This window comes from Solea senegalensis, linkage group LG7 (assembly GCF_019176455.1).
Source record: "Solea senegalensis isolate Sse05_10M linkage group LG7, IFAPA_SoseM_1, whole genome shotgun sequence".
Classification (NCBI taxonomy): Eukaryota; Metazoa; Chordata; class Actinopteri; order Pleuronectiformes; family Soleidae; genus Solea; species Solea senegalensis.
Genome location: NC_058027.1, coordinates 20,311,908 through 20,380,533, shown reverse-complemented (window position 1 = coordinate 20,380,533; position 68,626 = coordinate 20,311,908). Strand labels below are relative to the sequence as shown.

The 68,626-nt window shown below is 41.4% G+C and overlaps 1 protein-coding gene and 1 long non-coding RNA gene across 4 annotated transcripts; one reads left to right on the top strand and one right to left on the bottom strand.

The window, feature by feature from the left end:
• Positions 1-10,725: 10,725 nt before the first annotated feature.
• Positions 10,726-53,962, top strand: large2 (LARGE xylosyl- and glucuronyltransferase 2). Of its 2 annotated transcripts, none has more exons than XM_044030412.1 (15): positions 10,726-11,252; positions 39,776-40,014; positions 44,890-45,182; positions 45,572-45,654; positions 45,833-45,956; positions 47,674-47,845; positions 48,136-48,240; positions 48,422-48,534; positions 49,437-49,562; positions 50,558-50,713; positions 51,025-51,188; positions 51,576-51,854; positions 51,942-52,088; positions 52,631-52,826; positions 53,440-53,962. In XM_044030412.1, the coding sequence occupies exons 2-15, from the start codon at positions 39,915-39,917 to the stop codon at positions 53,635-53,637; spliced, it is 2,256 nt and encodes a 751-aa protein (XP_043886347.1). In that variant the 5' UTR covers positions 10,726-11,252; positions 39,776-39,914; the 3' UTR covers positions 53,638-53,962. The 2 variants fall into 2 exon arrangements, with proteins under 2 accessions (XP_043886347.1, XP_043886346.1); XM_044030411.1 differs by lacking the exon at positions 10,726-11,252 and adding an exon at positions 30,837-31,062.
• LOC122772395 lies at positions 11,700-44,370 on the bottom strand. Of its 2 annotated transcripts, XR_006360774.1 has the most exons (4): positions 44,227-44,370; positions 43,801-43,997; positions 27,907-28,121; positions 11,700-13,069 (listed from the first exon to the last, which is right to left on the bottom strand). It is a non-coding gene; the product is annotated as an uncharacterized LOC122772395 (long non-coding RNA). The 2 variants fall into 2 exon arrangements; XR_006360775.1 differs by lacking the exons at positions 11,700-13,069; positions 27,907-28,121 and adding an exon at positions 39,903-40,007.
• Positions 53,963-68,626: the final 14,664 nt, after the last annotated feature.

The window sequence follows — 68,626 nt, the reverse complement described above, 5'->3', positions numbered from 1 at the left end:
TAGTACATTTTGCAGCAGACAGACCCTTTGTGCAAACAGACACGCACTACACGTGGCAGATCAGCAATGCAGCCACACACATCATGTCAATACACAACTCTCATTACGTTGAGCTGTGGCAGCTGTTTGATAACAACGAATTTCATAAACATGCTCACTTTTTTACTTTCAGCGAGTAAAACTTTTGCAGGTCAGAGGTTATCGTCGTGGCGTCATCGCCGTCGTGCTTTTCAAGCCCACGCCAACCTGTTCCTGAATCTGAATCTGAATCCGCCCACTGTGCCTCAGCCATCTTGGTCTCTGTGTGGGATTGTCCTCAGAGATGCAGCCAAACCAGAGGAGCTGCTGCTCTGACTCATATTTTTCATCTTTGAATGAATAAATATCAGCTTATGCTCCGTGCACACATTTATTCAACGGGATTTCTTTTTAAAAAACTGTCGTGCCTGTGTCGGTGGAGTCTTATAACTCCGGTGTGTTTATTTGTCACAATAATGTGGAGATCATCTGCTGAGACTCGTCCACTGATATTTATGAAGGAATCAGTGTGTGGTTTCAGATGTGAAAATTAAAAAAGAAATGCATCTTAAAATGTTATACTTAAGTAGAGTGAATTTCATATACTTGAAGACTTTTACTTAAGTAATATTATACACATTGACAGATGAGATACTTGTACTTTTACTCAAGTACCCTTTTAGGTATTTTAGGTTGAGAAGTATCTTCATTCTTTTCTTTGTTAGGTGCCCACCAGTGACACTTGGTCCGAGCCTTGAAACTCAGGTGTGCTCCTGCTGCAGGTGAACTGACTGCACGCAGAAGAAAAAAGGAGGAGGCGGAGACAGAGAAGAAGGCGGAGCATGACAATTTCCAGTAAATCAAGATGAGCCAGACTTAAGCCAGTGTAGATTTTTTTTTTTAGCTGCTTTTTGTTTGTCTGCATTGGAGAGAACAAGGGTCCATATCTCAGGCAGGTTTCCTGGCAGAGGTGGTGAACACGGCGCCGTGGCAGCATTAACAAAATGCTTTTAGAATATTGTCACAGTTGATGGATTTCAGCGCTCCAAGAGTACAGACAAACTGCACTCTGTTTCAATGCACGCCATCATTCACTATATGCTGCACGCAACTTTGTTGTACATGACAGGAGGTTGTATAGTCTGTGTGTGTTTGTGTGTGGGTTTTGTTAATGTTTTAAATCTGTTTCTGCTGCATTAATTCCATTTGTCCTGCGCTGCTGTATCCGTGCCGGTCTGTTTACTGACCCTGCAGGGCCGGGGTTTAATGACCCCCGCGTTCCTTCATCAGCCAGCCCACTTAAAGCTCAATTTGTTCTCATTATGATCAGCAGAAAAACACTGTCAAAGCTAATTTTGCGTGGAGCACATGTAAGCCGGCTCTGTGCTGACCGGCGAGGAGTCCTGTGATTAAAAATGCCTCTTGAAATGTGGCAAAGCATCTAAAATATGCCGCTGGATACAGCACGGAGTCGCCCTCAAGGCTGCCAGATGAGAAGCCAGTATTTCCTCTGCTGGCTCGCTGGCTCGCTCACAGCGACATCTGTTTCATCGGGTTCCTATCTCAAACTTTAATCTGTATTCCTGCACTGTTCGGCTGCTGTGGATGTGTTTGGGATCTAAAAAAAAAAAACAAGAAAGAGCAGAAATGTTACACCACAAGTGAGAGTTTGTCCTGACCATGATATTTTTGTGCAATAACTTGTGTAAAACACTAAACTCCAGGCTTCAAGATGGTGACATCAGAGGGCTGGTACTTTTATTGTGCTTTTAAGAATAAAAGCAGACAACATTTTAACGATTTATAACATCAACAGTAAAACCTTTAGTGTCAGACGTGAAATATCAAAGACAGGTTTCCCTTTAACGCTCCAGTCTGAGCTGGAAATCTATATTTTAGGCTCCATGTGGCACGTGGAGAGAGAATCCTTCCTCGACAAAATCACAAGTTTCCGTCTAACAATGACTCCTGGGTCCATCAAACACCATAAAACTATGATGTAGTATGTTCTGTATTCTGCCTGGATGGAACTCAACCCGACAGGCTTTTATCGCCACTGTGCCGCATACTCTCTGCCTGCCAGGAACGCCTCGCTCTGCCCGGGGTTTCAGTGACGGAGTGTGAAATCTTTCCAGGCCCCCCAGCCTCCGACGGCTTGTTCTCTTAAAGGGGATCATCACTCAAATTAAAAATGAATGCTGCTCGAGAGTTGGATGTTCATGCGCTGCATATTGATGAAAACAGTAGGAGGAAGTATCCCACTGCCTGGAGCCAGATCAGACCCAAACCTGGACTGGAGGTGAGAGGAAATGTGATTCAAAATCTAATCTAACTGATGATGCCAGTCCTCATTATATTTTGGTTTTTCAGAGGAAATCCAACTTCCCCCATGTATAAAAATACACCAAACCTTGCCTTAAAGTCCAGTTCCATGCCAACAGTCCTTAGCTGCAAACAAATGCCATAAATGTAACCCATAAAATCCTGATGCTATAATATTGATTCTCTCATTTCAATGCACTCAGAGAGATAAATGCACAAGCGATGTCTGAAATGTGCTTTGATGAGACAAGTTTGAAAATGTACAATTTGGCGAGTGTCAAATCACCATGACAACGTGATTTTGTCCAGGCATTTTGTTGCTTTCTGTTGCCAGAAATGACCACATGGGCGCCGTGAATGACAATTACTGTCAATCACACCATTATCATGCCTTAAAGCCTTCCCTGCTTTAAAGTCTATTTAATATGGACATCATGTTGTATTAACCCTTAGAACGCAGAGCATTTAGGCTGCTTTTTTCCCAGTTTTGTCCAAAATAGAGCGTCTTATATCATTTTTTCAGCACAACATGTAGGCAATTCTTTCCCATTTTCACCAACTTTATAAACACACAAAATCTGCAACTACGTAACTTTCGTTCGCTTTGCTCGTTTTTAGGAACAAAAATAGAAGAAAAACTGTCTATTTTGTGACTTCTGCACAATTATCACTACTTTCAATGCAGCAGCGATAAAATGAATCATAACTTTGACTCGACAACACATAAGAAGACAAAAAAACAAACCCTATGACCTATAAACACACACCCTCAGGATGTCCATATAAGGAGTTGTCTATTATTCATACTGCAATTTACCAAGGGGGCACGTGTGGCACAAATCTGTGCCACGTGACCACAAAGGGTTAATGATTGAGGAAATAATCTCTGTCTGGATGAAAGATCCAGCTGCTTGACTCCAATTATTTTTTATTTTGTTATAATTTTGTAATATTGTCTCCCTCTCGCTTGTTTCACAGCCAGTGTTTCACCAACGGTAAAGCACCGCAGTCACTTCTTCTGTCATGTACCAGCAATGACATTACTGCAGGGGAAGAGATGAGCACACAGGCTGTAGCAACTGCCCATAAACAATTATGTTTACTGGAATGTAAAACCCAAAGCCAGAGGGGCTTTCTGCTGGGAATAAAACCTGGACATATTTAACTATTTTAAGACCAGAAACCCCTGCAGACTGTATCTTGTACCGTCAGCCTTACATCTATTTTCCCAAGCTAATGTAACATCATCTGAAGTCAGCAGTTTATTTTAAGTACACGCACATTCTCGAGTAGGTGATTTTGCACATGAAAAAAATGTCTTCTTGGAGAAACATCAGCCCTGATCTGAACACTCTAACTGTTCTGTTTCACCTGGAGACTCTGGGACCTTTAACTTTGTTGGGGGCTTTTTTTGGGTTCCCAAATAGCAAACCATGGCAGTGTCCCAACATGAAATTTAACCCTTAATATCTCTGGCACACTTGTACTAAGGAAAGCAACAGCGGGCAAACTGGAGCTGCACTATTTTAAGCAAAGTCAGCTCGTTGTGGCCATAACCAGGACCTAATGTCAGAGGATGAAAGTGGCCGTCAGTATCCAGTGTAATGTGGCCGCTGTTGGCTGGAGGCAGTTTGTGCTCATGAAGACGCAGATGATGCCGTTGGCTGCAGCACGTCACGTCATACATAAACACATTATATGTTGTTGAATATTTACTGAATGTATTAATACTAATTCAACACAGCTACCCTAAATTAACAGCATGATAATTATCAAAAACGTTTCTGTAATGATTTATACACCAGTATGTATAGAAGCTGATATTTTTAATGCTAAATTATAATTATTGTTTTTGGAAAAAAAACTAAAGCACATTATAATTTCTTGCTTAAGATGTCAAACTATACTTATTTAATTTGAATGGGTATTAATGGGTTTATTATGATAAAATCTCAGTTTGTTAGTTACTAAATAAATTACAATTGACATTTTTAGTTTTAAACAAGTTTTTGTCTTCTTGTGTTTATGACAGGTGGTTTAATAAATGTGTTAACCCAGAGGCACAATGCGACTACTACACAAGTCCTTATATGGACATCCCGAGGGTGTGTGTTTATAGGTCACATCTTCATTTTTTTTTTCCGTCTTCTTGGTGATAATTGTGCAGAATTCACAAAATAGATCGAAAACCCAAAAACGAACAAAGCGAACTGTGACGTATTTCCAGATTTTACAAATTCATTTTTATCAATCTGAGTACTTTTCTCTCAGGTGTGTTTCTAAAATCATGTCATCAGATTGGAAAACAGGATATAAGACACTATATAGTGCACATTCTTATAGCCCCTATATACATTTCAACATGGTAATTCAAAATGGAAACAAAAAGCAGCCTACATGCTCTGTGTTAAGGGTTAAACACTGTAAATGTCATATATGTATATATATTATAGCATTTATCCCATCACACTTTACTTATCAATACAGCCATTCCAATATTTGCACTTTCTTGTACTGCTTTATCCTCCACATGAGGGTCGAGGGGCGCTGGTGCTAATCCCACTGTTACAGAGTTGAAAAATACAACTCTGGCTCATTGTTCCTTAAAAACAACATATAAACACACGCACTAGTTTCACTTGTGCAACGGATCATGGAGCTATGTTGTGCTGTGAAGAATACACCTGTAGCATCTTTCACAGCAGGACACATTTTAATTGGGACAGTGCTGCATTTTTTCCTTCATGGCAAATGCAGCCAAATGTAACGCGGAGACTCAGAGACGCGGCCCGAGGGACTGATAAACTCAGACTATATACTCTTGGGAGGCAGGCAAGGGATCATTGGACACAGGCGAAACACGTCAGCGCGGGACAGACGATCAGGGCAGGACGGTAGGACACAGGACGCAGGACTACCTGAAACAATAAAGCAGGAAGTTAAATCAAAAAGTTTGGTGGTAAACAACGGAAGTGAGATAAAAAACAAAATGAGAGCAAGAAACAAATCTTAATTCTATTATGTTTTGTAAATCCATCCATTGTCTACCGCTTTTCTTTTGTAAATAAATAAAATAAAGAAACCGATTAAGTCGAGATGTGATTCGTTGTTTGACTTTAGCACAAGCTTGGTGCTACAAGAAAAGGTCAAGGGTCAAGATATGTTTGTCCGTCTTTATGAAAGAAGCTACTGATGCTGTCTTTTGTCCCCGATTCCATTATCAACGTCTCTGTCTGTCTCCGTCTGTAATGAAGCGACGTTTGAATCATGAGAGGCAGAGCGACTTCACTTACTGTCGAGCCAATCACACACGTCATCATAATCCCGCAGCTGTGTGTGTGTGTGTCTGTGTGTGTGTGTGTGTCTCAGAGACACACGCTGTGAAGTCGCTCTGCCTCTCACAGAGACACAAATCCACAGAGCTTTGCATCAAGGCCCAAACCACAACCCTCGTCTCCCTCTTCACTGTGTCCATGAGCTTGAAGACGGCACCTTGGTGTTCAGCAGGAGGGACAGAGGCTCGTTTTGGCTCTGGTGGTGAACTTTAAAGACCTGAGTCATCTTCTTATACCTTCACTCGCCTGCAGTCGTGTAATCACTGACACCTAATTGCGGTTCATTATTTCCAGAGAAGGAGAAAGAAGAATTGTGTTCTCTATAGCGAGAGTAATAAGTGAGAGACACATGCACATACCTTTGTTGTGAAAGGTCACTCACTGCACTGCGCCGCGCTGAAGCCGACGCAGTCGCCTGTGTTTAATCAAATTGTGGGTGTTTGTGATTAGATAAAAGCCGCTGTTGATGAGGCTGTGACTGTAGCTTCGTGCATTTGCAGCCTGTTCATGGAACACTATGTAATGTAATGTAATAATGAAAAGCATCTTTGCATTTTGGCCCCCTGCAATCTGTTGGGGGTGAAAGTAAAGTGTGACAGGCTTTTATTTCAGAGGGTATTGTTTTCATATTTCTTCAGCTGTGTGATATGATATGGATACTGTACGTTCACTCTTCCCAGAACACACACAGGACAAAAATAGCCAGAATTGTGTCTAATTTCATGTCCGTCACATACTGCAGCTCTTACGAGGGGTAAGGGCCGGGGGTATCCCTGAGCAAGCCGGCCCGTATAAATTGGGAGGGGGATAAATGGTCGGGTTGCGTCTGGAAGGACAGCTGGCATAGAATTCTCTGCCAAATCAGATACAGTGTGAGGATCATGGGAGAAGCCAACAGACATAAAACAGCAGCTCTCGTGATTGCGATTCATGGCATCTGTCTTTGTGCACTCTCTGTTTTGAAAATGTGAAAACGAGGAAACACAAACTTTGGAAATAAACAAATTATCAAAACGTGATTTTCAGAGTCTAGTCTTTTACCCACTCCTCCTCCTCTGACTCAGTATCACTGGTTCTTTCACTGTTCTCAGTGTCTAGATCTGGTTAAGGAACGGTTGTCTCCCACAAATTGGATTTTGCTCATGTTACTGTCAGGCCAGAACTCAGTGCTCAGGTCTGGAAGCCTGGAACACAGAATGAAAGATGACAAGAAGACGACTCAAGGTCAAACAAACAAAATGTCAGGAGGAGAATTGTGTTCAAAAGTTCAAGGACATTTCAAGGCATCGCCTGACAGTCATCGCTCGTCTCTGAGCGACGTGTGTCCCTGACGAAATGACAACTGAAATGAAACGGAAACTATGAGGTCAGCGTGACTCCATGGCAACCATGGCAACCACCCATTGAAGTTAGACACAGGAAGAGAGGACGTACAGTGGGTAAGATGAAGTGAAAACGTCACAAAACTCAAGCAAGACACTGAATAACATTACTAGATACCAACATACACTGGCCTGAAGAAAAGTGGTTTAGGGATTAAGTTACACTTCATTCATTGTCAGTGAGACCAGTCACACCCAGATTGCTCCATGTAGAGGTCTGAGCAGCCCCTTCATCCTCAGATCCAGTCACTCACAAACCTCTGATGTGGTTTGTGGTGTCCCTGGTTCAAATTGAAAAATAAAATTGACGATTATGCAAAGTGGCAACGCTCCCATCCCCCAGCCCACCACAAACTCCACCCCCTTGACTCTTAACAGGATTAGTGGTAGAAGGTGGATGAAAGGATGGATGGATGGAAATGTTTTGACCAATTTTGTTTTGAACTCAAATTTCTAACAGACAGTTACACTCAGCATTCCCTCAGTCTTTGTCTCGGCATCACTCCACATTTTTGGCAGTTACCATATGTGTGTGTGTGTGATGAATTATTGATATGTGCGTCTGGCTCTTGACGCGTGTCTTCCACTGGAGTTGGTTTCTTTGATCGCAGAAACTCCACAATGGAAATGCACACTTACACACACACACACACACACTGACTACCTATGTTAAAGATGGTTATTAAAAGCTCTACTGTGCCATCTGGCAGCTCATCAAATATTAAAAGGTCTGTCTGCAGCAGCGACACCGACTCCGCTGCACACATACGAATTGGCTTGTGATCGTGTGATGTGTTTGGGGTTTGTTTTTTACGCGGCGCGGGATCAAACACCCTCATAGTTGTGGAGCTCTCTGCCGTGCCATCTTGGGTAGACAAAGACGGTCGTGGAACAAAGGGGTTTTTAGTTCAACTCATTTTTTTAATTCTTCCATTCATGAATTCAACCAAATCAGCTGTTATACATGATGATACACAGTCTCACAGTTACTTATTTACTCTGCTCACCTTAAGCTGGGGTAGCTAACACATGTATGGTGTTATTAATACATATAGGAATAATAATTAATTATTATTAAAAATAATTTTTTGGGTGTGATCTGAGAGGACGCTAACATTCTGCACCTCAGCGTCCTAACCCTGGGTTACCCTCATTCTTTTGTAAACCTACGTTTATGGGTGAGAGAGATGCACAACTTATCAGGCTGGGCATCTAGCTGTCCTGTATGTGTCTTGTCTGACCTCTGACCCCACCATAAACATGCACGCTCTCCAAGCTTTGCTCTCTCTCTCGCTCTCCCTCTCTCTACACACAGTCTTTCAACTTGTCAATGAATTATTTACGAGTTTGCGATGTTTGTTTTATTTGCTTCAGCTTCCTTTCCTTCCGGAATCTACTTTGTAATCTCCGTGTCTGTCTCCACCTCTGTCTGTTCCTGCCTACCTTTTAGCCTGAGCACCGAATATGATGAGAGACTTGGCGACCAGGAAAATCCTTCTTCTCAATCGGAGCCGTGTACTCTCACCTGCAGTTTTCATACTTCTCAAACCACACACATCATCAATCGCTCTCAAGTGGCAACTGATAAGAATCTGAACTGCTGTGGACCATTGGTGATATGTACCATCTATCTGCAGCCCTGTTGCTAGGTGACAGTGGTTCTACAGGTAAATCCCCCATGACCAGTCTGTCTTGTTTAAGTTCAACCAATGAAGTCTACGCGGCCAATGAATCTGTTGGTCACATACACACAGGAGCTGGGGGTCACTTTTACAAGGGTACATTAGCTGGGTGTCCTTTTAGTGGCTGAAATGGGTAAAAATGTGTATGTCAAGTTCAAATATACGAGGATAACGCATAAGGTCTACGAACACTTATTTCCTCTGTGTCTTCAGAGGCTGCATTTGAAGGTTAGACAATTACCGCTGCCATTGTGAAGACTCACACAAGAATATGGCTGACAAATGCTTCGTTCCATCCCTGAGCAACAATGGATTCAACAAATGGATTGTTATTCAGTTATTCAGTAGTGTGAACAATGATTGGTTTCATCTAGTCCAGGGATGTCAAACATATGGTCCACAGTCCAGAACATTTCCAGATACCTGTGACTAAATGTTTTGTGCCTTTGTAGATCCAATGGTCAAATGGTTGACCATTATTGTACTGGTCCGGCCTACTTGAGGTCAAATTGAGCTACATGTGGCCCCTGAACTAAAATGAGTTTGACACCGTCTAATCCATTGGTGTTTATTTGTATCACAGTTTTGTTTCTGAGGCATTTCTTGGTCTGGTGTAGTTTTATTTTTCTCTCAACTGCTCGGTCAATGAAAACCTTCAGCCAGTCTAAAGTGTATTCTCTCCACTTTCCTCTGCACTGATGAAGATACGAGTGAAGGTGTCTGCATCCATCATTAACTGAGAATGAGAACACTTCTAAAGTACCGCATCGATCCAGTTGCGGTGTCTGTGCTTGGACTTTGGACTGTGAGGCTACAATCTCATGTGTCTGCAGGTGGTGTTTGTTTACAGACAGTCATGTGACCTGTGGCTCTCAAATATTGTTCTGATCCGCGTCATTTTATTTTTGCCTCTGTACATGAAGTTCAATCTTTTATTTTAGTTTGTTTTTTCCTGATGTTAGAAGGTGAATCATTGACAGTGTCAATAAGTAATTAGGGATAATTAATGGTGTTTCAATGACATGGTTCATCATCTTGTCAACCAACAGCAAACTATTCAGCAGCTCAAATAGTATACAGTCAATCATTTGAAACGCTTGAATGCATACTGATAAGAAAAGTACATTTATTGAAGTATAAACGTCTGAAATTTGCTGAAGTAATAACAATACTAGAACAATAACTTCTTGACTTGACTGCTTACAGAAAAACAGGGAAAATGATAACCCCCTTGGTGGATGTAATAATTACAGTCTTTGATTAGATTCAGAGAAGATTGTGAGGACTAAAGTGTTGGATTATTGACTGGACAGAAAAGGTGCCAACAAAAGGTGTTTTGGACGCAGACGAAAGACGTTTTTCTGGGAAAGCTACTGCCAAGAAGAAGGCTGATGCAGAGCGATCAAAGTGCAGAGTGTAAATCGGTGTTGCGTTTGAACGGTGGCGACAACTGGAAGATGATGGTGGCCCTGTTTCTACAGGTAGGTTCAATTTATGTCTTTTGAGACTATTTGTTGTTTTTCGGCATCATGTTGTCATTTGAAAAAGTATCCAAAAAACTACTGAAAAAGTACAGAAAGTTACTGATGCTGCGCTGAGCTTGTGAATCTGTGTTTGTTGCACGTTCCTGTCTGAAAAGTCTGAAAAAAGGGGCTTGGACTTAAAAAATGTAGCCTGCTGCTGCTAATCCTACCTTTAATCAGCATTCAGGCATGAGAACATCATTGAGAAGACAAGCAGCTGAAGTCAAACTAAGCATCAAAGAATGAAAGAAAGGTGATTTAAGTTACTTTAAATCTGAAACCTGATGGTTCTGATCAGTTGGGTATTTCATGAATAAACTGATAATAGTTTAAGTAAGGGAGAGAGAGGGAGAGAGAGAGAGGGAGAATAGCCTCCCCTATTGGCTGGATCCATGTGGAGGGCGGGGCTTCTCCCGGTGTGTGGGAGGAGTAAAGGATGCTGCTGCACTGCCACTCTCAGGAGAAACACTCGGCAGAGCGTGGTGTGAGTTTACCTCGGAGCCAACAGGCGGACTGTCCCGGTGAACAGTCTGACATAACTAACGGACGGACAGACAGAGGCGGGGTCCGGTGAGCTGAGAGCAGCGGTACCGTGCTTACTCCTCTAACCCCGGCGGGGTTCACCGCGCGGGGTCGGAACTGTGCCCGTCCTCAGTCTCTTCTTCCCCCGACAGCTCCGCAGCCTCACACGGTGTCTCTGTGCCACCACTTCGCTCCGTCCTCTCTTTGTACGTGCGTGCGTGCGTGTGTGTGTGTGCCGGCATTTGCAGCAGTGTTTGATGTGAGTGCGTTACATACATACACACGCGCGCGCGCACACACACGCACTCACTCAGGCTGACTGTGGAGTGTAGATTGACAGCACTGCCGACTTGTGCAGATGCTCTGGCCCTGATGGCGGATTGATTTTGGACCGGTTTTCTTCCCTTGGATTAGGAGATGGAGTGAGTCAAATCAGAGGAAGTGACACACTTGACTTCTACAGACACGGTGAGCAACATTTACAATTTAATAGACCTGTTTTTGGACATTGTTTTCTGGTGTGAACACGGACCTTGCCAGGTCTAATGGGGATTAAAAAGTCTGATCCTGATGTGGATTAAGTTGTAAATTGTTATTAGATTAAGGTTTGGAATGCACTGGTTAGGGGTAAGTGTTTGGTCAGACTGTCCAAACGAATGCAAGTCATTACAGTGTTGTAACAGGAGCTTTGCCAACATGTGTGTGTGTGTGGTGAACCACGCTTAATTAAACCCCCCACAGAGGTTTGTGTAGCTATTCTTATGACACTCCATCACCGTCCATTCATTTGGACAGTCAGTGGTCATGAGGACCAGGCTTTGTTACTCTGCTCTTCAAAAAGTTTGTGTTTGTGCCAAAAACAACAGCAACAACAACACACACATGCAGGATGCTTGTGGAGTGTACAGATGCACAAACACATAATTAATACTTCAGGACATGATTAATAAATGAGCGCATGTATAAATGGGTTGCTTCATGTCCGCTGACCCAGTTGCTACTGGTTGCATGTTAAAATCTTAAAAGTGACTGATGCATCCACATAAGGTCTTCTTCAAATCACTGTTGCTATGGTGATCGCTGGCGTCCACCGTGCAAAGCAGAGACTTCTGGAAACCGCTGCTGGTTCTGGCTTAATGAGTAAACTCTGGGGGTTGTGATTTCGTGAACTTGGATAGAGAGTGAGATTTTGGATTTTGGAAAACTCAAACAGTTTGGACGCTAAACATTCTCTTACCGACTTGTTATCAGTTGTGAATCGACCACCAGCTGTGAATCAAAGCGTTACTAACGCTTCTCGTTCAGAAGCAGTTGAAAAACAATCAAATTTGACTCGTCAGCGCTGTTGTTCCTCATTCTGAAAGGCAAATGACTGCCTCCTGCTTTCACCTGAATGGTCACGTGACGTGTATTTGGATTGAGATGATTTTAGACACTAAAACTACATAGAGGTGTGTTTTGTGGAGGAAGCCACAGTTGAAGCGACACACTTTGCTGCTTCAGTGACCGATTACTGCAGTTTGCGTCCATCACAGTTTATTATGAAAAGATTCTACTCATCAAAAAGCCTGAACATATGAGTTATGGGAAGGCACAGATAACAATGAAGCAGCTTTTCTGAGGGTCACAGAGCAACTGGAGTCGATCTCAGTTGACAAAGAGGAGAGCGATGGGGTCTGAATTTGGTCCTTCTACATTTACCCTCTGCGTTACATTGGTACTAAACATTTCTATCAGATTAATTGGTGCCAGCTTTTGGTATGTGAGTGCATCTAAGTGAGGGGAGTAATCTGAACTCGGAGTAAGAGAATGAGAGAAGCGCATCTGCTCCGGCTCTCGTGCATGTGTTTTTATGTCGTATTATTCTTTTTCATTCTCCTGCTTTCCTCTGAACTGGCGTAATTTCCAATGCTTTCACCACAGGTGTCATGACCTCATTTTTACGAGGTACTAACTGCCAATCAGGAAGGGTAAGGGCGATTGAAAAATTGGTAAAATGAAAACATGGCACGTTCTTGTGTCTGAATGGGATCAAACTCCCGCTTTGACGTCTGTAGTACAATGTCCGAAACTAGAGACACAGAAGATGAACTCTAACATGCGTCCACATATTTTCTATCGTGTCGTGTGGCGATGCTGCTGTGTACGCGTTTGACCTAGTTCAGACCTGGCATTAACATCTGTCCTCGGAGATCTGATGGCAGATGGACGGCCTCATATCTGTGGTGCATCGCATTCAGACAGGAAGACGTAGCACATCACAGCTTCATGCAGCAACACTGTGGCTGAAAACACCAAGAAGTGTTATATTAGAAGTGCACATTATACTCACATCCAGTAAGAATTTACTATAGTGTGTTCATCACGATCATCTGAGTTAATCTGAGCTCAAGTGAGATGTTAGACACCTCACCTCACCTACAGCTGAATATGTAACAGGCAGCCGATGCCAGCGTTTGACTATTTACTGAATCATCCACATACTTGAAGTGCTCTGCACTGTTGCACTCAAAATAGCAAGTGTGCGTGTGCACTTCTACATCAGCACTATCTAATGTTTCCTGTTTGAGTGGGTGAATGTTGTTATTATCAGAACAGAGATTATATAACGGCCACTTTGTTGCATCAGTTCAATACCGTATTGATCACTTAGTGGGAAGTTTTATAATCCAGAGCTTTTAAGCCTTTAAAGCTCTGATCTGTCAAACTGTATCTACTGACCTTTTTTTTTTCCTCACTCATGCCGTGAAGATAAGGAGCTCTATATCAAACACAAACCTTGACCAGAGGAATTATCTTTTTATGTTTTCTGTCCCATTTTTTGTAAACACAATTTTTTGAGGTTTTTATCAAATGTGGTCGATGATTCGTGGCTACCTCTTTAGAATGTGTGGTTGGATGTCAAAAGTAAAGGTCACTGTGTCCTTCCAAAGTATGTTGGATGTTATCAATGTAATATTCAGACACACAGAGAGGGAGCTTCTTCAAATTTGGTACAAATGTTGTACAGATTCGGACTGAAATAACTGATTGTCTTGGTCTATAACAAAATGAACAAACTCATATTTATGACCTTTTACCATGCCTAATTTAACAGACTGACAAGATAGCAGACATAAATCTGTTTATTTTTTGATTATACATCATTTAATATGCTTTGCATTCATGGGAAGTTACCTACACCACCTTCTTTTATTTGATTCAATGTAGCTTAACTTTACGAGTAACGTCTCACTGACTCTAACCACAGCTTCATTCTCGTTATCCCTTATCTCCCTCTCCCCTCCTCCACCCCCCATCTGTCCCCTCTCTTCTAATGGTCCCTCTATTAACCCCACCTGATGACAGCGTGGCTAATAACAGATGCGTTTACTGCCTCTTGCTGGAATAAATAGTACGTTTGACCAAACAGAGACAGACATTATGCAGCCGCGTGGCTTCGCAAATTTGATAACACACGTGGTGTCGAGCGGTGACTCATGTCTGCAGGTTGAACTGTGGCATCCTGTGCAGTGTTGTCTTTAGAGGCTGATTTATCCGCCTCCGCTACCTCATTGTGCGACACGATGGTGTAGAATGAAATTTCTTTGGACCGTGGTGCACACCTCAGGTTTCTAACCCCCCCATGTGACCGATTGTTCTTTAGCTGCTCTTGTTACACATCAGTCTTATGACACTTATCAGCACTCGTTTCGTTTATATGTAACCAACATCACAACATTAACACCGACCCTAACGTCATTTCTTCTTCTAATACGTTAAAACGTATTCCATGTTCCACGCTCCTCTCACGATCACAACTACTACTGGCCTAACTCTAACCTCATCCTAACCACACAACATGTCTTCACCTTTTAAATGTAGTCATTTATGTGATGGGGCCTTGCTTTTTGTCCACTTAAGGAAGACATGTGATGTACAACACGACAAGCAGTGCTGACACTCTGAGGTCTGACAGAACTGTTATAGATTTTGTTTTTCTTTACACTATGGGCTGAAATGAGTGTGTTAGGCAGGTGTTAAGTTTTCTTGCTCCAGCTCCCAGAGGAGCACAGGAGGAGCGGCTGCTGCTGTAGGGACATAATTGCAGCTACTGTGGGCTATAAAACTCCTGCTGAAACATGCACGCCTTATTCTTTCTACGAACTGTGCCTGTCCGGAGGAATTCAACTCTATAAATAACTGAGTGATGGTTCCCCTTGTCACTTCTCACGTGTGCTTTTGAGACCACACATGCATTCGTGATGAGACATACCAGTTGGGGATCGTCCTTGTGCAAGATCATGCAGCGCGTGCCCCCGACAAAGACCGCAAATACTCCTGACCACACAGCATTGTGTAGTGTGGAATGTACAGTAATCCTAGGGCCTTATGCACATGGAAAAATAAGTTTTTTACAAATGTCTCCATCCACACGGACGATCACAGAAACAGAGACCGTATGAACCAAACCGCGGGGCCAAACAATCTCCAAACCCAAGAAGGAAAACCACAAAGATAGAGACAGTGAGATTCTTTTCAACCGTGTGACCTATAGGGCTCCAAATATGGGGATAAAAATCTAAAATGATGCAAACTTTTGTGGTCTCTTCTAAATTCATTCTTGTGTTCATGCGCCCTAGAGCACTGAGGCCTTGTCCACACAGACACAGAGCTTTCCCTTATAAAATGTTCCGTTAACACGGCATCGTTTCAACAAACGTCTTCACCTGCATCAAACTGTAAATGCTGTAGTACATATGCCGAGCCTGTATGTGGCGCTGTAACGCTGCCACACCAAAAACAGAGAAGTCATTGAGCATGCGCACAAACCCCAAACCCTTAAGATCATGTAGTGTAAAGTTGCTGAGTTGAGTACTTGGGCGGGCGTTTTAATCCTGGGACATGTTGCTTCTCAACATGATCCTCACTTTAAGAATGCTTGAGTGTGAGTGGTGTGTGTGTGTGTGTGTGTGTGTATGGGGTAAGTTGGGGGAGGTGGGTGTTAGCCCTGGGGTGAAGGCAAGGAGGGGGGAACTCCTGCAGTTCCATATGAAGAGAGGATGAGGTGTGGGAGGTGTTGGGGTGGGGGTTGAGGTGTTGGGAGGTGTGTGCTTGTTCCCCACGGGATCTTTTGTCCGCAGCATCGGCCTCTTCGTATTCAGATCAGCTGGTCTGAGCATCTGCGAGCAGAAACATTAAATCTGCCTTGTCACGCAAGGACTCCCGTTTGCTCTGCTCTCTCATGAGCCTGTTGTCTCTAAGGATGTCTCGGTCCTGAAGCTTCTCAAGGTAAGTCAGCGACGCAAAGTGGAATGTCTTCTTTATGATCAAATTCATAATCTCATTCATGATGAGAGGTATGTGTTAGTGAGAGTTCATTTAAAAAAAAAACAAAAAAAACCTGTTGAGAAGATGCTCTCAGCCTCCTGCAAGGGACTTTGGTGTGAACCTCTAGAGACGGCAGCGCGCAGCAGAAGCGTTTGTGGTCGATGCGTGTCGTAGTGCTGTTTATATACGGTGGTGTTTTGTTGCCACTTTAATTTATTAATCGAGTGGTATTTGTGTCCTGCACTACGGAGGAATGTTTTGGTTTCCCCATCCGTCCACCCTTTCCTCCTCCTGCCCGCTGCATCCGCTGTTTTCCCTATTTTCCAGAACAGTGGAAGTTTCAATGTCATCATTTTCAAACTGTGCCACTTCTTTTTCTTTTTTTTGAACATTTCTGAATCTCTCAAACGGTCTAGAAGTTACAGTAATGGGAAGTACGCATGCTAAATCTTGTCTGTGATTGGATTAGTGGATAAAAGAAGGGTTAAACACCTGGACAAGAGAGGTAAAGAAGAGAGTACAGCCAGGGTGGAGTGGGTGGAGTGGGTGGAGACAAGTGTCAGGGGTGATGTGTGACTGAAAGATAGCAACAAAAGTGAAATGGAAGTACTACAAGCTGAAGATGCTGATATTTTCTTTGGGAGTGACGAGGATGGAGTGAAAGCTCAGATACAGTAAGAGATGCAAGTTTGAGATGGTTTGGTCATGTGCAGAGGAGGGTTAGTGATCATATTGGGCAAAGGATGTTGGAGATGGAGCTGCTGAGCGTGAGGAAAAGAGGAAGACCACAGACAAGGTTCATGGATGTTGTGAAGGACGACATGAGGACAGTTGCTGTGACAGAGGAAGACACAAGGGACAGAGCGAGACGGTGGCAGATGATTCACTGCGGCGGCCGCTAAAGGGAGGAGCCGAAAGAAGATGAAGTTAATTTGAAGGAGCTTTGAAAATCAGTCCTGGGGATCCATCATTAATCACAATGAACTCAAATGCCAGAAACGACTAAACATCCCATTATCTTCACTGTTGGCTCCCATGGATCTGAGAAACAATATGTTTGGCATCCACTCATTAAAGCCGAGTGTCTCCGCTGCAGCACGACATTACAACAATGTGACTTTGAAAAATGTAATTACAGGCGCCAAAACATCAACTGTGATGGATCGTCTTTCAACAGCAATTGTCCGACGTGAGCGAGAGTTGACTTTCACACTGTCCTCAAATAAACCCAAGTTTCCTTAAAGTAGTGAAATGAATCTGACAATTCTGATTGGTTCAAACATGGTCAGCCGAGTTGTAAAGTTGACTAGTTGATTTTGTTATTTAAATACAAGGAGCTAAAGGACGCCGTTGTCACAATTTCCAAACCCAATGTTTGGTCAGTGGCTCAAAGATGAGCCTCCACTTGCATTTAGACTATTTAAACACAGGGAGCCACTGAGGACACCTGTGTTCTCACTTCCAGCGCCTCTGTATAATCAATGGAGAACGGCTGGAGTTCAGCGCCTGTCTGAAAGCAGCTTCACATGCTCTTCCACAGCTTAGTTGAGCTGTGATGTTGTTTTTCTCTTTCGTGTTTTGTCTTTGAGCAGCACAAACCAATACAACATGTTTTTAGTCTTAAACACAAATAATCACTCTGGAGGGAGGGAATCATTTAATGACACCAACAATCACCTGAACCTGTCAGTGTCAGAAATGAGATTTTTCTATTGGAGTCACTGTTAACGCTGCAGCAGCTATTTTTACTTTACTCAATACTCCAGTTTTGTTTCCTCAACATTTTCCAGCTAAAAACATTTCCATAACTGCTTTGCTCGTCACTTGTTCACTAGTGTTTGTGTCATGTATAAAGCAACAATTTGATCTCAAGTCGGCCGGACCAGTCAAACAATGGCATAATAACCTATTAACAACAAGCACTCCCTGATGTTTCCCTTTATTTTACTTTAAATGATGTATCTTTTTTACAAAACAACCTATTGTTACTATGAACAACCTGATTAAGTCAACAATATGAGTGAACCATTTACAGGTATTTGTAACTGGACAATACAATATTTCACATTATGATTAAATTCTAATTATAATGTGAAATTTTCCCAAATTCATTCTGGGGCCGGATTGGACCCACTGATGGGCCCGTTTGGAAAACGAACGACGTGCCTGATACCAAACCAGGCAGACAATTAAGCAACTTATTAACCAGACAATTAGCCAACCAGTTAATCAATCAACCAACTGGTAAATAACCAGCCAAACAGTAAATGAACCAATGATAAATGCACAGTGTTTTCTGATTATACATTCACATGTGAGAAATTCATTTTTCTGCGTTTGATCCGACACATTAGATCGTCAGTGTAGTAATGTGTGCCTGGTTTGAGTCCAAACTGTGCCGGACGTGCTGTAAACTCAGAAGAAGCTGTCGAGTGTAGCTGAGTGTAGCGGTGACGATGTGGCGGGTGTAGCTGAGATATCAGGGAGCGGAGGGGGTAATGAAGCATGGAGTGATGCTGTAATAACCTCATTATTCTCCAGCACTCACTCCAAACTGCTCCACCAGTTACTGAAGCAGCAGTGGAGAGCCGGTCGGTGGGTTAATCGTGCATGCAAAGTGGATATCCGTGTGTGTGCGTGTGCGAGAAATGTCTAATCTAAGCCTCCATTCTGCTGTGGAATGATTTTGTATTGGACACACTGTGCACATGTTTTGTTCTTATTTTGATTTGAACTGAATCCAGATTAAACTCACATTATTTACGTCAGAAAAAGAGGTAACAAATACAGGTGTGTACACACACACACACACACACACACACACACACACACACACACACACACAGAGGCTACATCTGATAAAAACGATCTGTATCCAGATGAGGGTTTTTATCTCAATGTCAGAGATAATCTATGTTTATACTACTAATAAACTAATAAATAAATTGATTCTGTCCTTAGCAATTGTTTGCTAAGTTTGCACATTGATTACTAACACAAAGAAATAGTGAGGAGTAAGAACAAGGTCTTTATTTATTTGTTTATTTATTTATTTATTTAACTGATGATGAGCCAACACTGAAATTGAAATTGTTTCTAAACGTTTCTAAATGTCTTCTTTTAGGGGCTCTAAAATGCTGGGGTTTAATACCTTAGCCTCAAAATGTCCACCTGGACTTTTCTTTTTTGCTTATTTTAACCATTAAAGAGCGAGAAAATGTGCTTTTGCCCATTTTTCCAGAATAGTTATTTACAATTTATTGCATGTCAAAATAGTGTATATATATTTAAAATAAAGAAGAAAAAAAAACACTGTAGTTGTACATGCACACCAGATTTTGCGTGTTAAATTTGAAATGTGAAATAATATAACACACATTTAAAATAACATGTGTTTGAGTTTTGGTCTCAATGTGTAATAACAGGCCAAAAAAATGGAAACTATGTACAGGTGTTTTCACCAACTCTCTCCTTTCTGGTGACAAAGAAGCTGATTCGCCGGCTTCCTGCAACAGCGCGAGTGAAATTAACGTAATAATCACACGTTGCCTTTGACGTGCAACCTCTCAGCTTTCAGAAACTGCTGTGTAATTACAGTAATTTCTTACCGTGCAAATATGCAAAAGTGTTGTCTTCAATGCGCTCGGTGTTAAAGGGTTAAGTTGGAATTTTTTTAACGAAAAGTGTATAGATGTAGCCACACAGACACAATGCAAACTTTCCACCAAAACACAATTTCCCCCAAAGTCCCTGAAGTTATTTGGAAATCTTTCTTATCACCCAGCAACAGCATGTTCTCCACATTCAGCTGCTCCGAGAATTCAAGAGTTCAAAATGTAAACCCAACGTGCCCATGGGAGCTTTCACAACCAAGCATGCTGGGAAAGTTACAGCAGCCCTGCAGGCTTTCACTCATTGATTTATTTGTCCTGATCAGAAAATGACGCCGTTTTCAGCGTTTAATTCAGATTCAGATTGGTTGAGTTGGATTTTTAAAAAAAAATAGAAAAACTGTGTGGTTTGGCTCAGCCTTGGGCTACTTTTGAAAACATTATTTACAGATAAACAAAGATCTGAGTTATATCAGAAATCATCTGAATCCATTCGTCTGCATGTATTTCAATAAAATGCTGGCGTTCTAACTTATTTGTGCTAATGTTGTGACTGGAAGTAAAGGCACTTTGGAATATTTGCAGGGATGACGTGTGTGTGACTGTATACTGAGACGTGCTGGCTTTTAGAATCTATATTGTTTTTATGGTAATACTCTTATGTTTAGACCTGGTAGTGACCTGATCACAGCTTGATTTGTTCACATCTGGCATTGAAAAGTGTGTGTAAATGAGGATGCATCTCCTAAAACCATGTGAGATCATGTTTAGATCACAGGTCTGGTGTATACACACTGTAGGTGGGCCTAAGTAAAGTATCACATGCGGCCTTTGCAAACAAGACACAGCAGATGACGACACAGCCGTCACACGCTGCAAATGTATCCAGTGTGGCTGTGGCCTAAGACTTGCTAAGCTTAGTAACTAATCTGCTGCCCCTTCCTGATTCCTGATTCCTGATTCTGCCTGAGACAAAAAGAAAAGACACATCCCCCACCCCCCTCTCTCCCACCCTGGGTCGTCGTATCATGCAGCTTTAATGGCCCCTGTTGTTTCACACATACGAGTCAATCTGCCTGTGCTCCTGCAGCCATCAGTGAGCCGTTAGCACACAAACAACAAGCGCTCCAGTAGAAAGACAACACATTACAGCCCAGGACCTCCCACTGGTTCAGGCTTAGTCACACACACACACACACACAGTATCAAGCCTTAACCACACGGAAACAGAACTTGCCTGATACGATCTTTTCCCTTTTTGTTCTTAAGCTTTTCCCACATTTCAAGAAATGTCTTCATCTACATGAACCCCCCCCCAAACAACTCTTACGGCTGTAGTACATATGCTGAGCCTGTATGTGGCGCTATAACACTGACACAAACACACACCAAAAATGGAGTAGGATACGCTGAGCATGCACTTAAAGCATTCACACTAATGTGTACAAACTCAGGAAGCACCGATATCGATACCAGTATCGGGTATTGGGTCGGATGCTGCCCTCGTGTACTCCGATACTGCTGCACTTCAGGTGTGCTGCGATAAGTGGACGTGTTGCAATATCAGCAGTTGGGAAATACTTTAAGATAAGCAGTGATTACAAGAGCTGAGCAGACTGCAACCTGTGCTCTGCTCTCTGACTGTCAAGTCGAGTCATTTGATAAAATACATCTGAGGAACCAACATGACACACGGCAAAGGATTTGCCACTCGTTAAGTAAATCAAATTCAAGTCTTAAATGTTTCTATACTTCTTTTTTTTTTCTTTGCCCATCTAAAGAAATGTGGTGCTCCATTTGAAGCGAAGGCTATCTTCAAGGATGTGAATACCTGGAAATGAAAGCTGAAATATTCATCGTTTGATGTCAAAGTGAAAAGCATACACAAAGGAACTGGCCTCACTCTTCCAATACTCTAAGAGGGGATTGTAAATGTTTAAACAGCAGCAATAGTATCCAATGTTTTACTTTTGTTCACAATCACAATGAGCACAGTATCCGTGCACCCCTCGTTCAAATAAAGCACATAAGTAAACGTTACGACGTATATAATCATAGCGACAGAATGAACTAAGCCGGGATGACTAAGCAAAGAAATGTGGTATATACAGACTGTGGGTGAGGAACACAACATGTGCACTTTGCAAACAACAGAGCAGCACGAGCCACAGCAGATGTAATGGTGGTATAAAAATAACACCGCCCACATTTACATTGATCCCCTATGAGTCTTGATTTCTCTGTGTTATTCATGCGGCCTCTGGGACACAGTTTCACTGCCAAGTGGACACTCCTCAGAGCCAGTGTTGAGTTGTGTCATAATAAACACCCCTGCATGAGAAACACACCATAAATACCAGGTGGATGCTGTTCTCTTCCATGGTCATGGTTTCTCTGCGTCACAGACTGAGTCACAATTTACCGAATAGAAATTGTGAGGGACGCGGCCGTTGTCTCATGTCTGCTGAAATCAAAAGTCCCCTTTTTTATACATTCAATATCATTCCTGTAATGAACGTATCACAAAGAAAATCTACCCAACGAGATAACAATTTGCTTAAAGGAGGACATGGTCCTGTTAGCGCAACTGTTAGCAAAGATGGCGGACGTTGTTTACATTCTGGTTATGAGGTCCCGTACCTCTATGAGTGGGTCTAAAAAGTGCAGAATTAGCGTTGCAGTTTCAGTATTCCTTCAACGTTTGTTAAAAACAAAAATGTATTTGAAGCTGTAGTGGGAAACTTTTCAATATAAACAAATGTGTGTTCCACACAATGCTAAATAAGCCTCAGTGTTTCTCAGTGTTTTGTTGATGGAGAGAAGGCAGAAGCAGAACTGCTACGCCAATAAAGCGAGACTGCAGCAAACCTTAGGTTTCTAGAGATGAAAGAAATGTCGGAAGATAACTTAAGGTCAAGGGATAAACCCTGTGAGGTAGTGAGATATTAGAACACTTGTTGAAAGAGAATCGTTGGATTATGGACTCAGAGTTGTCCTTTAAGATAACTGTAAAGGACTCATCTGAGATATTATGCATGACGTCGTCAGACTGCCGGCCACTGAGTGGTCAGAGTGCGACACAAGAATCAAGACTTTGCAAAAGACTTGCAGGAAGTACTGAGCTAATCTTTTTAATTAACTGATTCTAATGAGTCAGTACACTGAAAACAACTGCTTTGCTCGTCACTAGTTTGTGTGGCTTTGTGTCCAGTTTCTATGACGTCTGTAGTGGAAAAGCTTAAACACTGGCACTTTAATAAAAGTTGTTGTCTTTTGTTGCTTTTTGCTGCGTTTGTCATGTTTTCTTTACCTCCCATGACCTTTGCACCGCTACACAATCGCTAATGTGCCAGTTAACGAATGACAAACTATTGCCAGCAATGAACTGATTGACATTTAATAGGCCATATTTAGTCTCAGTCGTGTTGTCGGTGGCCTCACACCTGATGTTGTTTTACAGGCTGTGTTTTCTCTCTAAATCTAAATCTCTCTGTTTCCTGGTGAAGTTGTCTACATCCTCCATCCACACTTGGATTTTTGTGTCAGAGTGATTCTGGTGAGAAGCGAATGTTTTTCTTCTTTTCTTGGCAGGGATGTCACACCGTTCAATGCGGTGAATGTGTGTGGGCGCGCGTGGAAGAAATTGATGCATGTGAAACGTAAAATCAGTCGTGTCAAGAAAATAACGGGTGTCATTGTCTGGCTGTAGCTAAGAGATGAACGGATTAGGAAACACAGATGATGTGCAGAGGCGTGAGTTCTTTTTCCTCTTTGTTAATTCCTTTCAGATTATTTTATGGCTTTTATTTATGTGACAAGCTGCAGCTTCGGTGTTTAAAGTCTTCAGACTTCAACTGATTATCACGCTGCCAAATTGTTGTTGTTTTTCCTCCCTCCTGAAATGGAAGCTGCAGTGGAAAATACTTTTTTTGGTACATATTTAGCTCTGCAGCCGGATCCACAGAAGAAAGCTGCATGTTTGGTGCGTGTGGTGGACACAATTATGATCAGAGCCAGAGCTGAGTGTGTGTGTATGTGTGAGACCGAGAGAGATAGAGAAAAAAGACGTGAAATGGTAAATTAGAAATTAAATTAAATTAAATTAAAATTTTAAAATATTTATAATATTTTGGAGGTGGCTGCAAATAAATGAACATACCGTCTACTAAGGAGGTGGTTTTGGGATTGGTATCAGGACACATTGGGACTATTCAGACCTGGATTTTAATACCAAATCTGAACGACCTACAACAGCAATGATATGAGTGTTTTAGTGTGTCTGTGAGAGAAGCTGGCAACCAGAGCTCAGTTACAGTTTAGAGGGAACATAAGACGTTAATGTGCTGTGCTGAAATAAACGCCACCGTCAGGTTTGTGTGTTGGAGTGTTAGTTCAGTGTAGGTGCAACTTTGGGCTCTGTGCTCCTCAACTGTCATCTATCAGCTATCGATGTGAAATCTCGCCCTCCAGTGACAAGTCGTCGAGCAGGTCCGGTGGGTTGAGTTGCCCAAAAAAAACTGCGAAAGTGAATAACACAAAGGCTTACAGCTGCTGTTGTTCAGTTTTACACTGACTGAGGAGATGTTAGAGATGGAGGGCAGAGGGAGTGGTGCCAGGGGACTGAGGAACAGTCCTCAGCACAAGGAGTGCTCACACGCAGCCAAACTGACGTGAGTGATGTGACACAAAAGTTTGTTTAAGGATGATCAAAATGTCCTCACAATGATGGGTTTTAGTCAGACAAATATAAAGGGATGTAAACACACACTGTGCTCACTTACAACACCTCACTCTCCCACAACTAATTCCTGACTTCTGACCCTTTCCATTGAGCCTCCTCTCTGTTTGGTCACATAGGAATTTCCTGGGGTCATGTGGTGTGCTGATGAGGTCATCTGGGAGGTGTGAGGCTTTGGGTTTAATTAGCTCAGGAGCCATGAGAGAGATCGTTTTCTGGCCTGGCCAGGGTGGAAAGGTCTGTCAGAGATCAGAGGTGACTTAAGGATCCAGGGTTTTCATTTGAAAATGGCTTTTCTACTGTCTGTCTTCTATCTGAGGAGCGTTTGAGCTCTATGCAACCACTTTTAGACACAAAAACTCCATATTTTAGGAGAATTTAATCTGGGTGTTATCCCGGGTTTCCATTTATATGGCTTCCACGGGGCAAGATTGTGTGGGTGAGAATCTGGAGATGCAGACGAGGGGATGGGGCCTGGCGTTAACATGCGGGAGGGAGGCGAGACTCTCACACATTCACTCATGGGCAATAATTCAAATTCAGCTGCTGCATTTTCAATGAGCTCACTGTGACATTATGCCAAGATAAGAGAAGGGAGCTGGCAGGGAAAAGGCTTCTCATTTCTCATTTGCGTTCACACTTATAGACCCCGTGTTGGATTTCTGGAATCCTGTGCGATTCTATAAGCATGCTGGAAAACAGGATACAGCAGCTTTTTCTCCTCAGGTGTTTGTCTAACTAAAATGAAAGTCTCAGGTCTGACTAACACGCCCAAACAGGAAACCATGCAGTACTAACCAGCTTAAAGTGTGTATTGCCACCTAGCGCAGCAGAGGCAGACACACGTTATTCAGTGAATTGCTTCCTTGTGAGTACATATATATATATATATGTATACATATATATATGGACAGCAGTGCTTAACTTAACTCACTCAGACACGCTCTTTCAAATATGGCCACCGAGCCAGGATAAAATACTGAACAGGAGTTCAAAAACAAGTGGAGGATGACCTTGAGGGCCGACACTTGTTCTACAGTAAATAAAGGATAAAAATTCATCAAGGCTGACGGAATGGGCTCTTAACAACCCTGCCCTTATCTGCCATCTATTTCCTATTGTGTCTTGCTGCTTTACATGTGTTGTGAAGGCAACATATTGAAGAGGTCAATATGTCAAAGAAAAGTATTACAGGTCAGGTCAATAAATACCTTACTATGACTTCCCTTGTCAGACAGATAAGCAGAAAGCTGATGTTGACATCAGCACGCCCAGCCTCTGTGACAGCGGCGTTAATGTGCGCTGGATAGAAATAGCAGTGTGACTCATCACATTAGCTGAAGCCTGACGCGGTCGCACCACATCATAGTGCAAATGAGCACAAACTCTGAATGGCAGATTAGACAGATTCTTCTGGACATGAAGGTTTTTGTCCGCAGGTTCACTGCGGTCGTCTGTCCAATGTCTTGACAGTAACATGATGCCATGATAATGCCGTGTGTTTGTTACCTATATATTACGTCAGCCATGTTGTGGGGTTTTTTGTAAAAGGTGTTCAGTCGGTCGCATCATCCAAATCCTTCACACTCATCAATTAAAGCAAATAAACGGTCAGAATACTAACATTTGATATATTTTACAGTGAATAAACCAGAATTAGTATTTTTTTTACATTGTTGAAACCTACCGGAAAAAGTGTCAAATACATTAATAAAAGTCAGATTCCTTTCACATCTTTGTGTGTCAAATCACGTTATAATTGTTAGTGTGCGTATGTGTGTGTGTGTGTGTTCTATTTAGAGCAAAGCGTGTCATGCTGCTGTCCTGTCCTGTTATTGCGGATGACTGACATCCGTGAAAGCAGAGAGTGCAGCTCATTAATACAAGGGGCGGCGAGCGGCTGCAGAGATGCACAACATGGCACTGCATCAAGTGTGTGTGAACTAGTTATTCTTTTCTGTCATAATCTGATCACTATGTTCAGTAGGTGTGTTCACACCTGGCATTAAAATGTGACCTGACTTCTCCTTTGTGATGTCATTGCTCCGTGCTGTGTCCAAATATTAACTCGGAACAGTCGGCAGGAGATGAGGGAATTTTTTATTCCATATACGCCATATTTATATCACTACCAATAGTCTGATCATCAGAGCAAGGCGGCAAATGCGCCGTGGGTTTTCCCCATAATGCATCCTCAGTATTCTCCCCCAGCCCCCTGCTGTCCTGAAGCAGACTCGGCGTACATGTGTCTGTGTGGGTAGCAATGCACAGAGGAACACAGTGAAGAGCTCTTGTGTGTGAGTGAGTCTGTAAACAGAGAATCAATTGTCATATTATTTATACAGTGTGTGGGTGTGAAGCTACAAATCAAAGGGGAAGGATATGGAGAGAGTGAGAGACAGACATTTGGAATATTTGTTCAATCCTGGGAGGGAGGGTTCAAAGTCCACAGCGATATTATGTTGTTGTGCTGTGAAAATGTCCGTAGCGGACATGGAGAAGGTTATGCGAATAATATCTTCAAAAGGTATAGCGTGTACAGCGGAAGCTTGCTAGAGGCAATGAGAGGAGTTCCGATGGTACAAGTGGACACTTGGAAGAATACGATGAATCACAAATTAGGGCAAAATCCATGAGAAATGATTGTTCCTGGAATGGACTGTGAGATGGGAGTACACATGACACGAAACCTGAAATACCCTCATGCCAATGCAGCCGATGCAGCCCTGCCTAAGCTTTGACAGTGAGTGCTAATCACCTTATTATAAGTTGAAATAAATACATGAATTAATCAATCAATGAATAAACTGAAATTTATTTATTTTTTTAAATGACACGTCTGACGATATGGTTATGACGTTTTGTTTGAAGGTTGGGAGCTCAGATCTCAGATAAGTCACTGCTCTGGGAGGTGCAGCAGGTGCGAGAGGAAACCAGACTCCTGCCCTCCCGAGTCCAATGAAACTCGCTGAACTCTACACACTTTCTAAGGAAACACAAGCCCCCCCCGCGTCTTGTTTATGTGTCACCTGTCCACAGTGTTAACACTCTGCGGCGCAGTAAACCTGACCTTTGACCCTATAACAAGGAGGGAAGTGTTGGTGTTAAGTTGTCAAGTCATCAGGAGGAGGGTTATCTGATCCTCTCACACCAGCGGGCCTTACAGACAGAGAGTGCCAGAGAAGAGGAGGCAATAAATAAAAGATGCTGAGTAAATTGCAGGAAGTGGTATTGAACACCCCACCTGTGATTGGTTATCAGTTTTTATCCCAGTGGAGGAATGGTTGCTCCTGCTGCAGTGCATCTTCTACTTCTACACTTTTCTGTGTGAGACTTCCATTACTGAAACACTTTCTCACACACACACACACACACACACACACAGGCAGAGACAGCTCTTACCTTCTGTGGGTGCTTTGTTAAATAACATGTTGTATATCTTTTTTTCAACTTTTTTTCTCACCTACTTCATGCAGGAAGACTTTGAGCTGTGTGGTGCAGTGAACAGCGTCAGCTGGGTTGCGTTCAGTTGTCCAGGTTTAATTTTAGCAGTAGAATCCACCTCTGAAACCATTAATGGGTGCTTCTTGGTGTTTTCAGCCATCGTCCAACTGTACGAAGCTGCCGCATATTAGGATGTCTTTGTTTGTTTCTTCCGCCGTGGCCTGGTCAGTCTTTCTGTGCACAAAAACAAAACAGAGATAGAGTCGCAGAGAATATGTTGTGTGGAGTTGATAGGCTTCATCAGCGTCGTGTGAACTCAAGAAACCACCAGCAGCACATTAAACGGCCCATTTTAAGGGGTTATTTAAAAACAAGTTCAAAATGTCTGCTGGCAGCCTGGTTGCAAGTGGTTTTAAGGAAGTCCACTGCAGCTGGGATGATCAGGCCTCTTATATCTAAATCAATCGACTCCCAGATCATTCACTCAATCACACTTAAATGCAGACACACAGGGAAATGGCAGTCACAACCCTGGTGTTGTAACATGGACGTTTATATTTAAAAGTTATGCACTATCGCTTTAAGAAAGGTTAAAGGTTTAAAAGAGGGGACCACAAAAGCCATCTTCAAGCATTGTGGGAGCTATTGTTGCAAATGTATTGTATTGTTGTTTTGTAATTCAAGTTTTTTTTGGCGCTTAATTTAAATCTTAATTTTAAATTTCTTATAATGTAAGTCAAGTGATCTGAGAGAGAACTAGACATCTGCACCTCCTTTAGTTTTTGTTTCCAGACCAGTCAGAAGACTCTGGCCAATCACAGAGCAGTTCAGAGAGAGGATGAGATTGTCCCAGGTCATCTAACATATATACACAGTAGTAGTGGTGGGGGGGAAGATCTATTAGATGCATTGAGATTCAATATCGATTCACCAATGTCCAAATTCTGTTTATTTAAATGTTAAATATGCAAAATAGACGGTACGAAAAGGCGGAACCCCCAATTGAAGCGTGCCATCGCCTGGACACTTTATCGGAAACATGGAGCCGAGATACAGCAGCGCTAGTTCACTGACACTCAACAACTCATGTCACCGATAAAGGCTAATGTCACATGTGCTCCAAACAAGAGCAATGAACGAGAGTGAATTGTGATTCTTTACAATGCAGTTGTAAACATTTAGTTTAATAAGTGATAATGGAAATGAGTTAAACTCTTGTTTCTCATCGTCTTGCTTGGATGTTTACATTTTACTCAGGGTAACCTCAGTCCATGTTTCTGTGCGCCTGGAGGCAGAGGTTTGATGTTCTGTATTGGAGTGAACACCACAGTAATTGCTCACCACATACACCCACAGTGTTGGGAAGCTGTCGCAGCACGCCACATGCCCGAGCTAACAAAGCTCCACTGATGGATTCTTCATTACAGACTAAGATCAACAGAGTGGATCTGCAGGGAGACCGGGAGTCGACTGCACCTCCGCAGCCCTTGTCTCCGATCTGGAAACAGCTCGAGCATTACACCTGAATCTGCAGCCTCGGGGGGAAACTCCAGCTACCTCCTCTAATGTAAACAGTGATCAGAGCTGTGGGCAGGTTCCAACTAGATTCTCACTTTTCTTTCAGGTAGTGACTCTAGATTATTTTCCGTGAGAGTGAAAAGAACATGAGACTTTTCCAGTGATGTTTTTGGAAAATCTAATTATTGGCAACAACAGTGTCAACATACATGTGTAAGTTATATATAAAGTGAAACCTATAGTTGCCAGAATCTCCATAAAAATTGTTGAGTCTTATCTCCAGGTGGTAAAATACTAATGTTTTGTGATTGACGCTACCTTTGTCTTACATAACTAGATGCATCGGAGCTAAATTATGAGCTACTTTTCCTTGTCTTTAACCCTTACAGCGCTGCGTAAACTGTGTTAGACCCCCACAGGAAGGGTACCAAAAAATGGAACGTTATAAAAAAATATGTACGGTACCGAACCATTCCACAAAGTAGAAACACGCCACAATAGGAGGCACTCTCTCTCTGCATTGCTCTGCGATTTGTCAATGTCTTCTGTCACAAGCAGTGAACAGAGGATGTGCAGAGGTCTAGTTCCCCCTCAGATCAGTTGATTTACATCATGATGAAAGGTTATTATGACATTAATAACCACAAAAACATGGTTGCTTAGCTCAGCATTATAGCATTAAAGGCTATGCCAGGTAAAAACTCTGAAGCCTGTGGTGTACTTCTGCGATACCAAATATCGCAGACCTGTGGTGCGCGCTGCGCGTTGAGCCGAAACATTTCAAGTTCAGTCGCAGGAAGAGATAATAAATGAAACCAGATGCAGGCAAGAAATCTGGAGTAGTTAAATCCTGGATTTAAAGAGTCAAACTGCTGGATGATAAATGAGATGAGCTTCAAAAGAAAATTAAACCGAAATAATCAGGACCATGGCAGGAAGGCAGTGCAGGGTTTTATTTATGGGATAACAAACTAAATCTGATGTTAGACTCAGAGAGTCTGAGGACATCCTGCATGCAAATGAATTTGTCTTTCAGTCTCACTCGCGTTTGTCTGGAGGTTCCAAATATTCTGGACTGAACCTTAGAATCAGGTGAATTCACTGTGAAGTTAACAAGTCTGTGCAAAATGTAATCAAAGCTCCTTCCTGCCCTCTTGCACGGCCAAAACAAAACACTATTTTTGGTCTCAGAGGCTCTTAAATTCCAGCGTGTAAAAAAACCCCAACCCTAAACCTTTTTTCCCCTGGACAATATGTAAGGTGACACTGCTCCTTTTTCCCATTCTTTCTCCTCTTTCCACCTTTCTCCTCCCATCTGTCTGACGGAGCTGAACTCGTCTCAGTAAAAGCCCCCGGGGGGGAAGGGGGGCTGAAATCAGAGCCGTTCCCTTGGAGGTGGAACGATTTATGGTGTGTTTGTGCACAGGGAGGAGGAGGAGGAGGGGCCGCGGAGGGAAGGAAAGCAGGGCATTAAGCAGAGGTTAAAGAATCTGGACTAAAGTGTACTGAGAGGGAAAAGAGCCGCGGAGGTTATTGTCGGAGCTTTAAATGAGGAGTTATCAGGAGCAGAACAACGTGCGGCTCCCAGCGTGCTGCTGAACTTGGACTTGTTACCACATGCTTAGGTCACAGTGAATGGCGAAGAGGAAATACCCAGGTAGGACGACAAGGCAAAGGTCGCTCCCGCTGCTCAGTGGGCGATTCCTGTGCACACTGCATTCATTTGCTCTGGGGTTATCATTCATCTTCATGTTCATCTGTGAGTTTGATGGAGGAGCTGCAGAGGAAGAAACAATTTGTATCACTGTGCGAGTACATGTCTCACCCCCTGTGCCGTGAGCGCAGCCTCTGTAGTGCAGATTAAATCCACCTCCGTTTGACTTTGTGCTTCTGCTCTCATCAGGTTTATGTCTGTTGATTCCCTGAAGGTTTGTTTCCATCGCTAATGCTGCTGCTGGCTTTTATTTGTTTGCTTTGAGATTGTTTAACAAGGCATCTTTACATGTGCCTCCTGCAGTGGACTCAAGTCGAGGTGTATGTTGTGATGTCTTTGAAGTTAAAGGATTTCACCCCCCCCAGTGAAATCCTGTATCTCATAACCACTTTCTTGTCGTCTGCAGTTGTTTACCTAATTTCAGAAACTACCACTAATGAGAAACAGCAACTGTGGGTAGTAATTGTAGGAATTCTGTTCATTGGTGCAACTATGAGGTGAAAGTGAAGTGTTAAAGTTGGTAAACTGTGGTTAACCCACTAAACAAAAGGTTTACCCTCTAACAATATACACCTGCTCTATATGCTGATACATTAAGAATATGTTTGTTACTTTATCTCGCTGTTCGACAACCTTTTCAGACTGTAAACTACTCACTCTCCCACATAAAATACATATATAGATTTTATACCTCACAGTATAGTTTGTCTCTTTGTATATATTCCCCACTCCCCACCTACACACACAAAAGTGATGACATTATTTTTAATTATATATATATATCTATACATAGCTGTGAGCCTGCAGGAAAATGAAATGAAAAGGTCATCCCCGGTCACAAAGCCACTAATCCCACCCCACTCTGATAAATCACAGGGAAACACACTCAACCTCGCAGAGCAGGCCCTCATGCCGACAGAGGAGCAGATTAAGCCGAGCACACCCCTGTGAGCCCCAAAGGAATCAGAATTAAAATACAAACAGAAGAAAGTCCCTTTGACATTTGCAACAGGAGCTAAAACACAAAAGGAGTGAGGAGAAGGAGGTGGACACACAGTGACAGTGGCGAGTGCGGAATATTTGACCAGTGAATCTGTGGGATAAAAAAATATGTCAGATTAGAAAAACTCTCTCAGATTAATCCTTCAGAAAGGCTCCGAGGGGGAGACGAGACTTAGGCTACGGCAACTCGTACATGCAGGTTTTTCAAACACTGGTAATCCTGATTAAAATGAGGTGATTGTTTCTTGTCCGTTGCCAGTGGATTCTAGTTGTCTTTGTGTCATTTGTAAAGTCACTGTTGGGCCAGTAAATGTGAAGGTCAGTGGCTGTTAATCATTTACAACAGGGGGTAGTCAAGACGTCCGGGTAGAGAAAATTCCCTCAAGCCAAGGTCCGGAACATTGTAACATCAACAATGTATTCAGTTTAGTGGTAAAGTCCAAAATACTGTATATTTAAAAATACATATCTTCAAACAACTGACTTTTAAATCAAAATGTGTCCATTTAAAGTGCATTAGTCATATAAAAATGAAAAACAAATGTTTTAATCCTCATTTGTACTCAACTAAACGCTATGACTCTTTTGTATGAAGCTGTGCCTCCGATGCTCCGGCAATTATTTTACAATAAAAGCCCCATTCATAACAAACATCATCTCAAGGCACTTTACGCGGTAAGGTCAAAACCTTCTACAATTACTATAGCGAAACCCAACAGGAACACAATGAGCAAGCACTTGGCAACAATAGAGCGAGACAAAAACGGCAAGAAATCGCTAACAGAACCAGACTCGGAGACCAGGAACAGTGGTGTAACAGGTGTTTGTCAAGAATCAATGACAGTAATAACAATTATCAGCATCTCGTAGGGTTAGGGTTGCCACAATGCCATCTGGGATTAGTTCCAACTTGCTTTTCAAGTGACCCTGAGAACAAAAACAAGCCATAAATGAAGGATAGTAATTAGTAGCTATATAATATATGGTTTTTATAGTAATTGATTTGCAGAGAGGAAGAGCACAAACGAGGGGGAGGTAGATTACTGTATACATCGTAGTCCTAAAGCAGGGGTGTCAAATTCATTAACAATAACAACATTTATGTCCGTCTTGCCTGATTTCCTCTGCTGTATTTCAGTAGAACAGCACATACTGGACCTGTAATCACATGTATCTTCGCTTCTTAATAATTGGCTGTATTCAATATTTTTTTACTAGATGTATAAAGCTAAAAGAGAGGGAGCCAAATACAAATGACTGGCTCCGTGCTTTCAAAGTCCACATTTAATTTGTTTGTTTTACTGGCAAGGTAACTTGATAAGTGTGGTACTAATCAGCAGAAAAGAAATATCTTGTGGGCCGAACACAATTGCATGGTGGGCCGGATGTGGCCCGTGGGCCTTGAGTTTGGCACCTGTGTCCTGAAGCATCCCATACTTTATGGTCTATTTAACTTAAGATGGGGCTGTGATTTACAAACAGATATGGCTGTATTTAAAAACAACTGAAAACAGTGATGATGTCATAATCCCCCTGCAGAAAATTGTTGAGTGACACAAGCTCATTGTGTCACTCATTGTGTGTAAGCTCATTTTCCATATAAATAAACATTGGAAAGTTGACTTTCTGGGGCCAAAAGACTTTTTTGTATACAGTCTAGGTTTCGCTTCAGTCTCTGAAAACATCCTTTTTAAGCTGAAAGGAGATGATATAAAGTGGAACAGTGTTGCATGGCTTGTTCGTGTATCTTAATATCAATACCGCTAACTCCTAAGTCATGTGACGAGCTGCAACTGAGGATTATTTACATAATTGAATGATCTTTTGATTATTTTCTCGATTAATCTATTAGTTGTTAGGTACATAACATTTCATAGTTTTTATGATTGTGTTATTTTGAGCAAGAAAACCAGAAAATAATCTGAAAACTATGTAGTAAATGTAGTAATCATTTCATAATCAATTGATGTGTATCGAATCAACATACAAGTAGAGCAGAAACAATTAATCGATTAATCGATTAAATTATTCAACAACTATTTTGTTAATCAATTAATCGATTTGAAGCTTTTTTAAAAATTAAAACAAGATTTCCGATTGTTTACGCTTCTTAAATGTGAATATTTTCTTAATTTCTTTGCTCTGGATAAAACAAAAATCATTAAAAGTTAATCATTTTGGTTTGTGGCCAAAACAAGGAATTTGAGAACATCATCATTTCCAGGTTTGATGAACACCGATCAACATTTTGTTTAAGGTTTTCTGATATTTTATGGACCAAAACGATTAATCGAATAATCGAGAAAATGATCGACAGATTAATCGGTTATGAAAATAATCGTTGATGAGTCTGACTGTTATGAGTTGAGCAGTTCTATTGTTAAAGACATTGTAACGGATGAAAAACGTTTTAAATGATACCCACAATTCCTGTGTTGTAAATGAAGCGTTCACCGGCCTTTTACTACAATAATAAGTCATATTTGTCGTTTTATTTGACATTCATTTTAGCTGTCCTCAGGAAATCAGCCGTTTTGTAGAAAATGACACATGGATGGAACAAACGGCGTTAAAACGGTGACGGAGCGGTACATGGCAGAGAGATTTGTCCTTAGCGAAACTGTGTCTGTGTCCTAATCTATCCTCTCTCAGGAAATCACAGGTAAATGGTTAATAGGTAAAGTGTGTGTGTGTGTGCGCGCGCAATAGACAGAGTGGAGTTGATTACCCATCTTCACTCTTATCTCTGTCCTCTAATGCAGGAAGTGCCTGCTGATTATTCCCTTCATCAGGACTATTCCCTCTGTGATTATGTAGGTGCTAAAAAGCCCTTCAGTTTGAACAGCAAAATGGCCGCCGGACTAAAACACCACTTTCAACTCTTAATTGCATTATCATACTGCATGTTCACCATTCACTGAGGGAACTGGCAACGTGGGCGTTGGATTTCACCTCTATTTTCCATTTTCATCCTTTATTTTGGATAATTTGGCAAAAGAAATTGAATTGAATTTTGAAGCACTTATAAGACATTAGGACTGTCCCAAACAATGCTACTACAATGGTGTTTTTGATACCAGTGCTGCTGACTGATACTTGCTGTTTTTCTTGTTACCAATCTCCGCCATGACATCAAAATATGTAATTAAATATTAATAATCCCACTTTTAGGAGACAATGTTTTAGGCCCAGCATTAACTAACACTTGTTGGACCGTGTTGCACTAGAAGAGGACACAAGGAAATGTCAGCACAGATGAGTTTTGTCTTTTCACTAGCAGTGATGAATGATATTTTCTTTTCTTTGCGTCACAAACTTCACATTAATCCACAAAGCTTCCTCCACCTTTGCTATTCCCTTCTGCCCTTTAAGCTGCAGCATGAATCCTCCTCCAGTTAAGGTATTCATCATACTAAAAGATTACTTCAACATTTTAACAATGAGAGATTTCAAAAAAAACAAAAAACATTTCCACCTCCTATTGACCTCCAAATGTATCCTATTGAGTCTGTTTTTGCAGAGCAAAAATAATTTAAACAAAGCGTTCAGTGCTGGAATTTGCTTCTCACCAACCTGCAGTGATTGTAACAGCACCAAGGTTAACAGATTTATTGTGTGGATGAAATATCTCAGCTACTATTGGATGAATTGCTAGGACGTTTATTGCAGACATTCTCGGTCTCCCAAGGATAAAGACTACTGATTATTGCGATCCTGTCACCTTTTATCTTGGGCCAATGGTGATAAAATGAAATTGAAGTCCCCCCTTTTCACTTCAGAAAAACCCCATAGAATCTGGTGTCAATAGATACCATCAGCATTCACTCCCGGGTCAAATAACTGCAATGGATGCCGGGCTGAACTATTCAGTTTCAAATTGCGAACGTGACTCAGACTAGCGACTAGGATTTGCCAGTTAGATGGCGTGTCCCATTTTTTAAAATCAAAACCAAGAGGGAGAACTCTTGAAAGCAGCATCATCCCATTCACACTTGGTTTGTTTGCCTCTATGACACTCACTGTGGATTGGGTAAGATTATCAGAGAGTTAGGGGAGGCTGATCTCTTGGTAGAGAGCCGGTGGGAAAACACATGTATGCAGAAAAATACACATGGAAGTGTGAACATTCAAAGAATCACATCACTCAAAACAGTGTCAGTGAGAATCGATATAAAGCAAATTTCAAAATATGTGTTTTCTGTCAGTCTGGCAGACATTCACCAGCATGCTTTATAAGCAAAGAGCAAACAAGAACGGAACAGCAGTGTCACTGTTTCTTGTAACCTCACGTGTCTCCTGACTCTAAATGTCAAGTTTCAATTTGCCCTAATTTTCCTCAGACCAAGCCAGGGGTCTCTTTTCTTCTCTCAATGTGAAAACCTCTCATTTAGAAATCAAGCTGATAAATAAAAGTGTATTTTGTGTCATCAAATCCAAATCGCTATGTCAAGTTTGATATTGAAAACCAACCCAAACGCGACAAAACTTGTCCCGTCCCTCTTTGGATCCACATATTTACTGGTATTCTCAAGCATCCCAAATATTCTACTTCTAATTAGGATTAGGTCTACTGTATATAATTCTGTGTTTTATTTTGAAGTTGCTTTTTGTAGTTCTTAATACGACAAACTGTGTCTGTATAAAAAAAACCTATGTGTGATATTATCTTAATTCTAAGGATCATATTGGTTTTGCTGCTCCAGATTAGTTTTATTTGGGTGGAAAGGGGACAGGGTGCAGGTTGCAGATCCCTGGACTCAGCCTTATGAATCTTACGCGACTCAAATTTGTCTCAACCTGGCTCGACCTGTTTCTTGGTTCCTTCGGGCTCAGGTTGGGCGTCAATGCTCTACGCTAGAAAAATAAATAAGGCGATCGCCTTGCTTCTTCAAACTCAATCTGTGTGTAATGGTTTATACACACACAAAAAGTTGTCACATGAAGCCAGAGTCCCATCAGCGCAACACTTCGTGTGCCGAGTGTTCACTCTCTGCTGTCACTCTGTTATCCTTTAATTTACAGCCGTTACTCGCTGAGTTATATGTCATGACCCTGCGTCAGCCCACGCCGCCACTGTCATCCCGGCAGTGCTGTTATAGGCTCTGATTAGACAATTGAGAGGCTGCAAAGCACTGCAGTCCTCCTACACTTCGCATCACCAGCTGAGCCCTTTGTTTTTACGGCGGCGATTAGAGCCCAGAAGTGTAAGCGCTTTGTGCCGAATCAACAGAAGCTGCCTATTAAAGTCCTTTTTTAGTGGCACTGTCCCTCACTTTTATACCCTCACTGTTTCTCCTCTTTTAGGAGCGTTAGAGGCTGAAAGGCCGACACACCTCCACCTCTCTCAACTCAACCTTATTTACTCACTATTCTCTTTTCTTTTCTCCTCCGCAGTACTTAAATCTACCTTTGTTGTCCTTTCTTCTCTTCCACCATCTTGTCATTAATTCACCATTTGAGTTGCCTTTCTTCCATGTGTTTGTCTCCTTTCTTTTCCCCTCTTTTATCCCTTCCCTTAAGTCCTCCATTCCCTTCCACATACTTCAATGTCAGTGCCTTCTCCTCTTCCCTTCACTTATCTCCATCCTCCCTTGGTTCACTCTCCTCTTTGTCCCCTCTTTTCTTCCCCTCTCAGCACCTTTCATTGCTCTTAATGATAACCCCACAGCACATACATCAGCCTCACAAATTAACTCATAAATCATCTTGAGGTACTTGAGAAAAAAAATCAGAAGCAGGGCAGATTTTTGTTTGTGGGCTTCTGTTCTCGGAGCAGACAGTCGTCATGGTTTCAATAATGACCTGTGTCTGTTTTTTGTTAACTAGAAAGTTCCTGATTTTGACAAAGAATCTCTGATAAAAACCTGGAAACCACTTCAGAACAGTCAATTATTTTTACTATTGGTTGCAATGGACCCATAACTGTGTTTTTACATATAGTCAAAACCAGCTGAACCTTTCCTATCGCAATAGTGTTGTCCATGAATTCTGCCAATTCTCGTGGACCAGTGTATTATCTTTGGGTTTCCATTGAACACCTTTACCCTATCTTAATGTCCAATCTGTGAGGGTGCATTCACAATAGCCTCTTTTGATCGAACACTAGTTTGTTTGCTCAGAATGTGCGTTTCTTTTTGCGACTCTGATGCGCACCAAAAAAGTGAAGTCTGGTCCGCCTAATAACGCAAGTCTCGGTTCGCTTAAAGTGATGATGTCCCGCATTAACCAACAGAAGGGTGAGTTTTCTTCTTCTCCTTCAGTAATTCTTTATGCAGCGCCGCCTCAGGCGGGGAGGGGAACACTTTTTTTCAAAACGTTCGGTTCGTTTCACTTAAGTGCGAAAGCAAACTCTGACCGGCTGAATGTTGCAACCCCCAACTGAACCGAGTCCCCAATCACACAGAGTCTGGCGGACTATTAGGTGTGAAAAAGAGCAGCTACCGCACCTGTATATGCTCTGTAATCATATTTTTAAGAGTTGCCACACAGCAGCTGATGACTGTGAATTGATTGCAGATTGCTGGCTGGGTTGGACAAAGAAAAGAGAAGACGCCTGTTGGGTTTAAGTCAGATTCAGTTCTGAGGCTCATTGACTTACAGCGTCAAAGGCAGAGCACTTCAAGAGCAGAGACGTGTGGTCTCAATTTAATAAAATAAGGCGCTTTTTTCCTTTCTAAGCACTGACAACACAGAATCACAAGCTTACTCAATAACCTTCAACAGAAATAAAATATTTTCATTCACATATGTCTCTAAAATACAGTATTTATTTATGTCACCATCACTGATGTCACATGAATAAGCTGGAGGTTGTGCTGATGTTCTAGTTGTTTTGTCTGCTGTTTTCCATCACAGTGTGTCCTTCAAAAGTAATCATAAAACCTCAGTTCTCTTACTACCTTGGAGCCCTTTCACAGCTCACAGACCTCCCCATCACGGAAATGCCAGACCAGAATTAACCCTGCTCTTATCTCCCTCCTTATCTGAATCCTTTTAAAACCAAAACATTAACTTCTGGAGGTTCACCTTGAGCTGGACACTTGAAACAAACTCTCTGCTTACAACCAAGCGGCGCTTTCCTTGCTGTGTCCATTCATGTGCTCACTTGGAACCAGCCGGTGAACTTGTAATCATGACATACACATCGTGAACTGTGTATGCGTTACAGGTCATAAATATGACGGGGAATAATAATTAAAATGTGTTCATCCTATGAGCACAGTACACAAACACAGTTGACAGCAGGATATTGATGTACAGGGACAGGCCTTTTCAGAGATAATCTAATGCAGCTGCTGGACCAGCTAAACCAAAACAGACGTCCAATAACATCACGCTCTGCTCAAGACATCAGTACTCTACTGTATATTTACATAGGCAATATGTTTCCTGATGTCTTGTGATATAGAGTGTTACATATTATACCATTCAGTTTGATGTATATTTGGATTTTGCATGCTTTATAGATTAAACACTTCCCTCTTTCTTGATGTGAACATGAGTGAAATAAAAACCACATCAGTCAGCGGAGGCAAACAACCACTGGGCTTTAATTCTACTTTACTTTGGTCCATGTCCTACTAACATGGAGGGGGTGGGGCTTATGTCCAATACATTTTGAGTGGGATTCTGAAGTCTGCACCTCTTTCCTCAGATAACAAGATGCTGCAGGGACCAGACGAGGGACTGAGCCCGACCTGAACAACCCTTCCCCCTCTCCCCCTTTCCTCTCCTCTCCCCTCCCTCACCCCACCCCCACAACCCCCCAGAGCCCGCAGCGCTGCCATCCCACCATGAACCTGCTGTGCCGTGGACGCCTGAAGCTGCTGGTGGTGTCACTCACAGCGGTCGTCCTGCTCACCTGGCTCTACCTGCTCGCTGGAAACCTGGAGAGTGAGTACAAGCAGAGCGTCCCGCTAAGAAACATTCGACAGTCGAGCGAATTCTTGCTGTGCAGAGTCAGAGTCAGAAACTGATTGATAATAAAAGACTGGAGTTGTGGTTTGGGTTGAATAGAGTCACAGGAATCTGACCAGAGAGAACAGAAAACATCAATTATCAGTTGTTTTTATGCAACTCAGCTCCACATCCACGTAATCTGACGATTATGTTCATTTTTTTTTATATATACACAAGTGGAGTCAATTTTCCTCTTTGTATAATTTTTCATCCTTTCATTGAGGCCTCAGCTGTCAACAACAGAGGGTCTCTGAGCTACACACACACACACACACACACACACACGTTTGCACTTCATCCATAATGAGGACACTCATAGATATAATGCATTCCCTAACCCCTTACCCTAACCTTAACACTCACAACTAAGTGCCTAAGCCTTACCCTAACCCCAAAACCAGGTCTTAACCCCCAAAAAGCCTTTTAAAGACATGAGGACCAGCCAAAATGTCCTCACTCTATATATGATTTTTGGTCCTTACAAATCCACAAACACAAGAAGCCACACACACCTCTCATGATTTGAGAAATTATACGATAATTGGAAGTCATCAACCGCTGACTTTTTCTTTTTTTTTTATCCAAAACACAGCATCTAAATTAACATATTTGTTTCTGACCAAACAATGTTGTTTTTACACAGACTCCATTTGCCTCTGTGTCTGATTTGTCTCCTCTTTTCAAAGCATTTGTCCTAATGCATAGTGAATTCTGGGATACACTGGACTTTATCTCTCAGAGACTAAATGACACATCTTTGCCTCCAATTGCAGCCCTTAACAGGGATAACGTCATCAAAATAAAAAGACAAATATTGGCCTAAAAATAATTGCCCATTTTCACTTCAAGATGGAACTTAATACTTCATCATTAGAAAAGATCGAATGACCTACTGTCCTAGAGTCAGGTTTGAAATCTCAGCAAAAAAAATAAAAAATATGCAGAACCACTTGAACCAGAGATAATTATATATCTTTGCAAAGTCCTGAGCATCCAGTGGTTTCACGTCATCAAATATTGAAAGTCAAGTTCAGCAGAACCTCCATTAGTGGCTGATCTGGAACCTTCTCCGATGCTTTCAGAACTGATTTTCCATGAAATTTTGTTTTTGGAGGAAGCAAAAGCAAGATTATTTGTATAAAACATTTTAACAGCAGGGGAATTCAAAGTGTTGTACATAAAATGAGCTAAACAGTGTTGAGATTCGTCCAATGTCCTTGAAATTGTGACTGGGTGAAAGAGAGGAAAGTTAGAAAGGAAGCTGAACTACCTGGTCATTTTTCAAAATAAGTGTGTGTCCCTTGACTCAAACTGTTGGTCGCATTTTACAGTGAAAAACTATGAGCTCAAGCATAAGCCAACCACCACTGCTGCACTGTATAGACCATAAAGATCTGAGAACTGGACTAACATGATCCATGTTTGGAAAGCAGCCCAAGAAAGACCTCAATTACTTTTGGAATAGATTCAGTTTAATTTGGCTTTGGCAGGATCTCTGTAAGAAAAACAGTTGATAGTTGAGTCTCATCTCCGTGTGGTTAAATACTAACTTTGTGTAACAGAGGCTCTCTGTCCTTCTAAAATGTCCCTCCAGATGGGCAGGGACAGATGCTTCATACATGACAGATGACACGAGGCAGTCTCTCCGTCCGTGGTTTACTGTTACTGTTGATGCTCTTTTTGGAACATAAGAAATCTTTGTTACAAAATCAACTAGGGCTGAAACATTTACTCAATAATTAATGGATTACTAAATGAATCGTCAACCATTTTTGATCATCTGTTATTAAGTTTGAGTGCTTTTTTAAATAATTAAAACCAGTTTCTCAAATTTTTCAGCTTCTTAAATGTGAATATCTTCTGGTTTCTTTGCTCCATTCAACAAAGAAATCCTTAAAACTGAATAATTTTGGTTTGTGGACAATACTAAACAACTGAGGACATCATCATTTCCAGGTTTTCTGACATTTTATGGACCAATTACTCGATTAAACGAGACCATAATTGATATTAAACCAATATTTGTTAGTTGTAGCCCTAAAATCAACACTTTAAATGTCTCCTAACCAAGTGTCACACTATCACACAGAGGTAATAAACATCATTATCTTTATTGTTGAATGTCATATTATTTGCTGATGACAGCCAATAAGATAAAGACATGCCAATGCTTCATCCCAATCAGTTTTTTGTAATGTACACATTTAAAAAATGCAGTACTGGAATTTGTGTACAGTATATGATCCTACATGTCAGCAGGCTGACATGACTGTGATTTATAACCTACAAACCTGTTTTGATGCTACATTTGGCAGCCTGTGAGGTAGACTGATGGGTCATAAAACTTTGACGCGGAACATGATCCTCAGACGTCCGGCAAATTATTTATGACTCTGTCCAAACCTGAGGTGTGGGTTTTCCTTTCCTGATCCTAATGACAGGAGCCCAGAGGAGTCCAGTGTGTTTCTGGTGTGGAAACTTATTCCAACCCCAAAAAATGCGATTGGTCGAGGTCGGACGCAGATACTAAGATGTTTTTTTTTGTTATGCAGATAATATTTCACTACATGTTGAGTTTAGCTGTGCAGGCGAACACCACTTATCCAAGGATGTCTCAAATGTGATTGACAGCTAGGTAGTCACAGTGTTCTGATCACTTTCAGCTCTTACAGTATGAGTGATGAAGAATTTCCCTGCTTGCAACATCAGAAATAACCAGACTGTAGTCTGTGCTCATGTTTCCTCCCTTCACTGTTATACCACAAGAATAAAACCATTTTCAAGGTTTATAATGTGACTGCACCAACTGAGAATATAAAAACAATTTATACAATACTATATACCTAACTGAAGTATTTGTATCTTGAATATTATATATACTATACTAAATTTACTGTTCACATTCATCTGTTTTACTAATATTATATATATGTGTGTATATATATATATATACACACACACACACACACGTATATATATATATATAAATATATATATATATATATATATACACACATATATATATATATAAATATATATATATATATACACACATATATATATACACATACATACATATGTATATTTACTTTTGAATTTATTTTACTTTTTTATCTTATCTGGTGTAGATAAAAAATACTATGCCGTATCAACTTGGATCAAATAATAACTTTAATGAAAAGTAAATTAATTGTTTGGTGCCTGAAATGAACTAAAATATTATGAATCTTACTGAGAATGAATATGAATTTAATTGTTTTAATGTGGGCTGGTCCCTTTCTTTGGTTCACTCAATATATTTTAACCCTGGAATAATGTAAATGTTATTTTAAACCCAATCAGTATTTATAATGAATTCTAATTATGAGTCACACACACAGTACTTTAAAAATAAATCAGTGTATTAACTTAAAAAGATGAGCATTATACAATAAACTAAAATTATCACTTGTTGAAGGCATAAATCCAACTGTTTCAGAATATTCACAGATCTTTCAGTAACATTTACAGTACCTTTAAATAAACAAACAGTTCAATATCCAAATAAATGACAATGTTCACACTGTACTTCAACTCAAAACAGTCTTTTGAAATAAAATGGTGCAGGCCTGATTTAATGCTCCGCTTCAGTTAGACAAGCAAAATAAAATGAATTAAATGATATTGATATATAAATATATGTAAAATGATAAATGCACATGCAGTTGGTTTTGTACTCACATTGTCTGTCCTCAGTTAGCGTGTGATGTGTGTGGAGATGATGGGAGGGGAATAAGGAGGTTATGGATGGATGGTGAGGAAGAGGGAAAAGAGAAGAAGTCCAGTGACCATGGCCATGACCCGCGTGGCTTCTCACTCACAGCCGATACAGCTCCGAGGGCAAACAAGGTCCAAGAAGTATATTCCGGTCCCGTCCTCTGGCGAACATAAATACATACATGTCCTAACTAGTCATATCGACAGTCTCTACCCGCTTCCATGAGCTCATTCCGAGTTCACATAACAAACATAATGTAAGGCTACTACAACTAGCTTAACATGTGTAAACAACCGTCAGCAAGCTAGCGCGAGCTAAACGCTAATCACGTTTAGCATTCATATTATTAGCAGTAACCCAGTCCGTGATTACCACAACATAATATTTACCTTCTGTGTGCTTTTGTACGTCCATATATCTTTGATAAACTGTGCATTTATTCCGGCAGGAGGACAATAATCTGGCATTACAGCAAAACCACCTGTGTCATCTCTTAGTTTCTCTGTGTTGGTCTAACTAACCTGACTACTCAATGTCCCACCCCCGTATCTCACGATTGAAAACAGGCAACCAATTGACAAGCTTTACAGGGATAATTGACAGTTGCCTGCACACTGAAATCAAATATGTTTGGTTGATGCCGTCAATCAAACATTATTATATTATTAACATTGTTAATCATTGTCTTAACTTAGGCTTCTTATTTTAAACAGACAACACAGACTGTGTCTATATTACAAATATACAAATAACAATCAAATTAACCTTTTTTGAAGGTTAATTTGTGTTATTTTAGACTGGGCTACATTGGTTGAAAATATCTCCAGATCCTAGCCTTCAACAGGGGTAGGAAAAATGAGAGACAGGAAATGAAGATGACGAGATGTAGGAGCCAAAAGAGGAAGGGAAGGACAGGGCTCTTCAAGAGAGGAAGCTGTAACAGGAGAGTAACATTAAAGTGGGAGACAGCGCAACGAAAAGAGAAGAGAGACATAGAAGAAGTCATTAAACTCACTCACTCACTCCCTCTCTCTCCCTCTCTCCCTCCTCAGATGGTCGCTCCCTCCTCCTGGCTCCCTGCGTCGCCGACACCCCGGCAGCCCAGGTCCTAGAGCGTGCCGTTCTGGAGTCCCGAGTCCGAGAAGTGGAAGAGGAGAACCGGCAGATCCGGCTGCAGCTCAGCCAGTCACAGGGCATCGCCGCTGCCCAGCAGCCCGAAGGGAACTATGGCAACCAGCAGTGGGGAGCGTCTGCAGACACGGGTCCTGAGGATGGGGACAACACAGCAGAAGAGAAGACCAATCGCACAGAGTGTCCCAGATTGCCAACCGTCCAGAAGTGTGAGGTCAGAACCGAAAACACATCACACATTAATAACATCCTGTTCACACAATGAAGCACATGGTCATTCAAGCATAACAATCCATATAACCTAATAATAATAAAACCAAAATAATAATAAATGCTCCCTCAGTTCTATAGCAGAAGAGATTTTTGTTTATTGTACTCTGTTATATGTGCTATAGTAAAGTGCACGAGGTGTGTTTGCAGTAAAAGCACTGTCACCTCAGCGCATTTCAAATCACTGAGAGAAGCTGCAGTGTAACCTTAAGGTACATGCTCGCTCGCTCTTTCAGGGGTTTCAGTATCAATATTAAAACAGCAAATCATAGACATGTGAAGTACAGCTTGGTAAAAAAAACCTCACGTTTCATCGTCTCTCTGTCCCTGCAGCTGATACACGTGGCGTGCGTTTGTGCTGGTCACAACGCCAGTAGAGACGTGGTCACACTGGTCAAGTCCATCCTCTTTCACAGGTGAGTTGGGTGATGTCCTAGTTTTTTCCCGGGTGTGTCTTTATTATATTTATGGTTATGTATATGTTACTTCTTGGTTTTGTCCTTGTTATGTATGTTATATTCTGGTTATACATTTTAAGCCTTAACATGTGTCCTGAGTAATCTGAACACAAGTTTTATGTGTGTACTTTTGCAGGAGAAATCCACTTCACTTCCATTTCATCACCGACACAGTAGCCAATCGTATCCTGAGTTCTCTGTTCCAGTCCTGGATGGTCCCGTCCGTGCAAGTCAGCTTCTATGATGCAGATGAACTCAAGGTAAAACAGGGAATGTCATGAAAACATAGAAGAACACACACACACACACACACACAAATACATATACAGTACCTCTCCTTAAACACACCATGTCATTCCTGTCAAAGAGAGTCAAAGCCATATCTGACATCAACAAAGGGAAATCTGCAGTGGCGAGGTTGTGAGGATACAGAGACAAGTAAAGATGAATGTATAGTATTTAAAAATCTCTTTGAAGAGAGGAGCTTCACCCCAGAGCAGCATCAAAGAGGGATCAGGACCAAATCACACATCACTGAGGGGCTGTCCACACTGAGACCAGTGTAGTTGAATCCGTGTTGTTTTTTTAATCGTATTGGCGTCTCTTTTTGAAAACGTGTTCCATAGTGGGAAAATCTCAACTCTCCCATGCATTTTAATGTAGTCGCCAGTGTTATAATTTTAAGCATTTTAATCAATCCGGGGGCCAATGAGCATTTAATCTGTTCAAGAAGGGGCCGGTCTAGAGAAATAAGTGGGAAAAAGCTCCAACTGTTTTGCAACAAGGAGATTCATGATAACATTTTCAAAGTAAAAGTGCTGGTTTTGCTATGGAAAGATGTATACTTCACAACAAAAAAAACATATCTATGATAAATCTAAAATTAAGTAAATAATAGCGTAGTATGGTATTCTGTCTGGCATCTGTGCTTGAGCCAACCACGCTTTGTTCAAAGGAAGATGAGGCAGAGGGCACGTTTTCATTCTAACTTGGGGGTGCTGTGTGTGACCTGCGGGCCAGGAGTTTGACACCTCTGGATGCATTGTAACGTCTTCTTCTCTGGTTTTTGGTGTAGTGTCACAGCACCACTTACAGGCCTGGCATATTCACTGCAGCGTTATGAGTCGGCCGTTTTGGGGAGTTTGTGTGGATAGAGACATTTCCTGAAACAATACTGTGTTTACAGGAAACTTTAAAGACAAAGATGTCATGTTTTGGATATGGTCTGATTCTTTGTGTCTGTCGCGCCGTCCGACACATCTGTAAACAGAAACAATGTACGTTTGAAGTTAACTCCAATACAGGCCTCAGTCGTGTCCACATTGGCCTCACTTTCCAGAGACAGAGACTAGGTTAATTTCTTCGTGACAGCTACAGCAGCAGGTAATAGAGAGTGATGAGCTGGTGAAACATGTTTCTCCTAAAGTCAACTGACACTTCAGCACAAAAACATCAAACTCTTTATTTTTCATGAAAATCTGATGAATGATAAATGTGCCCTCACTGTGACGGGGAATGCGAGCGTGTGTGTGCGAGTCCAACCTGCATCTCCATCCTTCACATCATCACATTCCCCTCCCTCACGGTATTTGCGCTGAACAATGAGTCCTTTGTAATGTCAGATGCCTTCGACCTGCAGTCCCTCGCTCCCGTTTCCATTAGCTCACATCAAACCATAGAAAATCTGCCCAGACTTTAAGCCGATTATATTTGCAGATGATGCTCTTACGCAGATCCAATTACTCTGAATCAAGAGAATGAATTAAAATACGTTATTTGCAATTTGAAGGGGGGTAAAAAAAAACACTTTGTGTCTTTGCCAAAATCTGCTGAAAATCTCTTTGTGTTAATCCGTGTGAACACTGCTCATAATTAATGAACAACTATATAAATGCTCTAACAGTCTTTGCTTTGATATAAATAAATGTTGAAACCGCAAAAAAAAAAAAATTCAATTTGTTTCCTGTTTTCTTTCAGTCTGAGGTGTCGTGGATACCCAACAAACACTACTCAGGTATTTATGGCTTGATGAAGCTGACGTTAACCAAAGCTTTGCCCTCCGACCTGTCCAACGTCATCGTCCTAGACACGGACATCACCTTCGCCACTGACATCGCTGAGCTCTGGGGCATTTTTAGGAAATTTACAGGTAAGACATTTTGTAAATTAAGGTTATTACACAGTGTTAAAGGACCACTGCGTAGGATTTAGTGGTTTAGATTTAGTGCACTTTTACCTTATGCTTCCTATCCAAGTGTATATGAGAATCTATGGTGGCCTCCAGATAGTGTAAAATCAGATTTGTGAAATATCTTATAATGTAACAATTAAACAGTTTTTTTTAAACCTGGATTACTTAGCTCTTCTTTTGTAGTAGACTAAAACTAGACTGGATCGATAACTGGAAATGCTTTTGTTCTTGTCTGACTGTGTTCACAGATAAGCAGGTGATTGGTCTGGTGGAGAACCAGAGTGACTGGTATCTGGGGAACTTGTGGAAAAACCACAAACCCTGGCCTGCACTGGGACGCGGCTTCAACACAGGTATCTGAAAAACAAACAAAAACACAAAAAACTGATTGAAAAACTTTGAAAGACTGAGCTCATCCAATGTGGTGATATTTCACAGATAGACAAACACATCATATAAAGCTGAATATCTATAATCTATCGGACTCCACAGGGATCATTCTGTTGTTCAGTTTTCCCTCCTCTTTTCCCGCAGGCGTCATTCTCCTCTACTTGGAGCGGCTGCGGCGAATCGGTTGGGAGCAGATGTGGCGGCTGACGGCAGAAAGGGAGCTCATGAGCATGCTCAGTACGTCGCTTGCAGATCAGGTCAGGGCCACCTCCAACCACCAGAGACAAAACACTGATACAATAGAACAGAGGTTTCCTTTTCTCTGATTCTCCGTCGAAGCCATTCTTAACTAACAAGGACAGAAACACTGTGACAAAAATACATGAATACAGCCAAGAGACGACATCTATAGCAACTTTTTTTAAACAAATGGGGGTTTCTGGTAAACATTACTGACTGCTATCTGCATATGAATGCTGCTGAAATTGACCTGAGGGCAAGCAAAGCCTGCTGAAACGTGATTGGTCAAACTAGAAATGGAAAGCAACATGCTCCCTCCCCCTGTTTATAAGGATTAAATCAATATAGAATATACATGTGTGACTAAATAAAACAGAAGCTCATAAACGAGCGGTTAAATATTCAAAATTGAGATTTTGTTTTTTTGCACTCACTGCAACAAACAGCTCTGAGTCTCACTCGTCCTCATCTCACACAGTCAGGAAAGTCCAGACTCATTCTTTTCTGAGCATCCTTTCACTTCATTCCTTTCAGGAGGTTGTTTTTTTTGACAAGCTTTTACCTCGATTGAGCTTTAAAGGACACAAAGGAGTCGACACGCGGGGTGTCTGTCTTTGTCATGTAGTGCACATGTTATAAAAAAAATCAAAGCTGAGGTTGCCTTGGAACCTGCGAACACATTCAAAGAGACTCATAATGTGGTTCTCCCCTCTGATGCCGTCAAGAGACGAGCTGCGGTGTTTTGAACCAAAATAAGGCCTTAATGTGCCGGTGATTCATACATTAAGAAACTCCTTTGGTTTGTGCCTCTGATGAAGATCTGTAATAACAAAACTGCTTTCAGGCCAAATTTGACCATTTAAAAATGACAGCAAAAAGTGTTAACGTTTAAAAAAAAAACTCTTGTCTATTTGTACAGGACATCTTCAATGCCTTTATCAAGCAGAACCCGGTGCTGGTGCATCAGCTGCCCTGCTTCTGGAACGTCCAGCTGTCGGATCACACTCGCTCTGAGCAGTGCTACACTGAGGTGTCTGACCTTAAGGTAAGCGGGGCACATACTCAAAGAACATCAGCTGTCTGAGACTGTATGTCAGGGTTCCTTATGTTCTCAACACACCTTAACACCCTATACAGTTGTTACATTGAGACACCGATGGGTAATTGCACTGTAGCGAAAGACTGATTAAAACATTATTGCCACAATTTATCACTTAACAAAAGATACAATCTACACTTCTTTAAGTTAAACAGCCCATGCCAACATCAACATAGGAATTGTTACTCCATCAGTAAGTTCTTATTCTTAAAGATAACCAGTTACTGCTTTACCCTAATCTTCACCCAGCCACATTTCAAATCTTAGCCCTGCCTCATTAGGACCAGGTTTTGGTCTCCATGGGGACTACTGGTTCTGACAAGGTCATGGTCAAGTTTATTTGGCCCAAGTGCTTCACAGTAATAAGATACTAAAATAACGACAATATAAAACCAATAAAACAACAATAATTATGAGTTAAGAGAAGATGAAAAACAAGTTTTAAATTTAGATGTTAAAAGCCAAGGAGAAGAGGTTTGAGCAGTGACTTAAATATCTCTACAGTCTGGGCAGTGTGTATATGGAATGGTAAAGTGTTCCACAGATTTGGAGTAGCCACAGAAAAAGCTCGATCCCCTCTATGTTTTAACCCGGAACATCTAAGAGAAACTGGGTGGTTGACCACAGTGCTCTCACAGGGGTGTGGATCTTCAAAAGATCTCCTTAATAAGACGGAGCCAATCCATTTAAAACTTTAAAAGTCAGCAATAAAATCTTAAAATCAATGTGGAAACAGACAGGGAGCAAGTGAAGGGAAGCCAAGACTGGAGTTACATGTTTACGCTTCCTCATACCAGTTAAAACACCAACTGCAGTATTCTGAACAGTTCTGAACAAGGTCTGTGTTTATGCAAGGAAATGCAAGTACACACTCTTGTGCACAAACCAAAGTAACCAAAGTAGATGCACTCAGTTGCCTCCACCTATTGCTGTGCTCGCAGGTGATCCACTGGAACTCTCCGAAGAAGCTGCGCGTGAAGAACAAACACGTCGAGTTCTTCAGGAACCTCTACCTGACCTTTTTAGAGTATGATGGGAACCTGCTGAGACGGGAGCTGTTTGGCTGCCCGAGTCAGGCTGGCTCCAAGAGCATCCAGGTAAGACACACACATGCACTTCACAGTATGCTTATTCAACATCCAGGCTACTTCTGGAGATTGGAGTGTGAGAACAGCTGGCTAGTGCTAGTGCTGCAGAAAGGGGGCGAGAATTATATTGGTAGAAATGTTCTAAATGGTAAATTTTGATGAGAATCCAAATTCATACAAATGGATAAATTGCCTGTGGTGCTGTGGTTTACTGTCTGGCAAAAGAAACAAATCTTTTTCAGTCACAAGCAACAGATTTTTATTAATTTAAGCTTTAACAAAAAAGAAAACCCAAAAAAGAGAACTTTCTGTTTTTTCAGCTGCAAACGGCTCTGGAGGAGCTGGATGAGGACGATCAGTGTTACGACTTCCGTCGGGAGCGGCTCACTATTCACCGCGTGCACCTCTACTTCCTGCAATACCAGTACACACCTACAGAGGATGACACTGACATCACACTGGTGGCACAGCTCTCCATGGACAGGTAACTGGACCAGAACATAACATAAGCTGCTTTCAGACCTGCACTAGTCCACATTGCCTGAGTGTTGTCCAGACCACATTATCACCATTGTTATTACCAAGCTGGAAATTGCATTAGATATAAGATGACATTATCAAAACCTATGACCAGTGTTACCACAAAAGCTGCTCTGGACATTTAGTTCATCAAAGGTGTTGAAGTGATTATAATAGTATAAAGAACACTGCATGGTGGTAGAAGAAGCAGTTTTACAGTTGTCCATGCTTGCCCTGGGGAACACCAGCTGAGAAAATAATCTCATTTATTTTTTATCAACAAAGATAATTTAGTTATTTTCCTGGGAATTTGCAAACCACACATGTTTCACATGTGATGTTCTCTGTGCAGGCTGCAGATGCTGGAGGCCATCTGTAAGCACTGGGAGGGCCCCATCAGCCTGGCGCTCTACATGTCTGACGCTGAGGCTCAGCAGTTCCTGCGCTACGCTCAGTCGTCCGAGGTCCTCAAGAACCGCAAGAACATCGGCTACCACATTGTCTACAAGGAGGGACAATTCTACCCAGTCAACCTGGTTAGGAACATCGCCCTAAAAAACGCCAACACGCCGTATGTGTTCCTGACTGATGTGGATTTCCTGCCAATGTACGGTCTCTATGATTACCTCAGGTAAGAACAGCAGTTTAAGAAGTGGAGGGATGCAAAATAAACTGCTGAAATGTATCAGTACCCACACGCTCTGTTCCCTCACTGCAGAAAGTCTGTGGTGCAGCTCGATATGGCTCACACTAAAAAGGCTCTCGTGGTTCCAGCTTTCGAGACACTTCGTTACCGTCTCTCCTTCCCCAAATCCAAAGCTGAGTTGCTCTCCATGCTGGACATGGGGACCCTCTACACCTTCAGGTACCAGTATATGAAAACATTAACTCACACCTGGTATTAACATCCTACCTGAATGTGCCCTCAGATTTGATCACAAAATTCATAAAAATAAATCACATTTAGAAGGCAATGCCACAATGTTAACTCCAGTAGTCATTGTTTTCATGTTACAGCAGTGTGAGTAGAGCTTTGATTCCCTCACTTCCCCCCAACTCTTTTCTCTGTCTCTACCTTGCACCAAGACATTCACACACAGACTCGCATTGACTTCTATTCCTTAACCTAACCACAATTCAAATCGTAACCCTAAACATAACCAGTTAATGAGATTCTGTCTCTTTAGGACCAGGTTTTGGCCTACTGGTTATGATAAGTTCAGGACAATTTAAGAGGTAACTAATAAAACTATACACTCACATTGCCATCAGCCATGTCTGTGCAGTCGTACCCAGGAAGCATTTCAATGCAAGGTGTGAACTTGATCAGATCTCTCGGGACCAATTTTAAGAGCCTTACTCTCAGTGGGTTCATTAGAATCTTTTCTCTTCTCTTGGTCACCTCAGGTATCATGTGTGGCCCAAGGGTCACGCTCCTACCAACTATGCCAAATGGCGAACAGCCACCACCCCCTATAAGGTGGAGTGGGAGTCGGACTTTGAACCATATGTTGTGGTGAGACGAGACTGCCCGGAATATGACCAGCGATTCGTGGGCTTTGGCTGGAACAAGGTGTCCCATATCATGGAGCTGGATGCACAGGTATGCCTGTGTGAAAATTCACCTCACGTGGTGGGGCTGCACAATATAAGCTGGTGGCATTAAGCCACTCTCATTCGTCCTTGCAGTCACTGCATTTCATTTTGTATTATGTGTACACTAGGGCTGTCGAATGTTTAAATCTAAAATCATAGAATTACTGTAGATTTAACACAAATGGAGCATATTGAAATTAAGATACTATTCTTTTGAAGGGCTTTAATTTAAAATATGGATTATCTGCTGTGAACTGCAGATGGCACTGGTATGCACTTACACACTGTAGACCAAAGGGCCATTGTTGTTTTATTCAGTTATTGTAAACAACTGCAATTTCCTATCTTTTTCCATTAACGATAATTTGTTAATGGCACTTTTTAAGCACGACGTCCAACACAGGAATCAAACCGAACAATGCCGAACTGTAGATCAGTTAAACGACTTAAGAATCAAGAATACATGTGTTAATCTCCAACATATAGCAAGTGTGATATTGGTAATGGATGGATGGTTGAGGACAAAAACTGAATGAGAGAAGAGGAGACACTAATTTAATGTTTAGGTTTCATTGTTTTCCTTTTTCCTTCATCTCATCTACTTTGTTTTTTCTTCTCAGGAGTTTGATCTGATGGTCCTCCCCAATGCTTTCATGATCCACATGCCGCATGCTCCCAGCTTTGACATCTCCAAATTTCGCTCCAGCTCCAGCTACCGCAACTGTCTGAACACCCTGAAGGACGAGTTTCACCAAGACCTGTCTAGGAAGTACGGCGCGGCTGCTCTCAAGTACCTCACCGCTCAGAGGAACATTTAAAAGCTGCCGAGTAAGGCTTCCATTGACGCCTCCCTTAGCGCTGGACCAATGAGCTGCAGTACAGGAGGTCTGGCTCATACTGACACAGCTCTGCGTGGCAGGCCATAATGATGCAGAGATGAGAACTTTGACATGACGAAGGGGAAGATAGACTTTCTAAATGTAGAACTTACCAGATTGAGAGGACAAGAGTGGAGTGTGGGTTCTGACTGGACAAGCTTTATAGCCGGAAAATAACCTTATTCTTACAATTTGTTCTGACAATCAGGGCTTTTTCCAGAAGACATAAACCTGTCCTTCCATGGGGACATATGGACATTCAACTCAAAAAAAAACTAAGAGAGAATGACAATGTGAGGCCTGTTGACCTGGAGAAAGATTTAAGCCTTATCGCTTTTCATATGTCATGACTTTCCCCTTTTTCTAGCGTAAATTAAAACCAATGAATAGCAAACATTTTGATTATGACTTTACATGAGAATCATTCTTTTTTTTCCTGTCTATTTTTTGTTCTCTGACTCCTGAAAATCCATTGTGCGTGTGTGTGTGTGTGTGCATGCACGCCTCTTGTTTATTGTCAGAATAATTTTTGCTTTTGTCCTGATCATATATGTGCATGTCAACAGTTGGACTTCATGTGTGTGTTCAAAACATTGGGTTTTTTTCTAATCCTCCTGAAAGAAGCAAAGGTCTCGATAATGAGAACATTAACAGACATACATATGCATACATATATGTGTTTGTACATATATGATAGGGACCAACTCACGTGACCAACACTAACATCTGACAGTGAGTTGCTTATCGATGAAGTGTTCAGCTTTAAATGAAACTCCACATGGTGACGAGGCATTTTTATGTAGCATCTCATAGTGTGTCTGACTCACTGTTTATATGTGTCTTCTACTGAACTACATTACCCACAACACCCTTGTTTTTTTGTTGTTTTTTTAAGTCCAGCTGAAATTGCACAACTTGAGTACACAGGACTTTAAGTCTTGGTGGAAGTTAAGTTTTACAATCATTTTAGTGTTTTATAGCATCAAAAAAACAACTTATAAACATTAAATACATGTACGTGGAGGTGGCAGAGTTTCCCAATGGTTTTAGAGTTACTTTGAGATGTCATGTATCATCATTAAAAAAAAGAATCTTTAAAAACACAGTTTAATTCTAGTGAAAATATGTTAGTTTATAGCATAGGAATTTCTCCAATCTCTCACACAATCTCGAGCTACAGTTGTAGCCCAACCATGCTGTTCACTTGGGCGACTACCCTTGTCGCAGTTTACAAGCAACAAACGATTTATATCCGCTAGGAGGTTAAAATTACCTCTTTAGCTTGTTTTAAAGGGTAGTTTCCTGGTTTAGCGTGCAGCTAGTTGTTAGCAAGCTGACAGAACATAAAATTAGGCTCCTCCTCAGTCCCCAAAAAAAACGTACCAACCTAAATTTCGCCATATTTTGTCACTGTTGTCTTATTCTTTGATATACCGGCTTCTTATCTTATTTCCGGGTGTTAGCTTGGGTGAATTTGGGTGTGTTACTCCACTTTCAGTAGGACTAACAAGTTTACATGTATTTTAAAGTCCTGCCCCTCATGTTGCCCGTCACGCTGTAAACAGTGTACGGTGGAAAATGAAAGAGTCTCTGCCTTTTGTCGCCTCCACCAGAAGCTCCAAAATATTGGCTGCTGCCCCTGAGGTTGATTTGTCATCAGACGATAACGCCATTTGGCTCTTGGCAAGAGACACCTAACTTACAAAGCTACTAAAGAAAAATGTGTATTTCCATTTCAGTTGGACCTTTGTTTTTCATTGTTCCAGTTCGGTTGTTTTCTTACGTGTTCTGTCTGCCCAGCATTTCATCCTAATTCAACAATCTGAGCGAAGTGTGGAAGATGATTTCTAATGATTTTGAATCTTATTCATGATCTTTTAATGACCAAGCTCTTTGCGCACTGATGAGTGTCAGTACCTGAAAACCCGGAGGTTGACCATGTTGTCGTCCTCACCACAGGACAGGCAGGCTTACCTTTTGACTTTCTTTTTTTAGCTTCAACATGGGGGCAGATAAAAGAGGAATTAGGGACAGGACATTGTAGCCTCTCAGGACCACCAGCAGAGCTTTAAATTCACTTTGTGATTAATCAGCATTTAGTTTTTCGTAATTCTCTTGATTTTATCTTTGCATCTCAGTGTCACTTTATTTCTTGGTCCCTGCCTGCATTTGGACAAACTGCACCTAGAGAGGAAACAATTTAGGTTTGGTTAGTTAGTTGAGACTTAAGGCGGGAGGGTGAGTGATAACATACGTGACTGCAGATGGCATCTGTGGCCTGGAGAGCCCACCTCCCCCCCGCTACCATTCGCGCCACCTCCATTGACTTGTTGTTGATTGTGGTAAATGCTAGTGCCTTTGCTGTATTGTGAAACTGGATATTGATTGTACTGTTGGACTGACAGGGCCTGGGGACAGTCAGGCACTCTATTTATTACTGGTGACTCAAATCCCTCATATTTTTCTATGTAAGTGCTTTAAATAAATTTGCCCTTTTCAATCTCTGTTTTTGTGTTTTTTTTCTAGTCTGACTCATGCACTTTTTATGTCTTGAAAAATGGATTAACCAATGGTTAATAATGTAATGATTATTAATTATAATTATTAGTTAACATTTTTATTAACTAATAATGCTTCATAATGGAGGATACACATCCTCTAATTTCTTTGTGTCAATAAACTGCATTACCACTATAAAACCTGGCTGTTTTATATGCCATCTTAACTGCACATTTTCTTGACAATATCTCCACTGCTTTATAGCTGTAATAGCTTTATTAACGTATTTTGTATTCACTGTTATCTCTCATTTCAGGTCACTTTACTTCCTGACCTCCTGCGCTGATTGTCTGCTCCATCCTACGTAGCCACACCCTTGTCTTGTTCCCCTTCCCTTGTGTATTTAATTTGTGTTTGTTAATTCCAAAGTGTCTTATTTGTCTCTACCATGAGAGTTTGTGAAGGAAACTGCTCACTCCTTGCACCAAAGTTAAAAGGGAAAATCAAAGGTTTTTACATCACGGCACACATGATGTGATATATATATATATATATGTATATATACTGTATATATATATATATATATATATATATATATATATATATATATATATATATATATATATATATATATATATACATATATATATATACACATATATATATATACATATATATGTATATATATATATATACACATACACATACACACACATTTATGTCCCCTGTTGTCCCCTAAAGCAGCAGATGTGAGCAGGTGATTTTCAGCCTTGATTCCAGATGAGAAAGTTGGTCTGTAATTGGAGACCTGGGGCCACACACACACAAACACAGAGAAAGAGAGAGATGAATTTAGCAGAGCATCAGCCATGAGCTTCATTTACCATACGTTGCAGTGTCAGTCTAATGAATCCATCGTGTAAATGCGAGTTCACCCTTCACCCTCATTAAGTGCTGCCGCTGCCGCAGCCTTCTCGCTGAGCCATGTAATGTTAGAAATCACCAAGACTTGAGAGGCGGCTTGACCATTCTCCTATATACGAGGCAGGATCAGTGGGAGGAATTCATCTTTAATGAAGTGGAAAATGTGCTTTTTGGCATAAAAAAGAGAGAGAAAGATCCACTTAAAACAGTAACTGGGTTTCATGTACAGTTCCTGCAGCAGAAAAAGTCAAATGTGAAACATGCAACAACAAGGCACAACCGTCCACTGTACACCCTTTGTCCAATGCCACACAACAATAAAACCTACATCATAAACTACACAACAGGTTGTACATCATATTTCCATAATGAGGCGCGCTGCCGACAAGACAGTTTGACAATCTCATCATAACACCTGTGTTTCAATTCATTTGAATTCATTTAACTCATCTGTTCCATATCAAAGACTCCAAAGTGGTTGAGGAATACATCCAAGGGTCCAACAGGCAGACTTCAGCCATGATATCTTGGAGCTATGGTATCGTCTGACCTTTTTCTTTACGCATCTGAATCAGAATCACATAATTAGAGAGAACTGCGACACACTTTAGTCTTGTTGTCAACTCTCATTGGCATGGTGATGATCATATTGAATTTCATGTGTACATGCACTGAGTTGCCATGTCATGTTATTGGCTAATTACATATATACGTTGAAGGGCAGTTGAATCGATGCAAGTGTACACTGGAAACTTGATGTGTTTACTCTTCTTTTATGGTTTATTGTTGTTTGTTAACACCTTAATGTATAAGTTGACATTGGGTCTTTTAAAGTACTCTTGCCTTTGCAGCAAGAAGACCCGGGTTCACAACCGGGTCGGAAAAAGGCCCTTTCTGTATGGAGTTTGCATGTCATCCCCGTGTGTGTGTGGGTTTTCTCCAGGTTCTCCGATTTCCTTCCACAGTCCAGAAATACGCAATATGGGGGACTAGGCAAATTGGACACTTGACTGTGCGTGTGAGAGTGGATGGTTGTTTGTCTCTGTGATGGACTGGCGAACTGTCCAGGGTGTACCCCGCCTATCGCACAGCACCACCCATGACTCTCATGTGGGGCATAAAGCGGTAGAAAATGGATGGATGGATAATAATTAGACAGATATACTGACTGTACACTCTCTGCTCCTCTCCTCTCCTTGTTGCCAGCATGTGTCAGACAAATTCCATGTTGCCGTGCCATCAGCACCATCAAGCTGATGTGTACTGAGTGAGTGCTCTGTTACAAATGTACTGTCATGTGGGCAAGCGCTATCTAATTAAAAACATTAAATCACTGATTTAAAGGATTTTACATATACATACAGTGCCATACATATATACATATACACATATATATATATATATATATATATATATATATATATATATATATATATATATATATATATATATATATATATATATATATATAACCCAGAGTTGCTTTGTAAAATGTACATGTAAAAAGGTACACAGTGGTCAGCATTAGGTCACCATAGCAACCATTCCATCTCTCATTACATGGCAATGTCCCAAGCATCTCTTTACCCCATTTCCACTGGTCAAATAACAAAATAACGCCTTTGCTTTTTGTTGGCTGCATGAAGACATGACAAGCAGGAGAAGGCAGTCATTTAGTTTTCCTGCTACTTATTTTGGCAGTCTAGTCACGCAGACTGCACCACCCTCTCACCTTTCTCCAGTATGACATGAGGAGACACACCATTCAAGGCGTGTTGTGCTGCTGGATTTAAAAGAGCTGACTGAAGTAAGAGCTTTTTAACTTCACATTGGAACCACTTTGGCATCTCCGTGGTGCTATATTTCAGGGGTGGATTATTGTGGTTTAAAAACAGTGTGACCCTAACCCTTGCAAGAATAAAGCGAGCAATTTATTAACTGTATAACTGTACGAGTCAAATCACAGTTCAGAAACACACAAATTGATTAAAATTAACATGATATTAAAGTGTCTTTTTTTTATCCAAAGCATCATTACCCACAGTATGTCTCCATCTTAAAATCATCTTATCAAAAAAATCAATCAAGCAGCTGCAACTAGTCCAGAACGCTGCTGCCAGAGTCCTGACTAATACCAGGAGACTGGACCACATCATACCAGTCCTCAGATCACTACACTGGCTTCCTGTGAGTCAAAGGACAAATTTAAAAGTGTTAATCTAGGTCTACAAAGCACTGAATGGTCTTTGACCAAAATACATCCTAGCCTAATTTTTATGTAGCATCCAGAGCCCTAAGATCATCAGGTGTTTCCCAGATGCAGTGTTAGGGCTTTAAACACAACAGGGAGGATTCAAACGCTCAACTCCAAAGTAGGGTAAAAAAAGGACTTCATTCCACAAACAAAAGACTCTCTCAAGGCAAGAGTTCAACAAAGAAACGCTCACAAGGAGGATCAAAATCTATAATCAATAACTTACAAGACGTACAAAAACGTACTGACACAAGACAAGGGAAACAAGGACTACTTATACATGAGGTAGGGGAACACAGGTGAAACCAATGAGGGGCTGGGTTGGCAAACTCAATAGAGGGAAAAAAATCACACAAACGGAGGAAGTCAGGATCCGAAAACAGAGGGAAAAGATGAGTACAAAATAAAACAGGCAGTGCATAACAAGACTGGACATGAGTGTCTTTAACGAAATCTAAAGAGGCCAACATGAACTAATCAAGACATGACAAAACGTGAAACACCAAACATGATTAACATTAACATATTTGACGAGACGTAACATGCAGAACCAAACAAAGTGAAGCAGCATTCAGTTACTTTGCTTGTCATCTGGGGAAGTAACTTCCTGAACACCTGAGGTCATTTAAATCAGACCTGAAAACATTTGGTATTTACTGCAGCTTTTTCTTAAATTCTTAAATAATCATCTTAGTTATCAATTCATTCACACACCTTTGTCTCTCATGATTTAATGGCTATTTAATATAAATATGGGTGTGAATGGGTGAATGGCAAAACTGTTTGAGTGGTCATCAAGATTAGAAAAGCACTATATAAATACAGACCATTTACAGCTTTGAACAATTATTTTATAATAACACGATCTGCATGAGTTCGATAATAAGGTCTCTATAACCCAGGCCCTATTGAACCATATTTAAATATAACATGAAAGAAAGCACTGAGACTAACAAGAAAACGTAAGTGGTGAAAAAACTGAGAATCCGAGGAAATAAAATATATCAACTGTCTTTCATTTATTTATTTATTGAAATTATTGCATATCTCACCTAATGAATTATGAAATGCGAGCTTGCACAGACGTATTCATGCATCTTCTTCCTGACAGCAGAGCCCGAGAGTCTCCTGGCACTAAACTAATTAGCTCCATGTTTCTAAATGACGTTCATCCAATAAAGTGCTAAACAAATTGCCTCACAAGCTTACACTGCTTTCCATTTAAGTCTGCAAGCAAAGCAGGTTATTAAACCGATGCAGACGTCTGTAGACGTCACACGTCAACTAACACGCGATTGAATTAACTTTCCAGAGAGACACACAGCCTCTCGCTCTTATGAGATGAAAATATTCCCGTTTCATTTATCATTTAAAACGTTCATCTTGACCTTTTACTGCAGTGTTTGCCTCTCTTTATTTACACTTCTTAGAAAATCACACTCTGCTACAAAATTCAGTGCATGTGCTGTCCACGATTTAATATACAGCCTGTGTCATCAGCCCATTCTTTGGTCATTTAAAAACTCCACTTGGTTATGGTTAGGGCAAAACTGTGGTTTGGGTCGAAATATTAGCATATCATCTTCTTCTTTTGGCTTCATCCTTTAGCTTACAAAGTGTTTCATTGGTGCACTCACACATTTTTTTTTTGCTTTTGCCTTATGTCAGCTGGAATTGGCACCATTGCCCCTCATGTGGAGGATAACGTGCTAGAAGATGAATGGATGAATGTCTCATATTGGTAAAGACAACCCCACAATCTGCAACCAATAGTTTGGATCACTTGTATCTCCATCTTTAATGTCGTGAATGAACTTAATTCTCAAATTTCTTGCATTAACTTGTACTTACATGTGTTTAAAAACATGTTACTTTTCATACTCAAGTATAGTAGATCTTGGATAATTTCAATATATTAAAATCCAGGCTACAATCACTGCTTTTCTAACTCTTCTGATGCATTTTTTTTTATTTTAATCCTCTGCACTTTAGATTATTTTAATTATTTAAAGGGTAAATTTATGTCTTATGCTGCACTCATATTTCATGCTCAACTTTAGTCTAACTTTTTGTTTCATTTGGTTCTTCTCATTACTCTGCACTCTTGTGTTATTTGTGTCATAATTGGGTTTTGTTCAAATTGTAAATTATAACTGTCATTTAAATTTTTTTTATTATGTAAAGCACATAGAGTTGCCCTTGTTTATGATGTTTATGAAACGTGCCGTACAATAAAGTTACTAACACCTGGTGAGGAAACTCTTCAGATACGACTGATTAATTGAAAGTAAGCACTGTGTCACTAGTTAACCTCTCAATTGGTCAGAAAACCAACAAACAACTTCGAGGTATCACGTTGCACACGTTTCCTCCAGCCCGTGAAAAGACTTTAAATTAGCCATTAGCTTTAATGTGGTTCCTCACAATTAGGTTTGCTGACAGTGTCGCCTCAGTGCTTTTCACCATTACCTTGTCCAGGGTTACAGTCGTCAGTGGACAAAGCCAAACTCTGCAGAGACTCGGCAGTCAATAAAACAGAGACAGTATGATAACCACCCAAGAGTAAATATGACTGACTGACATCATTATTCTCCCTCTGAGAGAAAGTGAGAGTGTGTGTGTTTGAATCCCTGCTGTACTGAGCTCGTAGAAGACAGAGAGATAAAAAAGAGAGGGTAGCACTTATTACCATTGATCTGAGAAGGAAGATAAGAAGGAGGAGGAGGGGGAGGAGTCCTCGAGGTCACTTGCGGGAGTTGGGTTTTGTTAAAGTCGCATCAATCGTGCCACAGCTCTGACACTAATAATTGAACCTCAGCTTTCACCAACCTGCTCAAGGATTGAGAGTCAACCTGGGTGAACTCATTGTTGAGTGGAAGTGATGAGTCCATGAAACGTATCAGGGATCTGAAAACCGCTTTTATTTTTTTACCACTCAACGGCCAAGCTGTCGTTTCTGCTCCAACTGAAGTGTGAATTTTGCTGACTGAGTTACAATTTTAACTCATAGATAATGAGTGACTGATACATATCAAATCTATTGATTGTTTAAGTAGCTTCTGCCTTGCAGCTCTAGTTAGTTCTGTTCTAGAATATCCATACGAGGGACTGATGCCAGGTTTGCCAAAATATGAGATTTTACGCAGAATAAAAAAAGATTTTTGTCCCCAATAACCCTCAGAAGACAGAGTATTTTGGCTGCTATTTTTCCTATTACTATGTTAAAACGTACAGTATATAGAGAGGCTATAGCAATATAGTCTTATATCCTTTTTTCAGCACAACCTAGATAATCTATTGAAATTTTTTTTCACAATGTTGAATTTGTGAAATTTGGAAAATACATGACAGTTCAAAGTTCACTTGGCTAGTCTTTATGAAAAAAAGCAAAGAAAACTTTCTATTTTTGTGACTTCTGCACAATTATTGCTACTTTATTTCACTACTAAAAATGCAACATAAAATTAATCATAACTTTGACTCAACAACACATAAGAAGACACACACATTTTGTATTCCCACAGCAATTCACCATGGGTGCACCTCTGGCACAGATCTGTGCCACGTCAGCACTAAGGGTTAAGTTATGTCTTTTGTGACCTGAATGGACAGTTGACCAATCATGCAGTTGAAGCAGATTCCAATTGTTTGCGTGAACATTTTTTAATTAACTTTAGCTTGACAAATAACTAGCTTTAACTTAATATTAAAAATCTTTTTTGTCTCAAAAATGCTCTATAGAGCAGCATTTATCCCATGTAGGCGGTTTTTCAGGAGTGCTTTGCCAATATTATATCAATATCATATGAATCATTACATTACTTGATGTAAATGATGCACTATGATGAACTGACCCGATTCCTATAACAGGATGAGGACAAGGATAAGCAGCACTGTGAGAGACAAACAGAACATACATCAGAACTAAAGTGAGTTCAGCGATTAGGGGTGTGGAGTTTATTCATCCGTTGCCTGTGGTCCAGCTGCAGTGATAAACAAGCTGTTTACACAGTTAAATCACCCACACACCTACACTTCATTTCCTTTCCTCTGAACCACAGTGGCAATTTTGTTTGTGTGTGTGTGTGTGTGCGCCTCATTGTTGTTCTCACTCAGTTTTTTTTTTCAGAGACTTTATCTTCCTCAAATTGAACTATTTGAGCTGTAATGTGTTTTCAGGGTGAGGAGGTAAACTGTGAGCTGAAAAAAACTAGCAGGTTTAGATTTGTTTTTACCTTAAAAAACAAATCTAGCATAATGTTGTGAGTTTAAAGCAATCAACTGTTAATAATGAATAGTTACGATAGAGGTGTGATAGTAAAACTGCATATGGATGAGCTGTATGTATGTGTGTTAATGGGCAAAACCGCACTGCGAAGTGCTTTGAGTGGTAGAAACGTGTAACACAAAGAGATCATTTACAGAAGGGAAATGGTTTGTCACTGTTTGTCACATACACATCAATCATTAACATTAAAAAGTTGGGCTTTCGGTGGAGCATTTTGGCAACAGGAGCCTGTTGCTTAATGAACGGAGTGTGTGATGAATGATCATCCTGTGGCCAGACACAGTAGAATCCTGGAGTCCGACCAAGTACAGATCCTGCCTTCTTAAATCAACTTAGTGATCCTGTTCCTCTCATCAGCCATAATAATGCAACCCCAGCACACCACATTGTAAACGCGCACTCAATAAAGTACCATAGAACACATTTTACCTCACTAAAGTCAAGACATTGCAATTGTATAGATTAATATTCATTATTCAAAGAATAAATCAATTAAGAAATCTATGAAAATATGTATGTGCAGACAGACAGCTACACAAGCTCTCACTCTCAAACACAACATGAAACAACATTGCAGGCCTGTGCAGTGCGGCCAATCAACTCTTCTTTCGACTTAACTCCAACAGTAAATAGACAGTTTAACTTACAGCTTTCAGTCTCGGTCCCAACAGCGAGTGGTCCAAATGATGACAACAGAAAAACAACGAGGGCGATATTCCCATCCAGAAAACTCCAACAGCTTAGCTTAGCGATAGCGTCCTCCTGGCGTCAACAACTCCTCGTGGACTTCAACTTGGCTCAGACACACTTCACTCACACTCCTAACTTATTAACACACACACACTGCTCAGGTACACAAATAAACTTCTCTTGTTTCTTTAAACTCTTCAACAATTAACAGCTTTGTTATTGTTACCACTTCACGACGTGGCTTCACGACCAGCCGCGCTCTCCACTCTTTTTCGTCTCTCTGTCTTCTCCCTATCCAACACCGCCCTCTACTGGTCGCCTCCATTTCTGCAACCAATTACTGTAGGAGATTCTGATTGACACGTGAGGTAACCAATGAAAGATTAAGACTAAGATTAAAGGCAAATTTCCCTTCTCTTTTATTTAACAAAACATCACATTATACCCTAAACGTATTTATGACCATAAATCCTTTATTTATTAATGCACTTATTTACATTTTACCTCATTATAACCAAATTATCTATGTATTTCAGTTACAGGCATTTCTTTACCAACTCAGCTTTGTTAAGTTTAGTGGTTTCCCAAGTCTTTTCCTTCTCATAACCTAATTAGTAACGCATTATATGCCTACATTTTTTAACAAGGGCTATATAATGGTGTGTCCTTTTATTCATATCTTGGACAACGTCCTACTGCTGTGATCTAAATATTTACTGTTTGCATACATGGCCTTAAATTGTCTTTTAAGAATTTAAGTGTGCAGTTTTACACTGTTGCACAGATTTTTTAATTGACACTCATCTTGACAAGTGCATGTATTCAAAATTTCGATAAGATCGTATTGCAAAATATTGGCAGAAAGAGGTTAATTCTTGTACAAACAAACATTGCAACACATCCGTCAAATCTGACCTGTTCCTGAGAACTCAGTGCTGCAGGTGGGCATCTCAAGTAAAGATGGAACAACTACTGATTTTTACTCGCTTTTATTTGGCATTGAAAGATGATATTTTTTTCAAATGGGGCCTCATAGGCAGAGAACAGATTAAAGCATGTAAAACTTATTCTTTGAGGGTCACAGGGTTCTGTAATCACTTTGTGCTGAAATACCAGAAAAACGGGTTGACGGCCCATCACACAGACAATTTATCACGCCCAAAGTTCCCAGTTATCCTAACCCAAATGTGCACATTTTTGTACAGACAAAACATTGCCTTCAAACCAATTTTTCCTTTAAGTTTTCTTTTAAAAGTACATACATGTTCTATTTTCCTAGTATGTGTTCACATAAAGTGACAGAAATACTCACTGTATGGTCATTTTATAGCATTGCTAAAAACAAATCTATATGGTGGCCTAAGGCTTTTGCAAAGTTTACAGGAATGACAAGTAGAGGAAAAAGACAGATAAACTGACAGATAAACTGGTACATGCAGATACATCTTATCCCCCTTTCCCACCAGAACTGTGCCAAATTGTCTAGAACTGGCTCACACTCTACACGTGAACGTAACATCAACTGACGTTAATAAACTGTAGAAACATGTCAAAACAGTTCTTGACTGATTGGCACTAGAGCCCAATCAGGGCATCTAATGGTGTCTGAAGTGTCTCTACTTTTTCCAATTGCTGCTGCTGAATTACCTTCAGTCTCCTGTGTTGCTTTTCAAACAACCTTTGCTCAGGCCAATCACTGGAAGTGGTGTTGTTGTTGCCGTCAGCCTGGTGGTCGGACAGGGCCATCTCGTTTTCATATAATTCAGCTGTTCTACCAAGTGGCAGTGTTGTTAAATCACACATTTACCAACATTTAACCCATAATATGCCGACTCATGCCAACAATGAGACAGGGTCATCTCATTGTTGTCACCAACATGGTAGTCAGACAGGGCCGTGACGTTGTTGAGGTTGTCACCGGCAGCCTGATGGTCAGACAAGGCCGTCTCGTTGGTGGGGTTGTCGCTGCCAGCCTGTTGGTTGGACAGGGCCGTCTCATTCTTGTTACCACCAACGTGGTGGTCAGACAGGGCTGTCTCGTTGGTGGAGTTGTTGCCGCCAGCCTGATGGTCGAACAGGGCCGTCTCATTCTTATCACCACCGGCCTGTTGGTCAGCTAGGGCCGTCTCATTCTTGTTACCGCCAACGTGGTGGTCAGACAAGGCCGTCTCTTTGTTGTTGCCAAGGTGGTGGTCAGACAGGGCCATCTCGTTGGTCGGTTTGACGCTGTCAGCCTGTTGGTTGGACAGGGATGTCTCGGTGTTGGAGTTGTCGCCGCCAGCCTGGTGGTCGAACAGGGCCGTCTCATTCTTGTTGCTGCCGGCCTGTTGGTCAGACATTGCTGTCTCATTGTTGTTGTTGCCAACGTGGTGGTAAGACAGGACTGTCTCATTGTTGTCGCCAACGTGGTGGTCAGACAGGACTGTCTCATTGTTGTTGTCAATGTGGTGGTCAGACAGGGCTGTCTGTTGTTGTCAGACAGGACTGTCTCATTGTTGTCAATGTGGTGGTCGACAGGGCTGTCTCGTTGTTGTTGCCAATGTGGTGGTCAGACAGGACTGTCTCATTGTTGTCGTCAATGTGGTGGTCAGACAGGGCTGTCTCATTGTTGTTGCCAACGTGGTGGTCAGACAGGACTGTCTCACTGTTGTTGCCAAGCGTGGTGGTCAGACAGGACTGTCTCATTGTTGCCAGCGTGGTGGTCGAACAGGACTGTCTCATTGTTGTCGTCAATGTGGTGGTCGAACAGGGCTGTCTCGTTGTTGCCAATGTGGTGGTCAGACAGGACTGTCTCATTGTTTCGTCAATGTGGTGGTCGAACAGGGCTGTCTCGTTGTTGTTGCCAATGTGGTGGTCGACAGGGCTGTCGTTGTTGTTGCCAATGTGGTGGTCAGACAGGACTGTCTCATTGTTGTTGCCAATGTGGTGGTAAGACAGGACTGTCTCATTGTTGTCGCCAACGTGGTGGTCAGACAGGGCTGTCTCGTTGTTGTCGCCAACGTGGTGGTCAGACAGGGCTGTCTCGTTGTTGTCGCCATCGTGGTGGTCAGACAGGGCTGTCTCGTTGGTGGGATTGTTGCCGCTAGCCTGTTGGTTGGACAGGGCTGTCATGTTGGTGGGGTTGTCGCGGCCAGCCTGTTGGTCAGACGGGGCCATCTCATTGTTGTCACCAATGTGGTGGTCAGACAGGACTGTCCCATTGTTGCTGCCAAGCGTGATGGTCAGACAGGACTGTCTCATTGTTGTTGCCAATGTGGTGGTCAGACAGGACTGTCTCATTGTTGTGCGTGGTGGTCAGACAGGACTGTCTCATTGTTGTCGCCAAAGTGGTGGTCAGACAGGTCTGTCTCATTGGTGGGGTTGGCGCCAGCCTGGTGGTCAGACAGGGCTGTCTCATTGGTGGGGTTGTGGCCAGCCTGGTGGTCAGACAGGTCTGTCTCATTGGGGGTTGTCGAGGCCAGCCTGGTGGTCAGACAGGTCTGTCTCATTGGTGGGGTTGTCGGCCAGCCTGGTGGTCAGACAGGTCTGTCTCATTGGTGGGGTTGTCGCGGCCAGCCTGGTGGTCAGACAGGTCTGTCTCATTGGTGGGGTTGTCGCGGCCAGCCTGGTGGTCAGACAGGTCTGTCTCATTGGTGGGGTTGTCGCGGCCAGCCTGGTGGTCAGACAGGACCATCTCGTTTTCATATAATTCAGCTGTTCTACCAAGTGGCAAACAGGAGCCTGTGGGCAGAACAAGTGTTACTAAATCACTCATTTAGCAACATTTGACTCACAACACACCAACTCACAACTTCTTTTGCATCAATTAGACAAGAGAGTGATAAAACAGCAAGGTCTAAAATAGCCAAGGGCAGAATTCAAATGCAGGAGCTGGTATTTGACCAGAGAGGCAGTAAATACACCGATTTTAATCACAACATGTATCATTTCAATACTTTAAACTGTAATGATTTGCATCTGGAGCAATAAACAACATTAACTAGATACATATACACACTGGCTTACACCTGAAGAAAGTGGTTTAGACATTTGCATTTGCTTACACCTTCTGAAATACATGACCAATTTATAATATAAGAAATATAAAAACCTTTAAAAATCCGGACAGTCAGCACAAAAACCAGCAACACTCCAACAGCAGCCATTGTTTCAGCCTTCAACAGAAAGATGCTACCTGTGTCTCATGAGGGTTTTTAAAACATCTTATTGGTGACTAACACGGCTGTTGTCAATCAGCACGAATAGCACAGCGTAATTTTTGAAGCGTTAAAGTA

Bases quoted from the DNA above. Each gene is read 5' to 3' on its own strand.
- large2 (XM_044030412.1), top strand. From the start codon at position 39,915: ATGAACCTGCTGTGCCGTGGACGCCTGAAGCTGCTGGTGGTGTCACTC. The intron at 40,015-44,889 runs GTGAGTACAAGC...CTCCCTCCTCAG, and splicing joins GCTCGCTGGAAACCTGGAGA to ATGGTCGCTCCCTCCTCCTG. The intron at 48,241-48,421 runs GTATCTGAAAAA...CTTTTCCCGCAG, and splicing joins GGGACGCGGCTTCAACACAG to GCGTCATTCTCCTCTACTTG.